The sequence below is a fragment of the Barbus barbus genome (genome assembly GCF_936440315.1).
Source record: "Barbus barbus genome assembly, chromosome: 41".
Classification (NCBI taxonomy): domain Eukaryota; kingdom Metazoa; phylum Chordata; class Actinopteri; order Cypriniformes; family Cyprinidae; genus Barbus; species Barbus barbus.
In genome coordinates this window covers 21,855,370-21,927,458 of record NC_136719.1, presented here as the reverse complement: position 1 = coordinate 21,927,458, position 72,089 = coordinate 21,855,370, and the positions used below count along the sequence as shown (strand labels likewise).

The window sequence follows — 72,089 nt, the reverse complement described above, 5'->3', positions numbered from 1 at the left end:
TTGAATCTTTAATATTTGTATTACATATTTGAAAATATTAAATGTTATTAATATATTTACAAATATATCACATACTGTATATATACACTCACACACATTATATATATACATATTATATAGTGCGTTGTATTATAAGCATGTCTAAATACAAATATTATGTATATTGTGTTAATATTACACGCACGCACACACACTCACACACACAGACATACACACGCATGTATATATTGAAGAAAAATATGTTATGTTTATAAATGTAAAATATTTGTATATAATATTAATTATATGAATATAAATATATACTGTATGTATGTGTATTTATATATACATAATAAATATACACGTATATTATTTAAATAAAAACTTTTATCTTGGATGCAATTAATCACACACACAAATATACAAAATGTTTTATTAAAATTTATACAAATATTATTGAATTGCAATTATTACATTTTATTATTTTTAACAATATTTTTATACATTTTTGAAAATATATTAAATGTTATCAATTATATTTAAAATCATAATATATAAAACAGTTTTATTATGTCAATAAAATGTATATTTAAATAAAATGTAGATAAAATGTCTAAGTAATACTTTATTGAATTTGTAATATTTGTATTACATTTTTGAAAATATATAAAATGGCGTGAAACCAACTTCTGCAGAAATTAGCGAAAAATGCAATGCAACACCCAGCCTGTGCAAACAACCGAGTTTAGAGGTGCGATTTAACGGGGAGGTTTCGCAAAAAGTTTTGTCTGTCGCTATTAGTTCAGGCGATTCAAAATGAACTTTCGCCTTGGACCCGGTGTGTTGTTTTTCACAATCATATACTCCCACACAACTTCTATTAGGAATGGATATTTAGTATGCATACTACATTATGCATTATATTTCAATAACCGATATTGATTATTTTTATGTCCAACAAAACTATATGCAAAAATGATTTAAAAATTAAAAAAAAGATTACAAGAACTAAATGTGCATTATTAATATTTATCATTATTATTATTAAATACACAATATTTTTATTCATGCAGATTTGTTGACAAAATCTGTCAAAAACAGGTAAAAAAATATATATATATTGCTTAAAATTACTATTTTAGGACAATCATATTTTTCTGCAATATGAACAATAAATTACATTTCTCTCTCTCTCTCTATATATATATATATATATATATATATATATATATATATATATACACATATTGTCGTATGCATTTCTGCTAAGAGGACTGGTGCACTTTACCCATTCCTCTTGGGCAATACAATTTATTCCAAAGGTATGAAAATATCACTGTGATAATATACTGCAGTGTAAATATTAACGTGTATTCTATCGTCAAACTGTTTTAGTGCTATGTGCAAATGAACACATTATTTCAATACTATTCAAATTCTTTATTGTTTTTTCCATTTATCTCCTTTCCAGGCTAAGTACCATGAAGTCAACGTGTATTCAAAATTCACCCCGTTTACTTTTAATGCACATGCACAATGACTGGTCTTATTATACAATTCATCTAAACAAGTTATTCCAAAAGATTGTAATAGCGAACCCATCCAAATATAATCACTTGCTCAAACTCTGCAGTGACATCACAAATCCCAATCGCTTTTTCAACTCTTCCAACCAACTCTGCTCCAGTAACACACATTTCATGATGCAATCAGTTACCAAAAGTTCAAACCAAATTTGTACTGAAAATCCTGTCAGAAAAAACATCAATTTTGTAATTTATTCTGCATTAATTTGCCTACTTTTTTAAGCAATATTCAGTATACTGTGGATATTAATTCATTACATTATGCATGAATTTGTACCTGGTTTAAGCTGTTATTCTAAAGAGTCATCAACAGCATAAAGAATTCTTAATGTATATATAGTGAAAAGTGCAAATGCATAAACTGCCATAATTTCAAAATATGTCAGTGATGGACATTAAAATTAAAGTGCTTCCCCAGTCTACAAAACATGATTGGTACTGCGCTGTGCTCGTTTCTCTAGTAAACACTCACTCAAACACTAAGGTTCAGTGTAGTGCGCTAGCAGGGACTTCCACTGCTCTTGTCCGTACACGAGGAAGCTGAGTGCAGCGCGGAGGTCCTCCAGGTCTATGTTGGCGAGGAAGGATCTCTGGAGTTCAGCTTCCACGGAGCTCCCACCTGACCCTCGACCCTTCAGCAGCACCACAGCAGACTGACACAGGAGCCAGTCCGTTAGCTCATCCATTCTGGCCCGATCCAAGCTGGCCAACACACGCTTGCCCCAAAGGCTGATGTGAAGCATGTTAGCGGCCACACGTGCACTGGGGCGCTGCAAACCATCAGGGATGTTTTTTAATAAATCAGTCAATGAACTGCTTTATCTTCTCAGTTTTTATATTCAAGTGTTGTTGAGTTTCTCTATGGGTAAACCAGAGCCTGCATCATTTTTATGATCAATACAGATTATTTTTAATAATCTTATTGTGTCCAATAACTGATATGCAAAAATTATTTTTAATTAGGGTTTTATTTTTGCTTAAAAAAACATGATAGTAATATTACAACAAAACATGCATTATTACTACTATAATTATTATAGTAATAATAATTATTATTTTATTTTTATTAAAATAATGATCTGAATGAAGATGAAATCTGTCAAAATGTATTGCTTAAAAAAAATTATATTTAGGGCCATTAAGTGTTCCTGAAATGTGACTACTTAAAATATAATTTTACGAGTTATATTTTTTATGACCCAAATATAAGTGAAAACATCACAAATCACAAAAACATTTTTTAACTCAATTATATACTGTCTACATGTATATATATATATATATATAAATAAATAAATAAATATTTTAACCCAATTTTATATAAATCATTTATATAAACAAACAAATATACACAAAAATTGGGGATAAAAAAACAAACAAACAAATGACCTACACATATTTTTGTAAGATTTACTCATGCTTTGTAAAAACAATAAATTAATTAAATGAAAAATAACTTATATATATATATATATATATATAAAATTGCCTTTGCCAGTATATAAAGTAGTGTTTCTTGGTGAATATTATACCTTGCGAGTGTTTCTGCGTAGCAGTAGCTTCACTACTAGCTGTACATCATCAGGTACAGAAGCAGGAAGTGGAGGAAGCTGTTGTTCCTGATAAGTGCAACTCTCCAGTCCCTCTGAGCTGTAGAAGGGGTTCGGCTGACCAAAAAGCTCATAGGCGATGGCCCCTACAGCCCAGGCATCTGCTTTACTGTAATCTATCATCACCCCTGGACCTGGAACTGCTGTGGCCACCTAGAGGACAAAGAAATCATAAATACGTTTCATATGATAAATAAAAAAAATGTTCAGTTATAATCAAACAAATGCCTTGCAAGAAACTTCTTGGAAATATAACATTTAAATTAAAATGCCAGTAAAAATGTTTACAGGTCAAGTAGAAATCTAAATTACTGGCCTGAAAAGGCAAGCAGAAAAAATCCTTATTGTTGAGCCCTGACACTTCAAGTGTTATTCCAGACGTTTCTTACCTCAGGTGCCATCAGACAGGCGTTTCCCCCTCTGTTAACCCACCGGCTGTTGAAGGGCAGTTTGAGGCCCAAATCCTCTGCCAGACAACAGCCGAAGTCAGTGATCACCAGTCTGGGACACCTGGCTTTGAAATAAAAACACATTACAGCAATGTTACAATTAATGTGATTAAAGCATTTACCTAATGCTGGCAAAATGCTGCAAGTCTACACTGGCATAAAATGCTGTCTGCCCTGTCTAATGACTCTTACTGCTGTCAAATTCCAGGAGCACATTGTCTGATTTGAGGTCTCTGTGAGCGATGCCCTGCATGCACAGGTGATCCACCCCTTCCAGCAGCTGCAACAGCATGAGAGACGCTTGCATTGGGTTCGGCACACACCCCCCAAGGTACTGCCGCAGGCTCCATGGGTAACTACAGCACAGACCATCAATCATGATTTTACAGATTCAAAAATAACCACAAGCAGCATCCAGCAGAAAATGAGTCTAAAGGCCTGTTTTTTGTTTGTTTGTTTTTTTGTGGCATGCAAAAAAATGTATTTAACATATGTGACCCTGGACCACAAAACCAGTCTTAAGTCGCTGGGGTATATTTGTAGCAATAGCCAAAAGTACATTGTATAGGTCAATATAATTGATTTTTCTTTTATGTCAAAATCATTAGGATATTAAGTAAAGATCATGTTCCATGAAGATATTTAGTACATTTCTTATCATAAATATATCAAAACCTAATTTTTGATGAGTAATATGCATTGCTCAGAACTTCATTAGGACAACTTTAAAGGTGATTTTCTCAGTATTTTTATTTTTTGCACCCTCAGATTAGAGATATTCAAATAGTTGTATCTCGGCCAAATATTGTCCTATCAAACCATCAAACCTAACAAACCATACATCAATGGAAAGCTTATTTATTCAGCTTTCAGATGATGTAGAAATCTCAATTTCGAAAAATTTACACTTAAGACTGGTTTTGTGGTCCAGGGTCACATACAGTGGGTACGGAAAGTATTCAGACCCCCTTCAATTTTTCACTCTTTGTTATATTGCAGCCATTTGCTAAAATCATTTAAGTTAATGTACACACAGCACCCCATATTGACAGAAAAACACAGAATTGTTGACATTTTTGCAGATTTATTAAAAAAGAAAAACTGAAATATCACATGGTCCTAAGTATTCAGACCCTTTGCTCGGTATTTAGTAGAAGCACCCTTTTGATCTAATACAGCCATGAGTCTTTTTGGGAAAGATGCAACAAGTTTTTCACACCTGGATTTGGGGATCCTCTGCCATTCCTCCTTGCAGATCCTCTCCAGTTCTGTCAGGTTGGATGGTAAACGTTGGTGGACAGCCATTTTTAGGTCTCCAGAGATGCTCAATTGGGTTTAAGTCAGGGCTCTGGCTGGGTCATTCAAGAACAGTCACGGAGTTGTTGTGAAGCCACTCCGTTATTTTAGCTGTGTGCTTAGGGTCATTGTCTTGTTGGAAGGTAAACCTTCGGCCCAGTCTGAGGTCCTGAGCACTCTGGAGAAGGTTTTCGTCCAGGATATCCCTGTACTTGGCCGCATTCATCTTTCCCTCGATTGCAACCAGTCGTCCTGTCCCTGCAGCTGAAAAACACCCCCACAGCATGATGCTGCCACCACCATGCTTCACTGTTGGGACTGTATTGGACAGGTGATGAGCAGTGCCTGGTTTTCTCCACACATACCGCATAGAATTAAGGCCAAAAAGTTCTATCTTGGTCTCATCAGACCATAGAATCTTATTTGTCACCATCTTTGAGTCCTTCAGGTGTTTTTTAGCAAACTCCATGTGTCTTGCACTGAGGAGAGGCTTCCGTCGGGCCACTCTGCCATAAAGCCCCGACTGGTGGAGGGCTGCAGTGATGGTTGACTTTCTACAACTTTCTCCCATCTCCCGACTGCATCTCTGGAGCTCAGCCACAGTGATCTTTGGGTTCTTCTTTACCTCTCTCACCAAGGCTCTTCTCCCCCGATAGCTCAGTTTGGCCGGACGGCCAGCTCTAGGAAGGGTTCTGGTCGTCCCAAACGTCTTCCATTTAAGGATTATGTTGGCCACTGTGCTCTTAGGAACACAGTGCAGCAGAAAGTGCAGCAGAAAGTTTTTTGTAACCTTGGCCAGATCTGTGCCTTGCCACAATTCTGTCTCTGAGCTCTTCAGGCAGTTCCTTTGACCTCATGATTCTCATTTGCTCTGACATGCACTGTGAGCTGTAAGGTCTTATATAGACAGGTGTGTGGCTTTCCTAATCAAGTCCAGTCAGTATAATCAAACACAACTGGACTCAAATGAAGGTGTAGAACCATCTCAAGGATGATCCGAAGAAATGGACAGCACCTGAGTTAAATATATGAGTGTCACAGCAAAGGGTCTGAATACTTAGGACCATGTGATATTTCAGTTTTTCTTTTTTAATAAATCTGCAAAAATTTCAACAATTCTGTGTTTTTCTGTCAATATGGGGTGCTGTGTGTACATTAATGAGGAAAAAAAATGAACTTAAATGATTTTAGCAAATGGCTGCAATATAACAAAGAGTGAAAAATTTAAGGGGGTCTGAATACTTTCCATACCCACTCTATTACAAATTAAACAGTAACTAACTAATACATAAATATGAATATATAACAGAATATTATAAAATATGTTACTATATGCATTACAATAATATAACATTATTCATTATTACTTATTTTATTTTCATAATAAATTAACATTGTACTAAATGATACTAATAATTATTATTTTTATAATCATAATTGTATAAATTTGTATTTCATTTATTAGTTTTTATAACAAATACATCAAATACACTTACAATAAATAAATTGAACAAATTATTATCATGAATTATTATTTTTATGATTAATTATTTTTTATATGTTTATAACAAATACATTTTATAATAAATATAAGAATTATCAATAATTATAATTTTATTTATTTTTTATAATTATTTCTTTTTATTTATTCATTTAATTGTTTATTAATTTAATATTACTTTTATAACAATACATATAGAAAAATCATAAATAAAAATAAACAAAATATAATAACAGCATTTATTATTATTATTTTATAATAAATTAATCATGAGAATAACAATAATAAGTGTATATATATATATATATATATATATATATATACACACAGTGGTGTGAAAAAGTGTTGGCCCCCTTCCTGATTTTTTTTTTTTTTTTTTTTTTTGCATGTTTGTCACACTTCTACAGATCATCAAACAAATTTAAATATTAATCAAAGATAACACAAGTAAACACAACATGCAGTTTTTGAATGAAGTTTTTTATTATGAAGGGAAAACAAAATCCAAACCCACATGGCCCTGTGTGAAAAAGCGCTTGCCCCCTAAACCTAATAACTGGTTGGGTCACCCTTAGCAGCAACAACTGCAATCAAGCGTTTGTGATAACTTGCAATGAGTCTGTTACAGCGCTGTGGAGGAATTTTGGCCCACTCATCTTGGCAGAATTGTTGTAATTCAGCCACATTGGAGGGTTTTCGAGCATGAACCGCCTTTTTAAGGTCATGCCACAGCATCTCAATAGGATTCAGATCAGGACTATGACTAGGCCACTCCAAAGTCTTCATTTTGTTTTTCTTCAGCCATTCAGAGGTGGATTTGCTGGTGTGTTTTGGATCATTGTCCTGCTGCAGAACCCAAGTTCGCTTCAGCTTGAGGTCACGAACAGATGGCCGGACATTGTCCTTCAGGATTTTTTGGTAGACAGCTGAATTCATGGTTCCATTTATCACAGCAGGTCTTTCAGGTCCTGAAGCAGCAAAACAGCCCCAGACCATCACACTACCACCACCATATTTTACTGTTGGTATGATGTTCTTTTTCTGAAATGCTGTGTTAGTTTTACGCCAGATGTAATGGGACACACACCTTCCAAAAAGTTAAACTTTTATCTCGTCAGTCCACAGAGTATTTTCCCATAAGTCTTGGGGATCATTAAGATGTTTTCTGGCAAAACTGAGACGAGCCTTTATGTTCTTTTTGCTCAGCAGCGGTTTTCGCAAACACTTTTTCACACAGGGCCATGTGGGTTTGGATTTTGTTTTCCCTTCATAAAAAAAAAAACCTTCATTTAAAAACTGCATGTTGTGTTTACTTGTGTTATCTTTGATTAATATTTAAATTTGTTTGATTATCTGAAACATTAAAGTGTGACAAACATGCAAAAAACCAAAAACTCAGGAAGGGAGCCAACACTTTTTCACACCACTGTGTGCGTTTGTGTGTGTGTGTGTATGTATATATATATATATATATATATATATATATATATATATATATATATATATATATATATATATACACACATTTTATATATAATTGTTATTATTTGTTATGATAATGTATTTGTTAAGTAAAGTAATAAAATAAATTATATGTAATAATATTTTGTTTAATTTTTATTATGTTTAACTAAATGAATTAAATATATATATATATATATTTTTTTTTTTTTTTTTTTAACAGGGTGCTTTCATGATTCCTCACTTCTTCATGACCAGGAACAGTGTGCGATTGTTGCCCAAACCCAGTGGATTGAGTCGGGCAGGCAGGGCATCGGGGTACTCCTCCTGAGCTCCAGGCAGCAGCGGGACCTCAGCAGTGAAGGCCCGGTACACTGTGATCACGTTGGGATGAGCGGTCAGTCTTTTAGGCACCGTTCCAAAGTGGCTGTAAAAATAACAAAGCCATTAGCAATGATTCAGTCTATTTTAAGGCCATGCTGTACTGCCAAAATTTACATATGAACTCACCCATCCAAAGTGATCTCTCCTTGCTCTTTCGTTAAGGCCTGTGGACATGCAGGAACCAACTCCATAGACATAGAGCGAAGGATGGCATCACTTGATGAACCAGCCTGTTGAGCAGTATCAAATGTTCATTAGAAAAAGCTGTTGAGGGATTTTGGAATACTGTATCTTATATGCATTCTACCCAAGATTCAAAAGAATTCCTTTACTCCAAAATAGAATGCTAAAAAACTCTAAATTCTCACCCCAATGTTCAACATCATTTTCATAGCTAAAGGATAGCTGGGTATAGCTGAGAATTGAAGTGGTCCTGCTTTCTTATTGTCATCATCTGTTTCTTTCTGGTTGAGTTCCACCAGTGAACACTTCCCACTCTCCACAGGGGGCGCGAACGGAGCCGCTGCCTCATACACCACTGCATTGCAACCTTTCCCGATCTGTTTCCCAATCACATAGTCCTTCAACTTGTACCCCGATGTAAAAGACTCCAAAGGGGTCTGGAACTTCTTCTTTCTGAATACGGCCTACATCCAAAAAACATTGTGAGAAACATGTAAATAAGCCTTTAAATACACATGTAATTGCAGCTGTAATTGCAATCTTTCTTGAATTTATTTAAAAGAAAATTAATAGAGAAGTTGTATTCCAATGTAATAACTTGCATTGCTGACAAATGCATTATGGATACAATTGCTATACTGTAATTTGCATATATTTATAATACTCTCTGCATATTATTTGCTTGTGCAAAATTGACTAACGTTAGGTCTAATAAACTTTAGAAGGAAGTAGTAACCTGATGCAGTAGATAATGACATGTAAAAACTAAATTATTACTATGTTACTGGTCAGTATTTTGTAAATAGACTAGGTTAACTAATAACCTGTTGTTTTTTTAAATTATGTTTCAATTAAATTTATGAATTACTGCGAATGTAATATCGCAATGTTACATGTAAAAAGTGTTTTATGCAACAAGGAGTAAAGAATGCAACATTGTAATATTATATAAATATAACAAGTGTAATATTATAGGCTATGTTAAACTATAATAATATATAATATACACATTACTGGTCAAAGTTCAGAATAAAAATTCTTTTTTTTTTTAAATACAGTAAAAAAAACTTTTACAATAAGTGTTTTCTATTTAATACAATTTAAAACGTAATTTATTCTTGTGATGGCAAAGCCATTTACATTTAAATTATTTTACATTTATGCAGTTTGCAGACGTTTATTACCAAAGCGAATATTTTATTTATGCATTCTCTGTTAACCAACATGACCATGCCACTGTTTGAGCTACAGAAATGCTAATATATTATTATGGTATATCACTATTATTAAATATACAAATGTCATCAATGTTGTGTTCTTATGTGATGGTGTTTTTCACCTGTATCTCCTGACAGAGAGCAGCGCTTGTCTTGTCCTCCTCCAGCTGCTGTTCAATCAGCCCCAAACCCACCCCAAAAGCCAGAAAAACAGCTCTGTTTCTGGGAGCACCACCTCCAACCACTCTCCTGAACGCCCCGGACTGGAGCTGGGCGGCCAGCCCGCTGAGAGACAGGCGGAAGAAGCGGTACCGAGCGGGCAGGAAGGTCTGCGGCTGGACGGTGCGGGTCGAGCGGGACACACGCAGCCGTTCACCGCGGAGCTTCGCTGCCACACGGCCGGCTGGTTTGAAGAGCCCCAGCTGGAGAAGCGACCTTCCCAGCTCCAAGCCCCGACTGAGAGCATGTTTCACTGACATTTTGAGCCGAGTAAAGAACTAAATTTCACGATAACACAAAACAATCAGCCCTGTTCACCGACTCTCAAGTACAGTGTTTATGTAACGCTCATTGGTCCGCGAGATGTGGCTTTTTGTGCTTTCAAAATAAAAGTAAACTGAAACATATTTCACAATAAAAGTAAATATGGCACATATTTTAAGATAAAAGTATCAATAAAAGTTCGAAGGGGTGAGTCAGTTATTAACCACACAACAGTTAAAAATATGGTCATTGTTTATTAGTTTATATTTATATATTTTTTAATTGGGAAATAATACAGCTATCGATTCAAAACATTTTAAATCTATACAGCACATCTGGTTTGTAACATGGCTTATAGGTTTATTTTTTTATTACATTTCGAATTGCCAACAGGGTTTTTTCCTTTTCTCAGGTCATCAGGGACAAATGAACACGGCAGGGCAGGAGCTCCTCCACTGTCATGAGTTTGTAAGATCCATCAGATTTGGCCAAATAAACGTCCCACTGTGAGCCAAACTGTAAGACAGATGACATAACCAGTGTTAAATGACAGTATCAATGGAAGGTGAAGCATGATTAGTGCATTAGGCTACTTACATTCTTTTGTAATTATTTTTGTTATAAACCACACCTAAATTTATAAAGGCATTTCTTTTATTTCCAAATGCAGTTTGTCATTGCTGACTCACAACGTTTTACAGATCACATTTTAACTCCACATTTGTATGTCTTCATAAATATTCATAAATAAAACAATAAAAATTATCAGTTTGCATAATTTTATTTTTAGAAGAACTGACCTCTCTCATGAACAGGCTCATATAAAATCAAATCAAATCAAATAAAGCGATCTTCAAGGTCACTGCATAAAAGACAGTTCATAACAGGAATATTAATCAGCAGTAATTTCAGCCAATACTCACATCTACAGTCAGGCCCATGTAGGATATCAGAGACCGAATCAGACAAATTTAAGATTTGATCAGAACATCGAAACCTGAGGAGCCAAAATTCCACAGAGTCCCAAGAAAACAGGACAACGTCATAAATATGTCCAGATCCTAGCACCAGCCCGTCTGAAGAAAGCCTAACCAAGCCTCTTTCACAAAACAGCTTGCAACATTAAGACAAAAGGACACTTATTGATAATTCCAATTCAGGAAGGAGACTGTCAAATTTGGGCAAGTAATCAAGATTGATGGTCAAAGAAATGGTCATCACGTGTTCCACGATAGAAATCACAAGCTTCTTTAGATTGACTTTTCCCCCACACATAGAAGACAAAGAACCAGACTGAAATCCTTTGTTCACAGAGACTGTCGTTTCCATATGCAACTAAAATCATTTTAAAAGACTTTAATCTTAAGGAAACTAATCATTTCTACGCATAACTCCATATCATGTATGTAACCCACACAATTGGCTATCATGTTAATCACATATTGTATATGTCTTTTTAATCATTATGGAACAGCTGAAGGATTCATATGCGTGTTTGGTATGTATGAGTTTGAAAAATCATGCTTTAAATGTTTATTCCAATCAATTCTTTGTCAAATGTATCATAGTCTTGTTATAGAAATCATGTCCAAAATTATACTTTACAAGAGCGGGAAAATTCGGACCATGTGACTGATACAGGATTTATGATGGGGAAGAAACAGAGCAACACCCCTAGCTAAGAACAGTATCTAATTGGTCAAGACAAGCATCGGGAGGTGTCTGAAAGCCGAGTTTAAAAACTCAGGACACTTTTCTGGTCTCTTCTGCTTTTCTGCTCTTCAGCCTCTGCTCTTCTAACTTTTAGCCATGCTTTTTGTCATCACTTTCTGTGCTCTGAGCGCTATTCCAGCGTGCTCTGGCCTACATGCCAGCTACTACCACAATGAGAAGAAAAACTACGTAGTCTCGTTACATCCTTTTATCCTTTTATTTTAGTTTCTTTTCTTTCCATTGAGTTTCGTGTTCAAAAGTTAAGTTTGCCGCAAAGTCCAGTTTGACTGCACCCGCTTCAAACTTCAACTAGCAATTTGAAACCATCTCCAGCCAGGGAATGCCTTAACTCCCAGGGCAACGCAAGCAAGTAACTTCCAGATTTTTGCTGAGAGGGTGCATTTAATACAAATTTTAGCCTCATTGAGAAACTCAATGTGAGGGTTAATTAAGTGATTGATGGTTGTTCAGATCTATGCAATAGCACATATTGCTGTAAACTTGGGATATCACATTTTCATTCTCTTAAACTCATCCTTTCATTACTTTCTCTCTTTCTGCAGCATGTGAATGTGTGAATGCGTGTGTTCACGTGTTAGATTAGTTTACATGTCTTAGATTTATAAAATAAAGTCATATTTATATTGAAAAAGAAGTATCTTGTGTTTTGTGCTTACAAGTTAATGTCTTAATCTGCCGATTTTGTTACTGTGCTATTAAATAGTGTTTTCACTATATTTTGGATTGTAATATCCAGTGCAGAGTTGCTGTTAAGGCCAATTCACACTGCACAGACAAACGCCAACAAACTAGTCTGTTGGAGTTTGTTGGGTCAGTGTGTTACCCCTGTTGGCGTTGTTTGGAGTTTATTTTCACCCGACTTATAGATATAGAGTTGGTCGGTGTCTGTTGGTGCAGTGTGAACATGACAGTTATTTTTCATAAGATTCTAAATCCAACAGCCAACTTGAGCCAACTAGTTTGTTGGAGTTTGTTAGCATTTGTCTGTGCGGTGTGAATTGGCCTTTATACGACTCGTTCAATCGCTGCTGCCTCAGGGATCAGCCGTGAAACAGTGAGTCTGTTCAAATTCCCTATAAAATCATAAATGATTCCCTTTGAGCTAAATTAAACTGTTTCCTTTAAATGACATATTACCCATTACATATATTGGTGGAGAATGCGGGCAGGTTAAGGTTTTAAGGTGTGCCTGACTCTGCGCATCCAGGTCATCCAGGATACGTAGCATCTCTATTTTGGCTCTGGTTTGTTCTCTTTTTCCGAGAGATTTTTACAGTGTAGGTGGAATTTCCCTAACTGCATAAGAGTGATAGTTGGGAAGCACATCCTCCTCTTTGTACCACCTCATTCAGGCAGCCTTTACTTTAATTACAAAAAAACATTTTCTGTAGTATTATTGGCTGTGGTCGATGCTGAATATCGCTTCCGTCTAGTCCATATTGGAGAGTATGGATGGTCAAGTGATGGGGGTGTCTTTGCTGGCTCAGCCATAGGGAAGGCATTGGATGCAAAAAAGCTGGAGGTGCCAGATGATTAGCAGCTACCAGGAGCAGAGCATTTGGGGAAGATGCCATTCACCATTGATGGGGATGCAGCATTCCCATTAAAAACCTACCTGATGCAGCCTTACCCTGGTCGAGACTTACCCACACAACAATGCATCTTCAACTACAGATTGTCTCGAACGCGCAATGTGGCGGAGCAGGATCAACATACATACTGACAAAATATACAGCCTTATTTTGTCAGCATGCCTCCTGCACAACTGTCTTCTCAAGCCAATGGAAGTAGAGAGGTGGCTAAATACCAGTGCTCCAACTACTGGATCAATGGAGAGCATCTCTACTGCTGGTGGACCTCGAGGTGCAAGGGAGGCCTACAATGTTCGAGATAAATTCTGCTCTTTTTTCAACTCTGAAGGACATGTATCTTGGCAGAATGAAATGGTGTAATGGTCACTATAGTGTTGCCTTACTGACTTTACTTTAAGAATTTAATTGATATTAGATTTGATCACTTCCTAGATATCTTATTCCGGCTTAGCTTATAATTTAGTCTCTGATTACCATTAGCATTCATATTAGGATAGATTGCCATTCATCAATTATTAGCATTGTTTTGTATTATTATAAGCAATTTCAACATTTCTTATGCTGTAGCTACTAATATGATTTGTTTGCTCAATAAAAACAAAGATGCTACATATTTTTTTGTAAGGTATGCTTATTTCTTTGTTAACTTCAATTATAATCATATTTCTGTTGAGATAGGTTGTCTTAATTCAACATGATTTGTTTACTTAAAATAACAATTGTCAGTTTGGGGTCAACATTATTCTTATTTTTAAGGATGTTATGAAATTAAGACAATGTCTATACTGTACATTATTTTATGGTTGTACAATTCCATACAGTTTTTGCTAGACTGTCACTGAACATTTTACCTCCGACAGTAAATGAGACATTCTTACCTGAAAAACCGATGACATCGGCAATCTATGATATTTGCCTCGCTGGGTTAAACATTAGAGAATAATATTTGCTTGCTGTTCACTAAGTGAATTTAATCTTGCTCAACACTGCTTAATCAAGTAAAGTATAACTTTGAACCAACAGCGAAGGAAACCTGTTGTGTTTATGTGTCCAGAGAAACTGGCACGGGCTTTTATGATCCAATCTCTGTTTTCCTCAACTGTAGCACGAAGTTGTTATTTGAATAAAGTTTAACTTTAACTTTGAACGAACTGAGAGTTTAAACGCCACATCGCAGAACCAACTAAAAGTGGTGTTGTTTATTTGTACAGTGTTTAAATGTACCGACATTTCATGTAACATGGTTAACTGTACTGGCAATGCAACAATTCATGTGCTAGTCCACTGGTTTGTTTTGGTTGCCACAGTTAGGGAAGTCTTAACCTACTTCCGGAAGCAACTTTGAACTGCGCACACGCAGCACATCGATGCTATTGTAAACAAACTCATGCTGTTGCTAAGCTAACGAAACGGTTGTGTTTACATTGAAGTATATGCTAAATCCATTAGCCTCAAAGGTTAGCAGTTAGCATTAACATCCAGTGGTTTAATACCGTGTGTGTTTGAAAAGCTAAAGTGGTTTAACCCTTTAAACATCTCTCAACTAATACTCTTGTTGGTCTTTCTCTTTCTTATTTCTCTAATTTCTCACTTCTTACTTATTTGGATTTTACTTGAAAGGGAAATACTAGTTCACAATTATTAATTGTGCCACATTCAAAATTTAATTAAAACATTAAATTTATTTGGAATCATTCAAATTTCCCTCAGATCATGTCCTATGATCATTACTTCTAGTATTCTCTTCTGGGCCTAATCGTTTTAGGTACAAATAAGTCTTGAACTTTGAAAGTTTAAGTAAACTTATTCTACCTAATTGATTTATTGCCCATATTAATAGATTCTATTCAGACTTATACTCACTCATTACTTTATTGCGTTTTTATCCCCTCATTCTTCCTGTTTTGGTTATACACTTATACACTATTTTTACTTACTAATTTCTCCCCTATTTAATTTCATTTTTTTGTTTATTTTGCCATTTATTACTTTTAATTTTACTTTGTCTCACCTGAGCCTTAATAGGAGACATTGTTATCCCTCACTACGAGTTCAAATAAATTAACGAGACAAATCCCATTCAATTTATTTTTGTTGATTAGTTGTGGAACAACTGACAACAACGCTCTACTCGTAGTCGGCATAACTGCTCGAAGTGGACCCGATCCACTCAACTTACTGTCTCTTTCCCTTCGTTCCTGTTCTCTCCTGGTTTCTTTCCTCTTCACTTTTCACATTTGTGGGGACCTGTAAGGACCATCAATCAATTCTAAATGAATGAGATACACAATCTTGTCAAAAAAAGACTAATCATCTTTACGAATTTGATTGTAATCAAACCCTCTTTCGTTTTTCCTAACCTCCCTACATTTAAAACACAATCAAAATGTTAACATCTCATGCAACGCTGAGATCAATTTTAATAGAGATAATTGTTGAGCAACCGTTGCCTTCGCAGCCTCCCTGGTGAGCGGTCCAACTGTAAGGTGTACGTTGTCAAACCTGTCAGACTAAGAAGAATTATTTTTATATTTGTTTGTCTAAAACAGAGATTTAATAATATTGTTTGCCTCCTTGATAACAACCTTTAATTGAAAAATAGAATTTTCCTCATTTGAAAAACAAGAAAAGGAATTGTTTATTTTAATTGAATTTGTTTTTCACATTTTTCTCTCTTTTCCCTCTTACTCTTGACGAAGTCTTCACAGCTCAAGTCTATCTAGACACCCTGAGACCAACACAGTCATCACCACACTACACTCGTGGTTCACCATCACTGACACAATACTTAATTGTCGCACCACACATAATCTTTTATTCCACACAGATCTGTGTCAGTCTCTCTTCTCCCTAGCGTGCCAACATGCCGCAGACTGCAGACCCCTTTGCACAAGGGGAAGATGTGAACACTTGGCTGAGAGGCACGACAGACAGCCTCACCCCCAAGACATTTGAACTGTTATTATTTTTAATAATAATTCTAATCCTGAGAAGATTCCTGACACAAGATTCGAGCCAGAACAACAATCACGAGGAGCTAGTCAAAATCACCAGCTCTCTAAGCTATGCCTTCACAACCCAGCTGAAACTGAGTGACAAGCACGTCACCCAACTTCAAGAGGAGCTGACATGTGCTCAGCGCCGCATAGACAAGCTGGAAGTGAAGGTTCAAGATCAACTCAAAGCACCCAACAAGAGGGAGCAGGAAACAATGGAACAAGTTAAGGACCTCCAAGCAGCCCTGACAGTAGCTCAGCTCGACCAACAACATGCAAATGCTGCCCAGAAAGACCTGGTAAACAGACTCCAGTATGCCGAACAGCTACTAGGAAAAGCCAAGAATGACATCAGCGACAAGAATGCTGAAATCAGTGCCTTGAAAGACCACCTTGAAAGGTACAGTACTAAAATAGACAATCTGACCCAACAAATAGACGATACCAACGATCAGCTCTACATGGTCAGAAAAGAACTTAAACATGCTTATGAGCAGAAACAAGAGCCAAGACAAGAAAAACATCTTTCAGTCTCACGTCTGCTGAGCAGAGAAGAGTCCCACATCCAAGAACCGGTATACAGCAAAAGAAGGGTTATGGGAATTTTTAATTTTGTCTTTCTTGCATATGTTGTACTAATCTCATATAACATTTATAATATATATATGTTAATCATGAAACTAATAACTAAACATAATTATGATGTACATGTGCTGTGGATGAGGTGTGCATGTGTTATGGGGTGATGTGCACAGAGTAACATGATTGGCTAAGGTCTTATCTGTTTTCAACAATGTATCTTCTTGGATGGTATAAACAGCAGGTGCTGGGAGAGTGGGGTATCACTCTGCTCACAGCTCTTTTTCCTCGGTGAATAGATTGATCATTTCTGCAGAAATTAAAAGCAAGACAAAGACAAACTTTGTTTGGTCTTTTCATTTTCAGTCTTCACAATTTCATTCAATCAGATTTTCCACGACAGAAGCGAGGGGCCACAACCCAAAACCTCACCTGCCTTCGCCACAGAGCTCTTTCCTGTCAACGAAAGAAAACCTCCCATCCATGCAGACCTTAGAGCTGCACATGGGATGACCATCAAAGACCTCAACAAGCTGTCTAAAAACATCAGCAAGTTCAACCCGAACTCCACAGAGTGCCACACCGTCCAGGCCCACCTTCAAGATATCGACTTCTATCTAGAAATGAGACCTCATGTGACTGACAGAGACAGGTTATACCTCCTTAGAGCCACGTCCAGTTCCGAGCTACGAAACTTCCTAGATCCCAGTCGAACAAAGTCAGACTACCAGCTACTTCGTGAGGTCCTGATTAAAGAGTTTGCAGACTCTGAATCTGAATATGGACTGTTAACTGCCTTAGAAACCAAACAAGGTCGACAAGAGACTCCACAAGCTTACTACAACCGACTCCGACAAGTCTACTTTGGTGCACACAACGAACCTGACCTTGTTAGTTTTGTTGGGCCCTCTCAAGTAAAGTCAGGTCAAAACTTTAACAAGCCATTAGTTAATGTTAGTTAGTGGGTAGTTAATAATGAGTTTATTATGTTGGTTCTGAATGCACTGGACTAGGCTTTCATTCAGGCTATCTTTATATATTGAGCTTTCCTTCTACTATGACTAGTCCCCCTGTACTTGCTGCTGAAAAACACCCCCACTCTTTACTGTTGGTGTGGTACTGTCACAAATCCAGTCGGTAGCCTTCCATCTGCTCACCACCAGATGCCGTCTTCTCTTTACATTGACTCTCACACCACACAGACTTTTACGTCACTCCAGACTACAGTTCCCATGATCAATTGCACTGATTGCACACACACAGCTGAAGGCACTGATTATACATACACAGCTGAAGCCATTCAGACACGCTTTTTAAGCCTTGGACGTCCTGATCGCTGAGTATTGTTCTAGTGTTTAGCATTCTCCTAGTGTTAGCTGCCTTACCGAGCCAGTCTGTGTTTCTGTTTAGTCTCTAGTACTGTTCTGCGTTTATCACTCACCTAGTGATAGCTGCTTTACTGAGTCTAGTTTCCAGTTCTATTAAGTCTAGTCATTTCGTGTTGCCTTGTTTCCTGATTCCTGCCTGTGTATCTTGGATTAACCCTTGTCTCGCCGTTCGGACTCTGTGTGTACCTCATTTGGACTATTTCTCATGTTATTGGACTACCCCTCTTCTCAAGCCCTCTGGATATTGTTCGCCGATCAAAGACCCACGCTTGCCCTAGGATTACTCTTTGTCTTGCCTGTTATACCTGTTTGCTGATGTTTTGACTCTGTTTGTATTCACGTCTCGTTCGCCCCATTACAGGTACAGTGCAGGTGATGAACACAGTGCGTTGTTTCCTCATGAACTGAGGTTTATCATACCACAGAATCTTGTTTCTCACAGTCTGAGTCATTGTTTTTACAAATTCAGTGTGGGTTTTTATGTGTCTTCTCTGAGGAAAGGATTGAGTCTGGCCACACCACCATAAAGCCCAGATCGGTGGAGTCTCCATATATGATCATGGAAGTCAACCAGAGTCACCATTTGCTTCTTGGTCACTACTATAACCAAAGCCCTTCTCCATTGATTTCTCCGTTTGGCCAGAAAAGTCCTGGTTGTTCCAAACTTCTCCCATTAAAGATAACTGAGGCTACAAGTGTCTGTGAAACTTCAATGCAGCAAAAAAAAAAAATCTTAACTTCTCCCCAGATTTAGTTTTTGAAAGTAGTCTCTTATGCTCACAAAGGCTGCATTAATTTGATTTAAAATACAGTAAAAACAGTAATATTGTGAAATTATTTCAATAACCGTTTTGTATTGTAATATTTCAAAATGTAACTTCTTCCTTGATGGCAAAGCCATATATATTTAAATAAGCCTACCTGTTTTACATTTACACGTCTGGCAGGCTTTAATACCAAAGCGAATACATTTTTCATGTATTATTTGGGAATCAAACCTACCACTATGCTCTACCGTTTAAGCTACAGGAATGCTCTATTATTATGCTATATCATCATTATTGAATCTACAACTGTCGTCATTGTTGTGTTCTTATGTGATGGTGTTTCTCACCTGTATCTCCTGACACGCTTGTCCTGTCCTCCTCCAGCTGCTGTTCAATCAGCCCCAAACCCACCCCAAAAGCCAGAAAAACAGCTGTTTCTGGGAACACCACCTCCAACCACTCTCCTGAAATACCCTGACCGGAGCTGGGCAGCCAGCCCGAGAGATGGGCAGAAGAAGTGGTACCGAGCGGGCACTATAGGGAGATGAGAGGGTCATTATTACTTACTATAGGAGAAAGCGTAACCGCTAACTAGGATCACGTGTGCCTTAATAACCACATTACAGCCTTGACGTCATTGTGCAACACTCATGCTACATCTGAAAATTTAGTCAGCTGATTTGCTGCCTCGCTGCTTTATGAGGCAATGACTTTGCAGGTAGTGTTTTTGCACGAAGGCACCTCACGAAACTGATTTCGGACGGGCTTCTGAGGCAGCGTAACGGTTTAATGATCTACAACAAAACAGAACGAGTTTTGGTGAAAACTAAATGAATATTTAATTACTATAATACTAATTTCTCACTAGAAATAACATTAAAAGTGCAAAAAGTTAAACACATTTACATACAAACTTACCACCAAACGCAACTTTCAGACACCATCTTTATTTTTTTTTATCTCAATGGTCACGGAATGGAACGCACAGGATTGTGGGATATCAAAGGCAGCGAAGAATACATCTTTGCTGCCTTCAAAAATCGATCAGATGAAGGTACTCATGAGACAGGAAGTGAAGCTAACTTTGAATTCGGACGTGTCTTGATGCCTTCCTGCCTTCAGTTTTTGGATGCAGCCTCAGTCGCCATTTAGGGATAACATAGGAATGAATGAGAAGTGCCGTAAGCTGAATCCCACCTGTCACAAAATTCTCTTATAAAACAGCATTTTTTTCATGGCAAACTCTAAAAATAGTTAAATCCAAAAGTATTGTTTAGTGTAAAACATGTTGAAGATTAGCAGGCTGTCAATTCATTAAAGAGCAGTTTCCTCAAAAAAGCTGTTAATTCAGCGTAGTGAAGCCTCCCCTCCATTGATGGCCTCTGGTCTTCCTCCGGAAGCGTTAGCTTTAGCCGTTACACTCTTTCGGCTAATGATTGCAGGCTTGCCTTCTAGTGGCTTTGACCAAAATTCTCCCTATATTATTTATGCAACACTGATTGGTCGGAGGGATAATTGTCACTTTTTTTTTTTTTTTAAAGGCACACATTTCAAAATAAAAGCACACATTGTAAATTAAATTTTTTATTTAACCACACATCAATTCAGAATAGGCATACTATTTATTAATTTACGCATTTATATTTTTCATTGGAAAATAATATAACCATACATCCATTCAATACATTTAAATCTATCTGTCATGGTTTTATGTCAAAAGTCTAATGGTTTTCTCTTGGCCTCAGGTCCTCAGGGCCAAATGAACACGGCAGGAGCTCCTCCACTGTCATCAGTTTGTAAGATCCATCAGATTTTGACAGATAAACGTCCCAATTTGAGCCAAACTGTAAGATAGATGACATAGCTAGTCTGTTAAATGGCAGTATCAATGGAAGCTAAAAAATGATGTGTGTATTACTCGCATTCTTTTGCTATTTTTTTATTTTTTATTTTTTTTTTAATTCTAAGCCACACTTACATTTCATAAAATCCCACTATATCCAAACATGCAGTTTGTTGACTCATGTTTTGGTTTTCTCTGATGACTTTTCACAAGCCACAGTGTAACTTCTGTTTTTGTTAATTATAGTAATAATAAAAGATTATCAGTTTGCATAATTTTATTTTTAGAAGAACTGACCTCTCTCATGAACTGCCTACAGGCTCCACATGGAGAAATAAAGCGATCTTCAAGGTCACTGCACAAAAGACAGTTAAGGAATATTACGCAGCACTACTTACTTATACTTCAGCCAGTACATGCATATAGCTATATACTGAATTACCTGGCAATAGCAATGGCTTTGAAGCTCTTGTGTCCCTCAGACACAGCTTTAGAGATTGCAGTCCTCTCAGCACACAGCCCAGCAGTGTAGCATGCATTCTCTACATTACAACCTGTTAAACACCACCATATGCTGAAGAACCATGAAAAACGGACAAAAATATAGCTACAAAACAAATATATACACTACTGTTCAAAAGTCTGGGTTCAGTAAGATTTTTTTTTTCCAAAGACATTAATACTTTTATTCATAAAGAATGCATTTAATTCATCAAAAGTGACAGTAAAGACATTAGTGATCCAAAAAAATTCCATTTAAAATAAATGCTGTACTTTTGAACTTTCCATTCATTCAAGACGCATTCAAGAATTGTTTTCAACATTGATAATAATCAGAAATGTATCTTGAGCAGCAAATCAGCATATTAGAATGATTTCTGAAGGACGTTATGATGCTGAAAATTCAGTTTTGCATCATAGGAATAAAGAAAATTTGAACATATTTAAATAGAAAGTATTTATTTTAAATTGGAATAATATTTCACATTATTACGGTTTTCTGTTTTTACTATATTTTTGATCAAATAAATACAGCCTGGCTGAGGATAAGAGACTTTCAAAAGCATTTAAAAATGGCAACACCCCCAGACATTTGAATTTTATATATGTATTTGTAGATTCAAATAACAACGACATGTTTTTTAGAGTGTCCTCACCTGTGAACACGGTTCCATCGCTAGTTAAGACAGCTGCTCCAACTCTGAACTTGCTGTAGGGACAATACGCCTGTTCTTTGGCTTCCTGAGATTTCCGAACAAGCACTTCTGGGCTCCAGCTATTCATAATGCTGCTGACTGGAGACTCTGTTCTAACAGCCAGGCACTACATGGCTTCAAGTCACAAGTTAATGTGTGTGTGTGTGTGTGTGTGTGTGTGAGACTAAAGAGGAAATCAGTGATGCAATGACTCTTTGACACTTAGCATGGAGTAATTTGGTGCAGCAATGTCAAAATTCCCATTTACTTAATAATTCATTAAGATGACAAGGTGCGAAATTCCACGAACAGGATTGTGCATTGCAGCGTTCTGACAATCTTTAGACAGAGCACCGTCAACATAATGAACAAAACATTTTCACTTACCTGAATGTGGTTTAAACATTTATTCTCATGAGTACTAGAAAATATTTAATTGAGGTAATGCACAAATTGTAAGTAACCAGATGGATGTGTCAGGATCATCCTGTTTACTCAGTCCAGAGTTCAGAGACTCATATGTGGATATGACTGCAATAAAGAGGCAAGTAGGAGCTTGTTGTAAACTTAATTTATTTCAAAACAAAACAGTGACAGTTCCATCAATCTCACTGACAGATTTCTTCCAGGTCATTCTATCAAATAGATGCATCCTGGGATGCTTTTTAAATCTGTTCCAACATTTATAAAAACTAAATAGAATGCAGTTTTCTAAAGAAATTCATATTGGCACAATTTATCTTCAAAACTATATATATATATATATATATATATATATATATATATATATATATATATACTATATAAGGCTTCCACACGAATGCTTGAAATATGGAAATATGAGTGAAAATAGGCTTGAACATAAGATAAAAGATCAAGTAAAGTTAATATAAGTATTCAATGCTTTTTAGAGTCCAAAATACACATTTTAATTTAGAATTATTGAGATACTGGAAGCAACAATGTGAAAGCATCAGTACTTGAAGTAGGATTTATTGTCAAATTAGACCTTTTTCTTAATTCAGATTGAAGGAAAGCCCTCCCACATTAAGTTAAACCTGTATTTCAGCTGTCAGTGCTGATGATCCAGTCGATCCAGCGGCTGTAGTTTCTCACTTTTGTGTAGACGCCAGGATAGTATGGAAGAGCACAGCCAATTCCCCATGACACAATGCCTTCTAAAGTCCCATCACAAATGAGAGGACCTCCCGAATCGCCCTTTGAAAGAAGAAAGATTAATGTATTTGACTTTTTTTTTTCTTTTTTTTTCCCATCACAAATCACACTATCCTTATGAAAATGGAACAAGAACAGAATATTTTTACCTTATTGTTTACATTACAATTAGTTTGTTTTCCATTCTTCAAAGGGAAATTTTAAAAACATTTTTAAACACTGAAACCGAAACCATCTGTTAATATTACCTATGTGTAACTAAATGAAGAATGTCACACCTTGATTTACACTTGATAAACATAAAGAGGCTGAACATAAAGCCCTGAAAAGCTGTGCCGTATCAGAGTATATCTAAAGTCTCCATGAATTGTCAGCAGTGGACCGCACCCTCATTCCCAGAACGCCTTATTCACAGAAAAGCCTTTGGCAGGACGCTTGAGAGGGTTTGTTTGCCATTATAAATTAGGAAAACTGCCGACTGCCATGGAAAAGCAGGTGTGTTTGAGGGGTCAAACTAAACTCAGAGCAACTTTGAACAACCCAGCTTATAGTTTGTATATTTCATAATGTGTCTCTAAAAAGGGGTGGGACAAAATAAGGATTGTTTATTATTATTAATTATTTTTAACGTAAAAGATCCAATTAAGTTACTTTAAGTATTTAATGTTTTTAGTGTCCAAAATATGCATCTATGAGATTCTGGATTCTGGATTGCACCAATTAAAACTGCCAAAATAATGATTGTTTATTTTAAATAATTATTTTTAATATTATTCTCTTAAGTAAAATCAGTTTCTTTTTGTGCACTAAAAAACGGCGTACTGTAGAGAAAGGCTATCGTATTCAGTATGGCACTCCGCCGCCGCCTTTCAACGGGGTGGTTCCCACATGCGTGGGCCCCGAGCAGGCTCTGATCATGGAACAGGAAGTAGACACTCTCTTGAGGAAGGAGGCCATCGAGGTGGTCCCTCCTCACGAAAGAGAGTCCGGGTTCTACAGCCGGTACTTCATTGTTCCAAAGAAGGATGGAGGGCTCCGTCCCATTTTAGATCTGCGTCAGTTGAACCGCTCAGTCAGGCGACTGAAGTTCAGGATGCTTACACTCAAACAGGTCGTGTCTCAGATCAGACTGGTTTGTCACGATAGATCTAAAAGACGCATACTTCCACGTCTCCATCCTTCCCACTCACAGGAATTTCCTGAGGTTTGCTTTTGGGGGCAAAGCTTACCAATATCAGGTCCTTCCTTTCGGCCTGGCACTCTCACCCCGCACTTTCACGAAGTGTGTGGATGCTGCTCTGGCTCCTTTGCGATTCCAGGGCATCCGCATACTCAATTATATCGACGATTGGTTGATCCTAGCTCAATCGGAGCAACTGGCGGTTCGGCATCGAGATGTCGTTCTCGCGCACATGAAAGTGCTGGGGTTGAGACTGAACGCCAAGAAAAGTGGGCTTTCTCCAGTTCAGAGAACCTCTTATCTAGGCGTGGTGTGGGATTCGACCACGATGCAGGCACGTATGTCTCCTGCTCGGATCGAGTCGATCCTCACCCCAGTCACTCACTGTGAAGCAGTTTCAGAGACTGCTGGGGCTCATGGCAGCTGCGTCCAACGTGATACCTTTTGGCCTGCTGTACATGAGACCCCTACAGTGGTGGCTCAAGACCAAGGGGTTCTCCCCGAGGGGAAACCCGCTTCGCATGATCAAGGTCACATGGCGATGCCTACGACAGGAGCAGGTTTATTTCATGTAAACAGGATTAGATTGCATCTTTTTAAGCAGAATTTATACTTAATATTTTCCCCAGCCACCGCTACTTTATTACAAGAGTACCCTACTGGTCCAGGGACATTAATTTAAAATAATAATAATTAAAAAATGTATTTGAAAATAATGTTGTGTAGTCTATACTATAGACACAGCCAGTATCTATACTCATTATACTCATTGAAAGATTTATTAGAGATGAAATGATTACTTTATAATTGTATTGGCGTCTTACACACACATACAGTTAATCTGAGTCGTGCATTAATTTGAGTGATGACAGCTATTATGGGAGTGACTTGATTAAGCGCAGGAGATGCAGAAAACTTGATCTCTAAGAAACTTTAATTGATGCTGTCACATAAGAAATCTGCTTCAAAGATAAAAAATAACTGAATTGCTAATTACAACACTGAAATAAAAATGTAAAGCCTGTACAAATACTAGAAATCATAAATACAAATAATTGGGAATCATGTAAAAAAAAAAAAAAATTTAAAACCAGTGCACATTTCATTTATATATTTACATCTCATTTATCTATTTATATCTATATACATTTATGTAGTTTTTTTCGCTTGGCTATTTCCTTGTAAATGTCCAGAAATGTGTCAACTCTTTCGTCAGGTGTCTTTTTTAATGATATGACATCATTACGTTGCTGTCTTGCCGCCAGCCAATCGCTGTATTGCTGATCATGGTTTCGAGTATCCATACATCTGCCCTTTTCGGGGAACAAGAGAACGCGCTGTAATCTTAGACAACCTAATCCAGATATTTTAATCTAATACGCAAATTCGTTTGAAGAACCAAATTAGCCAGAGATCAGTTATCACGATTAGAAGATCTGGCATCTTTCAAATCATCTTAGATGTATTAAGCAAGGTACAAAGAACGGACCCCAGCTTAGAAGAGAGGGGCGGGGTCAGCAGAGCTCATTATCATTTAAAGGAGAATGACACAATACGGCTTGCTCTGACAAGAGCTGTTTTTGACAGGTTTAAAAAGGTGTTTTTTACACCACCATTGAGAAAATTTAACCAAACCATGTTACAGACTTTTCATTAAGACCCTAAAGAATCATATCAACTTGTGGAAAATGGGCATCCGATGACCCCTTTAAAAAGGGTTTTAAAAAGTCTTACATTTGATTTTAAAAACTCCTGTAGACAGATCTAGCTTTGCACACTGCCATGCAGCATCTAGAATGATTTTGATCAGCATTTGTTCATAGCAGAGGACTCTCTCAACTTATATTTTACAGTTTTGTAAACTGATATAAGATGTAGGCTTTGCATACACATATGAGAAACTGAAACTACAGAACCCCCCCTCCCCCACATAACAAATCCCAATTGAACCTCTGATTAAATGTCTGTATTGGCTATTTCTGTATTAGCCTATACTATATAGACCTAATTTCATTTGTATTTTTGATTAATATATTTACCCTTTTCTTGTAATTAATATTTAGACTGTTTACTTTCCTTCAGTAAGCTTGAGAACATTTTACCTTACATTAGTTTCGTATTAGTTTTTGCTGTTGTAATGAAATTATTGTTGTTGTTTTGTAAACATGGTGGCTGGCAGCTTCTAGTTTCAAAGAAAAAGAATGTTTCTAACATCTTTGCAGCAGTAGTTTTTATGGGTCAATAACAGTAGCTGTTTTTCTTTCTTTCTTTTTGTGAAAAAAATCCTTAGTGTTAGCCCTGGAGCCCATGTCCACACAGTGAATTTATTTATATACTAATTATATACTAATTATTACTATAGCTTTTTACTATAGTACATATGTAAATATAAATATATGCAGGCGGGACCTGTTGCACTCTATACCATTGGCTACCACCAGGGTTGGGGAAGTTCTCATTTGCATTTAAACCTCTGATTACCTGACAGGCGTCTTTTCCCCCGAAGCGAGAGCCTGCACAGACCATGTTGTCGTTGACTCTGTAGTAGTAGTAGTATTGGCAATAGCTCATGATCGACACATCCACCGCACGCAGAATCGGTGACAGATAGAAGCTGTATATTCGTGTCACTCCCCATCCACTCACAGTGCAGCTGGCTCCTCCATATAACTCAGGCGTGTCTAGGGTTGGCAGTGTGGCCGGTTGAACATAAGCATTAATCTGGGCTGGAACACTGAGCTGGGGAGAAAAAGAAATATGTCTTATATATGAGTTTCCACCAAAATCTTGAAAATAATGGCAGTTTCCAAACAGGTTTCCCCAAACACTCTCCCCATCATTGGGCAAACAAAAAGATAGTCCCACCCAAAAGCTCATGGCATTGGTTATGTTAGATCAGGGCTGTCCAAACTCGGTCCTGGAGGGCCGGTGTCCTGCAGAGTTTAGCTCCAACTTGCCTCAACACACCTGCATGGAAGTTTCTAGTATGCTTAGTAAGAGCTTGATTAGCTGCTTCAGGTGTGTTTGATTAGGGCTGGAGCTAAACTCTGCAGGACACCGGCCCTCCAGGACCAAGTTTGGACAGCCCTGTGTTAGAGGTTGACATGTCAGTCACTCAAACAAAAACAGCAGTGTTTTGAAATACTCATCTGTGTTTTGAGTAAAACTGAATATTTATTACTTATGTGATTTCTGTAATGGTGACAAGGAAACAATTTTTTATTTATTTTTTGAATGCGTACAAAAATATTCTTGGAACATTTCTTATTTCAATATGGAATTGATAAAGACAAGGCATACTTTATATGAAATGAAAGACTTTTTTAATATAAAATATAATATTTTTATGTTTTAGTAATTTTTTTAAGAACTTTTATTATTTGTATTGGTTTTTTAAAGATTTCTATATGGCCTTAATTTTTATTTCAGTTCATATCTATCTATCTATCTATCTATCTATCTATCTATCTATCTATCTATCTATCTATCTATCTATCTATCTATCTATCTATCTATCTATCCATCCATCCATCCATCCATCCATCCATCCATCCATCCATCCATCCATCCATCCATCCATTTAAATTAATGCTTCAGCTATCAAACTTAAATAAACATTGTAATTAATTAATTGTAAAAACTTAAATAAACATTGTAATTAATTAATTGTAATTAATTAATTATTTGTATAAAAAAAACTTGATCGATTTTTATTGATCCATCACTGCACATTAAACTGGGATATGAAATAAATTATTTTAATATCAAACAAACAAAAAATTTGTTACACGTATATCTCAAGTCAGTATTTAATAATGAGACAAAGTCTTCAAATTGCACCACAGAATCAGTCCTTTTTAGTATTTGCTATGTGTTTCTTACCTTAACGAGCAAGATGTCATTGTTAAAAGTTTTTGGATTGTAGGCAAAATGACTGTAGACTCTAGACACATTAAGCACTTGCTCAAATCCCTCTTCTACAGCAAGATTGTGCTCACTCAGCACCACCTGAATCACACTGGACCTGTCCATCCAAATACAATATACAGGGCATTCAAATGAAATAACTTCCTTTTATTTACCAATAAAAAAGTATGTGTTTTAAAAGCGAGATGCAGTACATACGGTCTCCAGCAGTGGGCAGCAGTTAACACCCACTGAGGATGAATGAGGGTTCCTCCACAGTAATGCTTCCTGTCAACCTGAAGAGACGCCTGGTATTTGATAGAGTAAGGCACAACCTCTTGACCCCCGATGATCCTTTGTGGCAATGTATCTAGTCAATACAAAAAAACATGAAGAAAATCTTATACACATTTTGCATATTTAGGCTATATATCCAACCGTTTAGAAGACTATTTATAGATTAAATAATGAGCCATTTCTATCAAGCAATCCCAGCCGCACCCACATACCATGATAACATTGTTTAAAACTCTATTTTAGCTTATTTTGTTTGCTTGCATATGCAATTATAAATGTGCCTTTAACAAAATGACTTTATTGACTGCTATATCCTGAAATTTCTAATGTGGAACAGACTTGTAAATGAATTAGACAAATGTTAATTCTAAGGTCTTTGAGTCAAACAATCGCTTTTTAATGAAAAATGGCATTGCTTACCTTTGATCGTTACAGCCAGCACAAGAAATCCTAACAATAACTGAGCCATTCTGTCAGCGCTGTAAGAAAAGTGCCCAAAATAAAAGCAACATATTGTGAAAGCCTGTAATAAATGAAAACGAGTCTCTCAATGCTTATAATGAATCACCGAAGTCATGTCTGCTTGCATCCTTCAAAACTGTACAATAGCAACCTGATACAGTTCAAGAGTGCAGAAGAAATATCTGATCACAAGATCATGTCACTTAGGCTTTTTTTTAGTCAATGACCATTCCGAGACGTTCTAATGGCCCTTAGACAGTCGAGGAGGAAAAAGGAAATAAAATATGTGAAGACTCACCAGTGATAATTCCTCACCTCCGAAGCTTTGAATGACCTCTAACTGCTGATTTCAGTACTTCTCTCCTTTTATACCGACACCCTATCCACGTCCAGTGCTCTTGCGGGCCTGCTGTTGTCCGTCAAACAACAAATTGTACATCTAATTCACAGTATAACAGATGCTGACCTAGTACCTGACAAAGATGAAGTCCCTCAGTGTCATGCGTATCTGATTCAATGCTCTTTATTATGATTTATTGTGTGCTGGAGATTCAGAACAACACCCTGTTCACCCGTTTCAATGGCAGCATTAAACACAAGTACTGTGGGTGTTGTCAGATGAACAGTGTTTCAAAATATTGCAAGCTTGGGTTACATGATCAGAATGTTTTTATCAACAAGTTAAAGTTTTTTTTTCCCCCATAATTTTTCTGATAAATGTGCCATTAAAGCAAGGTAGGATCTATTTAGTTCAAGGAAATGTTTGCATTGCATTGCAATGTGCATATGGATGAAATTACAAGTTTATTAGGTAACGCCTAGTTGATTTAAAGTATTTGCTTTCAGTGTAATAAAACACTTTGTTAGAAACAGAATAATATCTATTCATCTGTGGATGCTATTTATGATAGACAATAAATATGGTTCTCAGATTTAAGCTTTTGCGACATTTGTAACTTGAATATAATGTTTCGGTTCCTATCTAACATTTAATCAATGCTTTATTTTCTGACGGATGAGCACATAATTAACACATTATTTCCCAGATATATATTTATATCTGTATATGCAACAAAATAATTTGATTTATTTACCTTTAGTTTCTTTGTTTAATCTCACAACATGCGTTTCCTGCAAATACATCCCACTTCACACCATATTATTGTCTTCATTCCTTCATCCTCCATCTCACACCCACTCAGACTGTGGGAGTTTGATCAAAAACAAAGGTTGGAGGCTTACAGAACAGCTTTAGAATCACTCGTGGGAAAAGTTTACCGAATATGAAGATAAAATCGGGTTGTCTGGGGAGTGTGTTCATTTGATACATCAGAATTAAAACTTTGCTTACAGTAGAATTACTTATTTATGCAGTGTTTTTAAAGCAAATATAGTCATTTGTTTCACTGTGTAATGCCATACTTTTTTTTTTCCTTTAACACAAAAGCTGAGGTTTTATATTCTCTTATGATTTTTTTAATAAAGAACAAAAATTAATATTTAAATAAATGTTAATTAAAGTAGTTCAATTAAATTATGCTCATATTTAGAAATAAATAAATAAATAAATAAATGCAATAAATAGGTCATCAGTTTAATTGTTTGTTAACTCTAGTGAATGTCAATTAAAGTTATTACACATAATTATGTAGAACTTTAAAATGGTCTGCAGTTATTTAATAAAACTAAATATAATAATGAAATAAAATAATAGGTCATTATCTTTAATTGTTTTCTTACCTCCACTGAATGCAATTTAAATTTATTCCACATAATTATGTAGAATTAGAAGTCATTTTGAAAATAAAATAAAATAAAATAAAATTAAATTAAATTAAATTAAATTAAATTAAATTAAATTAAATTAAATTAAATTAAATTAAATTAAATTAAATTAAATTAAATTAAATTAAATTAAATAAGAACCTTTGGTCAGCTTTAGTTGTGTGTTAATTAATTTAGATTACTCTAATGAATGTCATTAAAACTTATTTCACATAATTTAGTAGAATTTTTAAATGGTTTGGAATAATTAAAAAAAAAATTAAATTAAATTAAATTAAATTAAATTAAATTAAATTAAATTAAATTAAATTAAATTAAATTAAATTAAATTAAAAACAGGTCATCAGCTTTAGTTCAGTGAATGTCATTTAAAATTATTCCATATTATATAGAATTAAAAAATGTATTCCACATAATTATGGAGAATTTTAAAACGGTGAAATCATTTTAAAAATAAAATAAAATCATAAAACCTTGTTAATTCATCTAGTGAGTGTCCTTTAAACTTATTTCACATAATTTGGTAGAATTTTAAAAAGGTTTGGAACGATTTTACAAATAAAAAATAAACTAATTAAATGAAATAATAAAATAAAACGGGCCGTCAGCTTTAGTCATTTCTGACCTCCAGTGAATGTCATTTAAAATTATTCCATATTATGTAGAATTTTTAAATGGTGAAAATAATAAAAAAATTTAATAAAACAGGACATCCGATTTAGTTCGTTATCTAAGTTATTCCACATAATTTATTCCCTCTATAAAGACTATAAACTTTTATTATATTGTTAACACAACTACAGAGTCTATAAAATGAAAGATTGAATGGTTTAGTTGATTCTTGCCAACACTCCCACCATGTGCTGTGATATCACTGTCGCCCTAATTACCATGACAACTGTATGGATGGAAGATCCAATTTAAGAGGTCAGTTATTAATGAATGCCAAAGTGACGATTAATAGTCCACTGACAACAGAACGGTCCCCAAACTCTCTATTAAACATGACAGGACCCTGCAGGGCTCGGAGCAGAGGATCTAACACAGAAGCCAGAGACATCATGTCACGATGATGAGGCGGGTGATGAAGAGGGCTAATCGCTCTGTTGTGGTAGAATAAGAGAGCAGAACAACAAACAGATCAGGCGTAAAAACGGCAGCAGTCAGCACCCGAGGGAAGCAGCCATGAGAAAGAGACACAATAAATGAGACGTAGATTGTGCTGTGTCAGATTGAGAGGAGATCATTAGCTAACACTGGTCTCAGAGATCACGCCATTTCATCCGCATCTTCATTTTTAATGATCCGTGCTCCAGATCTGGGCCAATCCCACAATTCCCAGCAGCCAGATCTAATTGGGATTTTTTTCTGTTGGTCCGTTTGGTAAAAGCGCTTCAGAAGCATTCACTGGCACCAACAAGGTTTTATAGTATTAAAAAAATATATTGTTTAAAATTATTATTATTATGTAAATATATATATAAAATGTGTGTGCGTGTGTGTGCGTGTGTGTGCGTGTGTGCGCGTGTGTGCGCGTGTGTGTGTGTGTGTGTGTGTGTGTGTGCGTGTGTGTGTGTGTGAAATCCAGTCTAAAGTCTCAAAATCTAATTATGAGATAACAAGCATCAAAGTTTGATTTTAACCATTAATTTTACCATGATTTCAATCTTTGACATGGTCTTACTCTGTCAATATTAAAGATATCAAGGTTACATTATCACAGATTGTTCTTTACTTATGAAGTGTGAGTTTATGTACAAAACAGTAAATCACAAACAGTAAATCATATATATATATATATATATATATATATATATATAAACTCCATGATTGTTCATACATTTATAGACACACTTTGGCTGGTAATATTGCCATGAGATGGTTAATTTACAGATTTAAGTCCCTTTTAACTGAACATTTTTAGCATTATCATTTGCACAATTTCAGCTAAACTTAATCTACAACTCGAAAAGAACAGAATAGAAAGAATGTTTAACTGAAAACTACCACAATCTTTCACAATTTTAAACCCCTAATCTACAACCCAGAGAGAAAAGAATAAAACGAATTTAAAGAAAATAAAAAGAATAAAATAAAACAAAATAAGTTAAAAGCAGTGTTATTTTAGTATCACTGGGATTCTATTAAAGTTTTTGTTAATATTTTGAACTAGATTTTATTTTTAGTTTCTGCTTTCATGTTAATTTATGTTAAAGTTTCAGTTATTTTGCTGTGCTTTTTGTTTTAATAGTTTTTGTTTTTTTAAATACGTCAGTGTAGTATTTACTCATTTTCTTTAGTGCATCAAATTAAACTATATGAAAATGAGAAATGTTGCCTTGGTAACTAGCTGAAATAAAATACGTTTTTATATTTGATTTCAGTTAACATTTATTTTATTATTTTAATTTTTTTAAATCAAGGGATCATTTCAAATTACACTTTTTTTGGGGCATTTAAAGCAATGACAGTTTAAATGTTAATTAAGTCTCTAGATACTTTATGGGGCCACTAAAAGCATCTACATTAGTAGTATAAACCAAAATCCTTATATAATACAGAATAATAAAAGATACAGTAAATCTGACTGATTCTTTAACTGCAGAATTTAATCTGCAATATGACGCAAATAGTATGCATTTGTACTGATCCTAAATCAAACCCAAAACAAAAGGTCAGGTTTGGTTAAGAAAGTTTCAATTATATATTGTTCCCGCTCTCAGACAACATTGTGACCATGGAGACGGAAATAGGAACTAGGAAACCCGAGAATGCAGAGGTGATCCTTCCCCAGGTGAGGAATCAGAGTACCTGAAGCAAAGCTCATCTCAGTCTGGTCTGCACCTGTGGATGTGTCTGTCTCTGCGTCTGCGTCTGCGTCTCAATCAGTATGAACCTGCCGCTGCCTCTGCTCTGTGTTCTCCTGGAGCTCCTCGTGGTGAGCTGTAAGTACAGATTTATACTTCAGCCCTACAAAATCATTTCAGTGCATTTACACAGTAAAGCAGCATTGATTGTTATGGTTTGTGGAGCAACTGTATATTGTACCTTGAGCAAAGCAATGATCTGTAAGTGAAGTTTTTACTGTAAAAAGACAATTTTGTAAAAAAAAAAGAAGGATGACTTGCTATGGAATTTCATGCGAATGATAACATGTACATTTTCATTTTCAAATGCCAGTGATAGTTTTACAATGCCTGTCTTTTGATTTTACAATGTATTTTACAATTAAAATAAATAAAATAATTAAAATAAAATTAATACTAATAATAATAACATTTAAAAAAAAAAAAAAAAAAATTATAAAATATTGCAATGTTATAGATTCAATCTGTCAACCTACAGGAGTAAAAATAAATAAATGCAAAAAAAAAAAAATATATATATATACATTTAAATCTCAAGAGAAAAAGAAAAGAGAAAAAAATATATATATTTTTAAATTGTTCTTTCAATAACATAGTATTTATAATATTTTACACATATTTAATAAAAAGCTATATCAATTTTAGATTTACTGAAGTCTCCTCACGACTTTGAAAATAAATGTGCTAAGATTTGCCAAAATTACAAACTTTGCAATATTAAGTCAAAGATCTCAATATGAACGCATAGTTTCTCATCATATTTGCTTCTCCTGAGAAAAAGACAAACATTACTGACACACTGATGTTTAAAAGACATATACTGTAAAATAATAATGCCAATTTTTCTAAGCTTAAATAAATAAAGATTGCTCTAGGAGACATTTTGGATCTGACTTTTAATACGGGGTAGTTTATTTTGAAGCAATTTTGGATGCAAGCTGAAGTGTTGTGATTTATTTAGTGCAGAAATGAAATGAGGACAAACTAAAAGTTGTCTTCATTGATGGATGGGCCCTTCATCCTGACAGCCTGCTCTTCACTGAAGGAAATCCAAAGAAGCCTGAACAAATAGTTTTTCATTACCAACACGAAAATCAATTATAAATCTTAGAATGTGCAAAAAAATCTTAATTAACGTAAAATCGCGCTGAATAATAAAAAACCACAACAAAGCCGTTTAAATCCCCAAAGCTGTAATTTAAATCCATAAACACTGATGTTCAGCATTGTTTACTGTTTTTCGCTACTTGACGACATAAACAGCAAACAATAGAAGTACATCACCTCTTCATGTGCGGGGAATTCAATGCTTTGTGTGCTTTAACGTTTAGGATTTCCTCACGTTGAGAGCTTCATAAAGCAATCTGATAAAGGTCACGCTGCTTCCAATCCTCGTGAGGTCTAAGGTCATTCAATCAAGGTTGCATGATAGATTCAATCCAGCACGTATGTGTTTCACACGGGCAGAATGAAAGCCTGCTAATATTGTATAGGATCACTTTAGCCGCGACACGTACAGCTGCTTAATTGTTAAATGCCAATCGATATGCCCAAGGGCAACATAAAGACTAGAGATGACTTTCCAGTCACCAGTCAATGTTAGGAAATTATAGTCTTGTGCGGACAGATTTAGATGGGGAATAAAAAACCCATATTGTTTACGCCGCATTGTTTGGTATTGACTTACTGTAAGACAAATTTAGCAACCTTAAGTTACACTCTCTCCTTCCGAGACAAAGGTTTGGAGTCAGAGCGGCCTCCATGTGTGCACATGTGAAAGGAAAATCTAGAGATTGAAGATGCTGTCAGTCAATTCACGTGTCTGCTGGTTTGTTTCTCAGGTCAGGATGTGATGCGGGGCCGTATCGTGGGTGGATACGTCCCGGCGCCGTACTCCATCAGATACATTGTGTCCATTCAGAGCGCCACGGGCCAGCACTTCTGTGGCGGGACCTTGATTAACAAATACTGGATCCTGACCGCAGCACACTGCAATATCGGGTAAGATCAGCATTAGTGGACACAGAAACTGTTGTAATTGAGCATTTGTATAGATATATTGTATACAAGATTATTTCAGAGATTCAATATCAGGTTAGTTGGTGAGTGTTTTTGTATTTGGCGAGACTAACTCACCGAGCAGATGCTGCGTTCATCTGAGGTGGTTACCATAGCAACAGTTTGGCACCCGAGCGTTCTATGCATTAATATTGGAAGGTACAATGACAAAACATCATCCAAAAAAAACAACAGCAAAAATGTAAAATAATATAACAAATTAAATGCAGTTTAAATATAGTTTGCACAGTAAATGTAATAATAAAGTGATAAAGTAATGATAAAATGTAGTAATGACTCAAATTCATTCATTGTAGTTTTTAAATCAAAAATACTACACAGAAGTAATACTACACAAATAATAATTAATAACACACAAATAATTTACGTAACGTGTGTGCGTGTGTGTGTGTATATATATATATATATATATATATATATATTAGTGCTGTCAAACGATTAATCACATCCAAAATAAGTTTTTGTTTACATAATATATGTATGTGTGCTGTATATATTTATTATGTATATATAAATACACACACGCATGTATATATTTCAGAAAAATATGTAATGTTTATATATTAAATATATTTATTTATCATATTAATTATATGATTATAAATATAGACATGTAAATGCATGTAAATATTTCCAAAATATGTACTGTATGTGTGTGTATTTATATATACATAATAAATATACACAGAACACACACACATATTATGCAAACAAAAACTTTTATTTTGGATGCGATTAATCGCAATTAATCGGTTGACAGCACTTATATATGTATATATATATATATATATATATATATATATATATATATAGATAGATAGATAGATAGATAGATAGATAGATAGATAGATAGATAGATAGATAGATAGATAGATAGATAGATAGATAGATAGATATACACACACACACACACACATATTTTTACATAATATATTATTGTTTTATAGGTGGTCTTCTAGCCTGATCCTAGCTGGTTCAGGAGACTGGTTTTAGAAGGGTTTTGACCACTTCTTCAGCTAGTCAGGCTGTTTTTAGCTGCTCAGACTAGGATACCAGCTGATCAAACATCAAAAATCATCTGCGCACCAGTTGACCAGCTCAAAGGTCTATACTTTAAGGTCTATACTTGACCAGCGAGTATTTTTTAGGTATTAAAAAAAATGTCAGACAGGGTTGCCAATGATTCACAGTAAAAAATATGGTGACAATGTTTCAGGCATTATGGGATGACATATTGGCACTTAAAGGTATATTTTATAATTCATAACTGTATATTTCAGTTGATGTAATGTTAATACACTGAGCTACTTGAGTTATCAATATCTGGATAATACAGGTGGAAAAAAGCACAGCACAGAGTTCAACTACTTCAACTAAATAACAGAAAGTGTAGCACACTAATGTACATTACTGATAGCAAAAATAAGGAAAAGTTCAAATATAATCATATGTGATTTCTGGAAATGTACAATATTGATAATGTATGATAATTCACGGTTTATATTTCCAAAAACCATAAATGTGAAAGTTGAGTTTTTAAAAATCAGTCTTTATGAAAATCAGTGTTGGTTTGTGTCTTTAGGGCGGCAAACATGAGGATCGTGGCTGGAGATTTTTCTGTGGGATTATATGAGGGAACGGAGCAGTTCCGCAGGCCTCATGTTTTAATACCTCACCCACAGTACAACAAAGCCACCAATAACGCAGACATCATGCTCATTAAGGTGAGGCAGTGGAATCAATGCTCCTGTATTACACTGAACCGTCAGTAGCTGTGAATCATTGATTCCTTTCATGCATATAAAATGAACACAACGTTCTGGCATCAAGTCATATTACATGAAGTGATGGATGTGTCTCTCAGTAATCAGTGCTGCGACAATACTGCATGAAGGTTTTACACCCTTAAAGTTTTAATTGTATACTTTTATACTCTATAATTTTGATAAGGATTCATTTGTTAAAACGAGTTACCTACATTAGTGAACATGAACTAACCATACTTCTGAAGCATTACTGAAGTTCACATTTATTTCAACATTTACTAATACTATATGCTCCACTTACGAAAATCAAGTTTTATCTGTTAATAATATGGCTTGGACATGAGCTGCAGCATGAAAAAAATAGTTTTATGAACTAAAACATTAACAAAGATTAATAAATAATATAACAAATCTATTGCTCATTGTTAGTTCATATTAGTTAATGAATTAATTATTGTAAACAAATGGGACTATATAAAGCATAACAGTTTTAGTATAACAGTGTAGCATAGATGTTTCAATTTTAGTATACATGTAAAATAATATAATGTAATATAATATAATATAGTGTTGTCAGATGATTAATCGCAATTAATCGCATATGTGTGTGTACTGTGTATATTTATTATGTATATATAAATACAAACATGCATGCATATATTTAAGAAAATATGTTATGTTCATATAATAATAAATATACACATTACACACACATATATTATGTAAACAATAACTTTTATTTTGGATGCGATTAATCGTTTGACAGCACTAAATATAATATATAGACCCTTTAAATCACAAAATATAGAAAAACTATTATAAAAAATATACTTACTAAATCTAAAACCATGCTAAGCTAAACAAAAACTATTGAAAAATAAACATTTTGAAAATGAATATTAATAAATGTTTTTGTGTGAATTTTTACATAAATTACAACTGCCCCACACATCCATTTCCACCACAATAATTTTGTCCTCAGTAAAATAATTTACGGCATTATAAAACATGAAGAAAATAAAAGTATAATCAGGGTAAATATCACTTGTTGTACGTCATTTCCAATCAAGATGTAATTTTGTCAAATTATGCAAAAAGGGTCATTATTTGAGATGTGAACTGGTGAAAATGCTAGGTTTTCAGAAAAATAAAAGTAACACGAACAGCATTTTATTGTATGCTTTATGTGCACTATAAATGTTTTCTTTCTCTCATCCACTTAGCTGCAGTCTCCCATCTATGTGAACAGCTTTGTGTCTCTGGCGCCGCTGCCTCGGCAGGACTCGATGGTGGCCGTGGGTCGCGTGTGCACCGTGTCCGGCTGGGGTTTCACCACTCCAATAGGAGGAATCCCTGCAACCCTGCGCACGGTCAAGCTGCCCATCGTGTCCAGCACATTGTGTAACGCCACTGACTCATTTAATGGAAACATCACAGAGAATATGATCTGTGCAGGATACAGCGAAGGAGGAAAAGACGCATGTAAGGTGAGACAATCGATTACTGCTTCACAGGCACTTAACTTAATGTGAATGGCACAGGACAATGGACTGGACTTTTACTGATGCTGCTGGAAATCTACGATTTATAAATAAGTGGTAAAAACTAATATTTTGGAATAAAAAAAACTTCTTGGAATAAACTAACTATTAGCACAATTTTTGTGATTTACTGGACTTTGTTTTCAGGAACATGGTCATCTTATATTCGGTCATTATTTTGTTAATTATTAATTATCCAATTATTTTGCCAACAACTTATAAATTTAATTGGTTGCACTGCTGACTGGGTCTAAATGTGGCCATTTACGTTAGTTATCAGATGCGAATTAATTAAAAATAAATTAAAAAAAACTATCCAGTTATATAAACATTTTAAAGTGGAGCTCAACTCTTAACTAGCACTCTACTTGTCTTGTGAAATTGAAAATAAATAAATGTGTGATCAATCTTATTCAATCAGGTTAGAAATATCTGGTATTAATTAAGGACAAAATCAATGAATAAAAATGCATTATTGTTCAAAAGCTCTGTAATATTTTTAATGCTGGCTTTTATGCTCATCAAGGCTGCATTTCTTTGATCAAAAATACAGTAAATACAGTAATATTGTGAAATAGTTTTACAATTTAAAAGAGCTGTTTTCTATTTAAATATATTTAAAAATGTAATTCCTGTGATGGAAAGATTTTCAGCATAATTTCTCCAGTCTTCAGTGTCATATGATCCTTCAGAAATCTTTCTAATAAATATGCTGATTTGCTGCTCAAGAAACATTTCTGATTATTATCAATGTTGAACATAGTTGTACTGCTGCTTCATATTTCTGTGAAAACCATAAACGACTTGTTTTTCTTAGGATTCTTTAATTAGCAGGAAGTTCAAAAGAACAGTGTTTATTTGACACAGAAATCTTTTGTGACATTATAAATATTTTTACACTCTCACTTTTGATGCAATGATTTTTTATTTTTTTTTAGCTAACATATGTTTTGAACGGCGGTGCAAAAGAATAAATAAATAAAAACTAAAAATATATTTTGGCTGACATTGTAAATCTATATTTCAACCCCTCTCCCCCTGGCTCCAATCTGCTACGTAATGCTGACTTTTTAAGACCCAAATCAATTCTTGAATGAAATGGCATCTATTTTTTGTTTGTTTTTTGCTGGCATTATGATGTGTCAAGTTCACCTATGACATAGGGGGAAAAACTAATTGAGAAAGCACATATTCTCCTGTCGTTGTGAGTTTCTAGTTCTAGTTTGGTCACTCTTTTCGCACAACATCTGACCCCCCTGTCCAAAGTCATATTAAGATGATTGTCTTTTCCGCAGGGTGATTCTGGAGGGCCGCTGGTGTGTGAGGGCCGTGTCTATGGCATCGTCTCCTGGGGCAATAGCTGTGCTGATGCCCAGTACCCCGGCGTCTACACCTCCGTCTCGAGGTTTCGTCAATGGATCGATGGAACTATATTTGGCTTTTATGGAAGGTGCCTCAAGTATTAGACTGCTGTGTTACCCCAGCACTCCCCTAATCGAACTTAAAACGGCCTTGAAACATGCCAACATAAATACTGTTGCTACTTTCTTCTTTTTGAAAAGTTAGGACTTTTGATGATTTCCAGATGAGTACAACGCTGTTCTGAAACAGCACATCTGTTCCTCAACAGCTGGTAGACCTTTTTTTAAGCACAGTAGTTTGTGCAAACTGTTCCATAAATGTGCCATATTGCTGCTTCCCTGCAATGTCAGTGAAAACTAACAATAGATAGCTGAAGGAATATTTAAAAAACAACACAACAAATTACGAATGCTTTTATATGGAATGGTACATGTGAGAATGAAATATTCAACATTAAAATGAATTGAATCAAACAGACTTTCATTTGGACTGTAACCAAACCGGTTACACACTTACAGGTGAAATGGATAGTTCAGTCAAAAATGAAATTGTCATAATTTACTCACCGTCATGTTTTGTCAACCTGTATAAAACTGCCTTTATGTCATTCATCTGTGGAGCACAAAATTAATAATTTTGCATAATGCACAAGCCAAGGTTGTGGACAAGAATATAGATAAAAATAAATATATATATATAAAGATATTAAAAATAATTCAATTAATACTTTTATTCAGCAAGGATGCATTCGGTTGGTCAAAAGTGACAGTAAACACATTTATAATTTTACAAATGATTTCTAATAAAGGCTCTTCTTTTTATTCATCAAAGTATCCTGAAAAAATTATCATGGTTTCCAAAAAAAATATTAGGCAACACAACAGCAATGATGCTGAAAATTCAGCTTTGCATCACAGGAATAAATGACATTTCAAAATATATTCAAACAGAAACTATAAATTGTAATAACATTCACGCTTTTTTTACTGTATTTTTGAGCAAATAAATGCAGCCATAGCGAGCATAAGAGACTTTTTTAAAAACAAAAAACCTTTTGAACGCTAGTGTATATATACATAAGACAATTGGTTGACATAATGCAAAAGTATTGAGCTATTAAATGTACATCCTGCATAAAACATATTTTAAACCACCCTAAACTGGTTTGCTTGTCTTAAGTGGTTTTAGAGGAGTTTTGGGCACTAAGAACATCAATGTCTGATTTTAACTTTTTTTTTTAAGTAGGATGTGGATCGTGATTTAGTCTTAAACTGGTTCCATGTAAAATAAATAATATTTATAATAAAAAATTCATACTGAAATATCTGAATTTTGATGACAAATCTGAGCAGTTTGAGAAGTTGCTGAGAATTCTTCAGACACACATACGAGATTGTCTTTTTCTCAGGAAAAAAAGGGAAGCAGAGGATTTAAACAAAAGTCTCAATTTACTGCTGTCTACACCATTGCGATATTCAAGAAATCTCAATTGACTTTTTTTTTCTCTCTATCTAGTTTTAGGAGTCTAATGTTCAATCTGTTCCCTATCGTTTGTCCTCTTGTGTTAATATTTACCTCTTGAATGGCTGCTTTTAGGTTATTCTTCTAAGCAGGTGTGAACGGGATTCCAGGAAGGAGAGGCTGAAATCTGGACAGATTAAACTACACCCGATAGGTCATCTGAGGCCATTTCAGCACACCATAAATACTGCACGCCCTACTTTGACAATTCTCAAATGACAAAACTAGGGAGATGTCCTTCAACTTAAGGGCGTGTTCTTCATCCAGTGATGAATATGAGGCTCCAGCATTAGAGATTACATAAAGAGACATCTCTATTGTGAGTTCCATAGCTTGAACACGTCAGAGGGGACTTTGAAGACCTATCGCATGACATATTCAGCCATAGTCTCGTACAAGGAGCATCTCAAAGGGAAAACTGACATTTTTGTTGTGCATATTTTCACATTGTAGAATTTAGCACGGACCAACAATAGTCTCATGATTGCAGCTATCAAGGGAATCTGGCTTTGTTATCAAATAGACAAAACATGTCAGGTAACATTTAGCTGCATCTGAAATTAGACCAGCCTCATCGGTTTTTCCTTGACTGGTCTAGTTTCAGACTAAATGTATTAAGTAGACCTCATGACTGAGGTGTAGTTCAAAATCAGTACAGCCCAAAACACATCAAGAAAAATTATTCACAAAATAAGTTTGTTAGGTTTTAAATTCTTTAAAAAAGAGGCATAAGACCGACAGACAGACAGACCGACAGACAGACAGACAGACAGACAGACAGACAGACAGACAGACAGACAGACAGACAGACAGACAGACAGACAGACAGACAGATAGATAGATAGATAGATAGATAGATAGATAGATAGATAGATAGATAGATAGATAGATAGATAGTTGCCTCTTCCTGACTGATGCAGCATTTCATTCAGAGCTCTGAAAATTAGACACAATCCTAAAATGAGGATGCATGCAAAAATTAAAATGCATTGCAAGCAGTTAAAATGCATTAATGTGCTATAGCATAATTTATGCTCTGTAGTTTGTTTGATGCAGACATTTACTGAAAAATCAATGGCAAAGTTAACGTTTTTGCAATATAGCTTGGAAAATATCCCACATTTGACTTTTGAAACGTGACTGTGGCTCTAGGAGACACTTAGGAACTTGAATGCAGCTTTATTCGGCTTCACTCGAGCATATTTGGCACATGGACTGTTTTGTTCCACTCTTTCAAATACTTGGTTCAATTAAATACTTATTTTGCCACTAGGGTGAATTTGACCCGGACTTTGCAACACACACAATATTGCCTTCAATGGAAACAGTAGGTTAACTTTAAAAACCCACTGGCATTAGTGGAGCTATTGTGATTTATGGTGCATGCTCTGAAATGCACTCTCGAAGAGAGGATGGGTCAAGATGAGTGGCCTAAATAGCTTTTTGTTTGTTTGTTTTGTTTATGGCATTGCTTGAAACTCCCACATCTATGCCACAGAAGAGCTCCTCATACACTGAAAAAAGTGTGCTTAACTGTGTTGAATTTGAGTGTACTTTAAATCTTAAAAGTATGTTTTTTTAATATATATATATATATATATATATATATATATATATATATATATATATATATATATATATATATATATATATAATTCCCTATAGTATCATTTTAATAAAATAAAAGGCCACTTAAGTGTACTTAACCCTCATGTACTGTTCCGGGTCAATTTTGTCAGGGTTCTGTCACTTCGGTCTAGTTTATTCATGGTTTTGTGACAGAGCCCTGACACTCCCTTCTTGTCTTGTTTTCTGGTGAGCGCGCGGCTTTGAGTGTGCTCGAGCTGCACGCTCTCTCGTCTGCGTGCTCTGTTTCATGTTGGGGCGTGGTGTTCGGATCCCGACACTTCTGTCTTGTTCAGACTCAGTTCTGGTTTCGTGTCGGGTTTCGAACACTCACGCTCCAGGTTTGTTCTTGTTGTAGGAGTGTGCGGTCTCGAGTTCGCTCGGGCCATGCGCTCCTCTGGGAGTGTGTGTGTTTTGTTCGGCACGCGGTTCAGTTCAGTTGCGTGCTTTCTCTTGTTTTGTCTTGTTCTGTGTTGCACGCAGCTTGTATTTTTTCACTGGCTGCCTGCTTTCATGTTTATTTTTTGTGAACACGCGGCTTATGAGTCTCCTCATTAGCTGCGTGTTCGTGTCCTGTTTTGCACATGGCTAGTGATTTTTGTTTTGCTGGCCATGTGCTTGTGCTTTTGTTTTGTGTGAGCACATGGCTGGTCTTGTTTAGTTCTATGTGCCATGTACTCTCATGTCAATTGTCTTGACCCCACTCACCTCGTTTCCTGATTATTGGTTAATTTGCCCCACCTGTTATCTCGTTACCCTCCTCATTTGCTTCCTTTATATTCGCTGTCCACACGAAATCATGAAAACGGCGTTTTCAAATTTATCCACCCTGGGACCCGGTTTCAAAAATGATCGGTTTCACTCTTCGAAAACGCCGGTTTCGTGTGGACGAAACGCCTATACGGTAGTGTTGTCAAAAATATCGATATTTCGATAAATATCGATACTGAAATATCTGAACGGTACCAATATTAATTTCCCGAAGTATCCATACACCGATACTAGCCGAGCTGTCACTTTCACTTCTCTCCAAAGGCGCGTGGACAAGCACCACACGTGACCGCACTCGTCTCCTTCGCTCTGGTTAAATAGCAAAAGTGAAGTGAATAGAAAGATGACTGCTCTGGTTGTTAAAGAACACAGCAGGAGCGCTATCTGTAGGGATCTATGATCTCCGCGATGCAGAGAACGCCACAGAATCCAGTCATAAACACGGAATTTACAGTTTAACGCGGAATGTCATGGAATTTGTCAAAGTTTGGATGAATTAATCAAAAGTAGGTCATTACACTTAAATCAAATCGCGATATGGACTAGTATCTGTAAATATTAAGCTGCAAAAGTCGATTTAAATATGAATCCTGCATGTTCTGCGCGTCTCTGTGTGAATGTGCTGCACGTGCGGTTGTGTTTACTAATGTGGCGCTCGCGGTGATTTCAGCGTCTGCCGTCTCAATGAGGACATAAATACATCAACAATATCTTCAGAACTGATCTGAAAGGCACTTTACGAGCATTTTACCATTTAATTTGAGTAAAACTAGCATCATATCATACACACACAGAACTTTAGAAGTATTCACGGCAACCCGTCAAAATAAAAGTTCGGTTTAACTATTAAAGACTGTGTGCCAGAAATAGGCTATATTACTATTATTTAGTAGAAAGTACATAATACTACTACTTACTACTACTGTTAATTTTTTTTAAAGAAATAATCACAAAATATTTTTATTTTAATAGTAAATCCCCTTCATTTGCCAAAAATGTAAATGTTTAATTTTCATGAATTCAAATATAAATTAATTAAAATTGTTTTATGCCTTCATCTGATATCCAGTAAAAATTAAATACACAACACAGAATTTCTGAGGGGGAAAACACATTTCATAAGGCTACTGTAAGAATAAATAAAAATTGTTTGTATGCATTCAAATAATAGACATGCTAAAACACAGAATTTGGTAACAATAAAACATAAGGTGAGAAAAAAATAAAACATTTCATACGGCCCTAAACGTGTCATTTTTGTTACACTTTTAATAAATTAAATGTTAAATTGTATAATTTTCATGATTTTAATGAATTAGACATGCTTTTAGATTAATAAAAAAAAAAAAAAAGAGTCCAGAAAAATTCAAACGGAAAAAAACGGAATCCAGAAAAAATAAAATGGAAAAAATTGAATGTAGAAAAAAATAAAACGGAATTTGGGGAAAAATAAAATGGATTTCATAGGGCCCTATATCTGGAAATATTTTGGTTATGAAGCAAATGAGAATATCAACAAATAGAACTTTGGATTTTAATTAGTACATGTATTAGTAAACGTTAGTTTCAATTAACATTTAACTAAGATTAATAAAAGATTAATAAATAAATCAACAAATGCAGTACCTCAAGACATTTTTTTTGATCATGTAAAATATACAGCATGTTCTCGACTTGTTACATTTATCTTTAAATTAAAAAAATTACCCCCTTAATATTGTGGCAGTTTTTTTCTCCGTGGTATCGAAAATGGTATCGAGTATCGATATTTTTCAAGGTATCGTATCGAAGTTAGAAATTCCAGTATCGTGACAACACTACTATACGGTAAAAAATGTATGCGTATACAGAGAAACCCGTCTTCGTGTGGACGGGGCCATAATCTCCTTGTGTTTGCAGTCATGTGCTGGTTCGTCGTCGATGTTACCCTGTTTGAAGTCTTCCCCTACGGGGTAGTTTTAGTTGTTTACTTCATAGTTTTGTATTAATAAAGCCGTTTTGCCTCCTGCAATTGAGTCCTCGCTCTATCCCTTCACCCACACCTGACAAATTTAACCCGTTTTGATTTTTGAGTTATCGGAAATGTCAGTTAACTTGTTTTTTTTTTCTTGAAATTTGTGACCTTTTTCTCATTTAGGGTCATGAATATGCATGCAAAGTTTCAACATGCTGATGTGTTTTGACATGTCCAAAAAAAAAATTGTTACATTCGTACTGTTCCCGGGTCGATTTGACCCGCCTATTTTTATGCTCTGAGGCAACTCTACAGACCCAAAATAATAACATTTCTTGGTTAGATTTTGTTATTTTAGTTTTTCACTATCCTATTTAGCAAAAAAATAGCTTTTCCCCACTCCTTTCAGTACAGAAAAACATTTTGTCAGCCAAAGATGGTAAAAATGAGCTATCGTTTCTTTTTTCAATCTATCTGAAATATTATTTAACTCGTGTTGTTTTTTTTTGAAAGTTTGTTACTTTGTCTCATTTAGGGTCATGAACACACGTACACAGTTTCAACACACTGATGTGTTGTGAAATGTACATACAGAAATTATTATATGTTCGTGGGTCAATTTGACTCGCATAGGCATCCATTCAAAAGCAACTGAAATACACACAATTAACAACAAATTCCTTTGTATTTCAGAGCTTCTCAACTCTAGTCCTGAAGTGCCTCTTAGTGTCAGTGTCTCGATGAGTTTAACAACTTTTTAATTTAAACGTTTGTGAAAGCAAAACTGTTTAGCCTTTTAACTGTAAGTCACAGTTTTTGAGCATAGACATAAAAATGCCTTTTCCGCCTAAAATTGTTATAAAACTTGAATACTTCAGAGCACAGACTTAAGATTGGTATCTTTTTAAAGGTGAAACATCACAGGTTATTGTAGAAGTAAAAAAATAGTTATAAAAGCAAATTTATAAAAAAGTTATAGAAGTTTAAATTTATGAAAATGTAAAAATATAAAAATACATATTTCTATATTTTATATAAAATAGCAATTTTACAAAACATGTTTACCACCAAATCTTCAAGAAAATCAAAGCCAAACCTCTGAACAAGTTTTGTGCCAAATTGTAGGTTGATATCTCGAAAAATGAACTTTAAAGTACGATTTTGTGGATGCAGTACCAAACTTTTCCACTAGATGATATACAGGGACTCTTAATTTCCATTTATTGTTTGAGTGTTCTGAACTGTATATTTCCATACTTTTTAAAATATTTATGAAGTAGACATCCTATTCAGAAATAGTTTGGGCAGTAATTTTAATATTTGGTTTGAATTCTATCTCTAAAACACATAAAAACATACATATAGAATAAGAGTATCACAAATGAAAATGTATCGCTATTTATCTATTGCTCTGTCATTTCTTTGAAGAACAGTCACCAAATATGAAAACTAGAGTCCGAAACCTTTCAAATGATATATAATTTGTCAAGATTCCTTTAGACCAAGATATTATCTTAAAGTAAAAGTGCAATCTCAAACATCTCACAGGTCTGGGGGAGTGGCAGTCAAAAATAGTGGTTAAAAACATTTTTATAAATCATAAATTCAGATATTCATTCTTTGAAATGTGTGAAAAGTACTGATATTAAAAATGTATTGATTGTACTTGATTGTATGGTTTTTTTCATGTCGTAATTTTTGTGGAATTACATTGAATCCAATTCGGGTCAATTTGACCCGGACCATACAGGAAGTCACCTGTTTTTGAACAGTACATGAGGGTTAAAGTGTGCTTAAGTGTTAAGTGCTTTAAGTGTTTTAAAAAGTGCACTTTGTAATAATGTCTAATTAAAATAATTACATTTTAAATTAAAGTATATTTTAAATCATTGTTTTATTTTTGTCACGCTAAAAGTACATTTATTTTCATGTTTACTATGATACAAAAGGACATAATTTTAACTGTTTTATGCAATATTACATTAGTTAAATAAAAGTAATATATTTGAAATGCACAAAATTGCAACTTTATAAAATCTGCAATTAGAAATATATTTAAATATGAAATACAAGTTATATAAATTAGTTTAAAGTACATGAATGCTTGTCACAACATTTTGCAGCACACATGAACCATATTGCAAAGACAATAGAATTATGGCATAACATAACTAAAGTGTATCTCAAGGGTATAAAGGGATAATTTACTCAAAATAGAAGGATTTGTTTGTTATAAACATGCAGCTTTTCACTTTCAAAGACATTAATTGATGGACTGGATTTGTGTGGACTACTGTGATGTTTTTATTAGCTCTTTGGATTCTCATTCTGACGGCACCCATTTACTGCAGAGCAAGTGATGTGCAGCAATGCTACATTTCTCCAGATCTGTTCCTGTGAACTCATACATCTTGGATGGCCTGAGGTTGTCACTTTTTATTTTTGGGTGAACTATTCCTTAAAGTCTGTGGTTTTACAAGGAAATATAGCTATATTTGAGCAGGAGAGAAAGGCTTCCTGCTAAATTTCATTACAGGTAAAGGCAACACTCACAATCTGCAGTGTCTAATGAGTCCCATCAATCAAAGCTGAGTAAAACAAAGGCTATGCTCCCAGTGAATGATGCAATGATTGCTCTATCAGCTTCAGATGTACCCAGCCACTTAGTGGTAGGTACACACATTTGAACATGACGGCATCTATTTTTCACCTTCAGCATGCAGAGAAGCTCAATTGAGATGAATAGCACTACTGCACAGGCCTGGCACATTTAACAGCTTACCCAAGGATCCTCTAATATGAATTAAAACCTTCTGACTTTAGGAGAACTGTGAAGCACTGGAATAAAACTAAACTCTTTTAAGAAACTGCATATAAGAGAATTCTTCACTTAAAAAACAAAACTGTGGCATCATTTGCGCTCCTTCCTGGTGTCTTTCAAAACCCATGTAGCTTTTTTTCTTTCAGTTTAGCTGAATGTCAGAGTTTTGTACAATGTAAGTGGATGAGAGGCAGGGACATTCTGCTAATCATCTCCTTTTGTGATCCATGCAAGTTGCAATGACGTAAAAGTAGCAAATTTTAATGTCATCACGTTACCTTGAATATTTCCATATGGTGATGCTTTAAAAGGGTCATCATTAAAAGTCGTTAATCATTAATAAAAGTGTTGCACTATATAAATATACTATAACTTTCAAAAAACTTACCTCTCCAGTCTAGTACAAGCTTGTTCAAACAATTCACGCTTGAAATAGCCGCTAAATTGACAGCAGTTGTTGAGAGCCCGCAGATCTAGACCAACATATATCAGAAATAGCACAGACGTAATACAAGAGCATGTTGTCTGTAAACAGCCTCTGCAGACAGACAGATGGCAAACTCAATTATAAAATGGATTATTAAAAAAAATCATTATATGGACTTAAAGTCACTTTTTCTGGTGTATATTTTATGATTTACTGCTTAAAGCAAATAAAATGTAAAGCATTTGATTAAATCAGCATATCATGCATTTAATATGCATTTACATAGAGAGAGATTTTTTCAGTTAAAAATGTATAGACACATTAAATTGATCAAAAGTGAAATTTAAAGACATTTAAAAAAGATTTCAAATAAATGGAGAACCCCCCCCCCCCCCCCCCAAAAAAAATGTATCCACAAAAAAATTAAGCAGCACTGTTTTCAACAGTTATTTTGAGTTGTAACAATATTAGTATATGTAATAAATTTGTAATGTTTTTAATGGGGTCTCTTATGCTCATGTATTTATTTGAACAAAAATACAGAAATATTATTTCAATTTCTAATATTGGATTCCTATTTTAATATACCTTAAAATATAATTTATTTGTGTGACGCAGCGCTGAATTTTCATCAGCCATTACTCCAGTGTTCAGTGCCACATGATTCTTCAGAAATCATTCTAATATGCTGATTTATTATCAGTGTTGAAACTGTTGTGCTGCTTAATATTTTTTGGAACCTGTGATACTTTTTTCGATTCTTTCATACTGAAGACTGAAGTAATGATGCTGAAAATTCAGCTTTGCTTCACAGTAATAAATTAATTTAAAATATAAAAATAAAAAAAAACAATTCTCTAAAATAAATTATATTATATTTTTCTATTATTAAAAAAATTGATTATTAAAATAGAAAACTTATTTTAAATTGCAATAATCTTGCACAACATTACAGTTGTTTTCTGTATTTTTGAGCAAATAGATTCAGCCTTGATGAGCAGAAGAAACGTCCTTAAACATAAAAAACCTCACTGATCACAAACATTTGAACAGCACTATATGTGTGTGTATGTATGTATGTGTGTGTGACTGTGTAAATATAATGAAAAGCACCTCTAAGCTGTATGCAAACGATTCGGCTTAGTAAACATTCAATGACCAGACGCACCACACTTCAAAGCTGAAATGATGTGTCAGCTTTAACCTACAGTGAAATATCAGTGAGTGGGCAAAAATAAAACGACGGTGACCTGCTTTTGCCATCTTTCTTTAAAGTGCACTTATGTATCTGTCCTCAAGACTTAATCGCAGACGATGAATAACAATCTCCATCTAGACCTTTCTATACGAAACACTGAAAATACTGTAGGACGTGAGTCAGGGGGCAGAATGGAGAATGTTAATTATGAGCCATTAAGTCTTCCACCAGACCACTTCAGCAGTGCATTGCAATGAAATGTTATTTATTTCCAACTGATGTCCCATTTTCTCCATTCACCCACTCAGTTCCTGTCTCGTCATTATGGGGAGGGGGCCAAGCTGATTTATCTGTGCAAGTCTCTGAGGGACTGTAGAAACTAGAGCACTTTAATCAAAACTCCTAACATAGTAATGCTGTCAAAGGAGACAAGGCTCTTTTCTTTCTGACAGGACTTGAAGAAAAAGAGAGGATGGTGCCCAACTTCAGTATGCTTAAATACTAATTATTTTGAAATTTATCAGAATTGACTAATATTATAATTATAGATTCATCATGTAAATGCACTGCCATAAGCTGATTAAACCAATATTTTGAAATCCGAATATCTGCATATACATGAATTAATTTGACTGCAGATGGTTGACAGGTAAATAAAAAAAGAAGGAGATATTTATTTCCAATTTTATAGCTTCACTACAGTGCAGAGCTGAAATAACCATGTCTCCTGTATTTCACCAGAATCTATAAATGTGCTGTGGCAACCAGTATTTTCTGTTTGCTGCCATCAATGTTCATTTTTCACTTATCGCTGAGCCAATCTGGTTTTGGGGCATTATATGATTAGACAGGCCCATACACTTAGCAAAAATGGGTAAATTGTTTCAAAAGGTCCGAGTCAGCATTTTCTGGCAATTTGCTGTCAAAAATGAAACAATATGCATCTAATACATCCAATATAACAGCAGGTTGAATCTAAAGGAGGTGTGATAGATGCTGAGTTTCACCCTCAAAGTCTGTACTTGAAAATGAGTCATTTTAGAAACGGTAAAGCAGACGTGGCACCTCAGAGCTTCGATGGGAAGATTAGCAGATGGACGCACAAGAGAAGAAATCTATTGTATAACAGGACTCGTTTCCTTTTATTTAAAGACCATTTCTGCCCAGCTACAGGAGACACGTGATGCTAAATTTCTTTCTTCATCAGAACAGGTTTGAAGAAATTTTGTGATCACTTGCTCAGCAGTGGATCCTCTGCACTGAATGGGTGCCGTCAGAATGAGAGTCCAAACAGCTGATAAAAACGTCACAATAATCCACAAGTAATCCACACCACTCTGGTCCATCAATTAATGTCTATAATTCATAATACTGCTACCTTCAGTGGAAAAGTTCCTTCCCTGTTGTCCTCTCTCACAGCAAAATCCACCAACATTTTTGTTTAGAACTGTTTTGGACTGTTTTTACTCGTAAACGGTGCTTGATCTATGCATATTTCTCACCTAAATCTGATAAAATGACTTCTTCATTGGAGAAAGCAATATTATAGTTAGATGACTGAATATTATGGTTAGATATGTTTGTTACAAACATGCAGCTTTTCACTTCACAGGATGTTAACTGATGGACCAGTCATGTGGATTGCTTGTGGATTATTGTAATGTTTTTATCAGCTGTTTGGACTCTCATTCTGATGGCACCCATTCACTGCAGAGGAATGGTGAGCGAGTGATGTCATGCTATATTTATCCAAATCTGTTCCAATGAAATTCAACTAGACATCTTGGATGGCCTGAGGATTACCTATTTCTTTAACAAAACACAAAAGCAAAAGGTTTTGAAAAGTGAAAAATTGTTATGACTGCCTCAAAAAGCACCAGTCGTGATAATTTGTGATGTTTTTTTGCTTGCAGAAAGTTAACATGGTAAAAGAACATCACAAACTTTTATACTCAAGCTCAGTTTCAAGGTCAGGCATGATTGTCCAAAAGGTGAACATTTCCTAGTGTTGTAATGGAAGCGAACAGATCTATTCCCATTAGTGGCCACTTACCAGACAGAAAAGCCAAGTGCTCTGGAATTAGAGGTGAAATGCATTTTGTCCGTATGCTGCAGCACGTCAGCCCACGGTCGTCTTCAGTCATACGTGATGAGGCAGACGAGAGTGATCCAGATCGATATCGTCGAAGAGTGATGGAATGCTGCCGGACACGGTTGCTGATGGGAATCAGGAGGTTATTGTCAGAGTCGTTCCTAAAACAAGGAAGAAATGATCTGTAAGCCTGAGGGAGTCTCTGGGGCAGCAGTGCACTGACTCTCTCTCTCTCTGATATGTCTCTGACACTCCAGTATTAGCTGAGAATCTGTAATATAAAGTGTGTAATGAGAGCTCCTCCATAGGAAAGAAAAATCACTCTGTTTAAAAATCTCTGTTTCTTTTAGATGGCAATAAGGGACAGTGCATAAGTTTATTCTGAACAAAAACCCACCTCAGTCTCAGTCCACATCTATAAGAATACCAGTTTTGGCATCTTATTCACATGTAAACAGGATTTTAGATAACTAAAAACTGATATTTTTCAAAAAGCCAATTCTTCAAAAAGTCTGTGTTCTGTCATTCACTGAAATAGGTTGATTTTCTAAAAACTTTTTCATTGCAATAGCTGCAAAAATTGGGTTATGAATGTTTTTGCATTGACGTCTAAAATGTTGCTGGTGTGGCCAGATGTTTAGTTTTAAAAGAAGTGAAAACTGTTTTTTTATTTTTTTATTATTATTATTTTTTAGAAATATCTGTACAGATGTGGACAAAGCCTCATTAAAGTTTCACAAAATGTATTGCATCTCAAAATACAAAGTGTCCAATCAAACATTAGAGATTTTAAAATGAACTTAAATATTTTTCTCATCAACTACAGTCAAAATCAAATAATCCGAGCTAGCCACATTTATTTTTTAGCGTTAAATCTTACATTCGGGCAAAGTGTGAACGTTTAAGGTTGACACCATTTTCGATGAAAAAACTGAACAAAAAAGTGAATTTGTGCGTGTAGTGATTCTTTATAAAGTAGGCCAATATTGCTAACTACTGGCCTGGCATACATAATACAGCATTTTAGTCCTTTTCAAGGATCAGTGTGACTGGGATCGTTTTGACAATGTTGTCATCCGTACATATTCAAAAACGCAAAGAACGTGCCACTTTCCACTTTTCCGTTTTTAGTACATTGTTGTCATGTAAACATACCCTAATTAGCTGGAGATCTGCACAACCTCTAGTTAACCACACCCTCTGTCCCTCTCAGCCAATCAGATGCATCTACTCATTTCTGCACTGTACAAAAAATTCCGTAAAATTTACGGTAAAAAACTGGCAGCTGTGGTTGCCAGAATTCTACCGTAAAAATACGGTAGCGACGTTTTAGGTTTTACGGTTTTAACTTAAATTTACAGTTACATACCGTAATTTCTTTAACTGATATAATCTTAATAAACCAACCTATTAAAGTACTGAAATCTGTTTTGTTCCTTTGCAATACACTGATATCCACCAAATGCAGGTGATGATGGGAAATTCACATGATGAGCCAAAGCACATCACAAGCAACTTTTAAACAATAGCATATATAGAAGGTGCACAGTGTCATTCACACAAGCACTAAACACCATCATGGTGAGACTCATTAAACTGAAATATGCTATAAACATTAATTTAACAACATTAGATGTAACATACAACCCTAATAAACATAACGGATAAGAAAAAACTAAGAAGAAACATAGTTATTTCAAAGAAAAAACGTCAAATTCAAACAGAATTTGAAATGGAACGCAGGTAATTCTGGGAACGTCAATTTACGGTTTTTCCCTGTAAATTTTACAGGAACTTTCCGTTAACCATGTAACAGGTTTTTACCGTAGCATTTTCACAGTTTTTTACCGTTAAAATCACGATAATTTTTTACAGTGTGTGAGCAGCTGGATTGGATTGGAAGGAGGTTATAAATCCCAGTGATCTGGTTTGTACAGCAGAAAACAATGCTGAAGTAGCTGCTCCACACATTTGTCTCTCAATCGCTTACCTAGATCTATTTTTTTCTTCCTATGGTAAAAGTGGTAATATAATTTCACCCCTTGTGTCGGTCTATTTTGTTTGAAACTACACTGTAAAAAAAATGTTGAGCCAACTTAAAATTTTAAGGCAACCAGTTTCAGCAGATTTTTGAGTTGGAAGAGATGTGTGCCAGTTGTTTAAGATGGGTTTAGATTCTTAGTCATGCTTATACGGTCAATGACAGATTTAATATGATTTTTTTAATTAGCGAAAAGTGACACTATGACTGTCCGAATGGAGTTTGTGTTTGTTTTGTTAATTCACACTGGATCTATTAAACCTAATGAACTAATGCCACTGCATATACATACATTAATTTAATCTTTCTGTTCTTAGTTCCAGAGTTTGCAAATATGAAAAAAGTATTAGCATCACATATCAAATCAAATATTAGAATTTTCTTGAAAAATTTACTCTAATAGTCTGTTTTATTTACAGCCTCTCAGAGATGAACATCCAAATGAATAATCACATATCAAATACTTACACTTATCTTAGTAAACAGGAGGTTGACTGTGTTACAGCAAGTAAATCCTTAACTTTACATAAAGACAGGAGGAATTGAAAATCCTAGTGAACGTGTTTGCAGGGACAAACTTTGTGTGACAGTTCGGTGTGAGATCGTCTGTGACAGACTTTAATTAACAGCCAGTTTCCTCAGTTCGGCACCTCTAACACTCTGTTCTCTGTGCTTGACAAAAAGATAAAACCTGTGTGTGGGAATAGGGTTGATTTCCATAAATTGAGGTTTTTGAAATGACACAGTGCTGCAATTTAGACACACCAATTTACTTGTCACATCCCTCCAGCAACACCCACTCCTACGGATCATTTCCATTCCTGCAGTCTGCACTTCAGTCAGAATCCAGCGCAGCTGGAGAGTCATTTTCATACGCTGACATGATAGATGTAACAATAATTTGACTGCTTCATCACTGCATGCAAAAGAGACTAATTCCTTTAAGAAACAGCAAAACATACTGTGATATAGAATAAAGGAACAATTCAACCAAAAAAAAAACATTTTTGTTATCACTTACCTTAATTTTATTCAGATTACATGCTCTTTTTCATACAATATTCTGATTTATGCTGTCAAGCCTGAAGAATAATGCCAAAAAGGCACCATAAAAGCACTGCAAAACTGGTCCATACAACTATTTTCCAATCTTTTATAGGAAAAACAGAACAAAATGCCAATGGTTCGAGTGTCATGACATAGAAAAATCTGATCGCAAATTAGATTTAAGAGCAAATACCACATCAGAAAACTATTGGAAAAGAGTTATGGGCAATACTAGCCTATAAAGCAATCACAAATGGATGGCACACTCCTAAAATCAGAAATGTCATACACCTTTCACTAAGACATGTTGTTTTCAATAAGTCATACAGACATACTGTTTTCAATGTAGCTTCTATGATTTAAGATCCACTAACGTCCTCTAAATACTAAACTAATCTTGCATGCTATAGAGTGCTGCAAGGATGACATTTATGCAGGCCAAAACCAGTCAGTTGGGGTTCTGAATGGGTTTTTAGCTAATTGCCTGAAAAAAGGTCCGGTGAACACAAGCTCAAGATAGTTGTATGTTTTATTATAAGACAGTAAACCCCCCTTGAGTTTTCTTTTTAAAGCTTTTACTTAGGCAGTTGTTAACAAGTGGCTGAATGGGAGGTTGAGGTTGTTTGAAACATTAAATGTCATCACAATGAACATCTAAACTCATCTACTCACTAGTCTGTGACCGTTTTTTAGTTTGTTTCTTTAGCTTCTTACTTCTGGCAACTGAATTTATACTTTAAATTTCATAAATGTTCTATTCATTTGTGAAAACTATCATGCTTGTGTAAGAATCACAAACTTGATTCTTGGTGGTCACAGATCTTATTTTCTGCAATAATCCAAAAGCCTTTTGGGATTTTGTCCAGGGAACCAGGGTGATGCTAACTTATAGGCTGGCCTACAAAAATATGTCATCACTGCAGAACTTTATATAGGAGGAACTGATGAATTTAACCTTCTTGAAAACATCTGTTTCCAATTTTTAAAGTGTACTTGACCTAAATTAGCTGGTTCAGGTGTGTTTGAGTTTGAACTTCAGTAAAATAGATCTGCAGGTGCAGCACTCAGCACCCCTGACCTAAAAAGTGCAGTAAATCTGTTTGAATACTGTATCGTAGGTGCTTGGCAAAAGATTTTAATTAGATGCTCTACAAAAGCTATTAGGGCTATTTGCTGTTATTTCCAATCAGGCCTTGAAAATCGGACATTCAGCATCTATGTCCACCAGAAAAATACGACCACAAACATCCTGCTGAACAACAAGTGGTCAGCAAACCTTTGAATCATCTCCGCTCAGCCAATGACAAGTTGATTTACGCAGTTCCCTGGCAACAGAATCTGCGTTGCTCACGGTCTTATATTTTCTCATCTGGAAGCTATCGGAAGGTCTCAGCATGGCTGTTTTAATGCCAGACGAAAACAAGCCCCAAGCAACTCGACTAGTACAGAGTCTGAGAGGGAAAGGAGAAAAGAAACTGTGTGAAAGGAAACTGTCTGTCTATCTATCTATCTATTTTGATTTACAAGAATAATTTGCATTAATATCAATGTTATGTTTTTGTTTTTTTATAGCATGCAACAATTATAAATCATTCACAATGAGACTAGAACTGTGTATTAAGAAAGTAAATAGGGTCAATACTGCAATACTACTGTACATTGATTTCAACAAATAACAGAATTAATTTTTTGAACTCTGGCATTGTATTTTAAATTTAGAACTAACAAAACTGCAATATGTTATATTTCACTCACAAAAAGGAATGACATTCTTCAGTCTAACCCACTGAATCAGAATCAGTCCGTTTCTACTAACCCAATACTGCTTAGTATTCCCAATACAGCACCTCCTCCACATAAACAGAAATTGTTATTTATATGAGGGACTCTTCAATCTTAAGAGGCGATCGCTCTGATTGTGTCAAGCAGAGAGATAAAATGGGATGGTCTCTGTTGCTGAATCAATGAACTTAAAGGAATAGCTCATCATTTACCAAACCTCGTGTTGTCCCAGAGCGGTATGACTTTCTTCTGTGGAACACAAAAGGAGAAATTTTCAAGAAAAAATCTACTGTTTTTCATTCAATCACAATGAAAAGATTAAAGCTTTCACAAACAAACACAAAAGCATCATGAAAGTAATCTATTCAACTCGTACACTATATATATATATGTTATCTGAAGCCATGTGATAGCTTTGTGTGAAGAATAAACCAATGCTAGAATGGCCAAACAATGCTTTGTTCCTTTTTGCTTGGGCTGCAGGAAAATGTGACTTATTTTATTTTCTATCCATGTGTTGATCCCTCTCTTCTCTCACCTTTAGTCCATTCATCGTGTGGGCTGAACAGCTCTATCATGTGGCCTATATTATAGGTTGGCACAATGGAAAATTGTCTCTGCGCAGATACCGTAACAAAGCCCTATCCTGCTCCTTTTCTCCCTTGTAATTGCAGTTTAAGTACATAAATGCTGTCGACCCAGAAAGTCAATTCCAAAGGCATCTCAAGAACCAAAGGGTTTATTTTGGCACAAAAGCTTAACTTGGCCAACAATCAGGAATCAACACTCAATACTTCCCTCAAAAAGAGGCTTTTTATTGACAGCCTGATTTTCTGCTCCATTTCAGACAACCAAGATTTGAGCGCATTAGAAACGCAGTTCTATGCTAAACTTTCTAGGTTGCTTTGTAAACAATGCAATGCAACAAACTATAATAGCAGACATTTTACAGGACAAATTACTTAAAGATCTGTGCTTATCATGCTTTATCTGATTTGATGTTCCCAATCAAATATATACAAGCATTTTTTTATCTCTCATTTTGGAAAATTATCACCAAATCTTGGATTATATTTTGGTCAATTTGTTTTCTTTCAATTAGCACAGGCTTTGTATTTATTTTTGGAACTGGTTGTAGGCCTTATGCACCTCACCTTTTGGGCAAAAAAAGCTTTATTCACTCCAGGTCAAAATGACCAGAACACAACATGAGAAAAAAATGTGTGATGAAAAAATTTGTGATGCAACAGCAAAAGATGTTTTCTTCATGTGCACAGTACATAATGTAAAAAATGTACTAATCTGCTGCAGTAATGTTTTAATAATTAGTATTTATTTTATAGTATTTATTTATATTTTATTCTAATAATTAAATTGGTACTGTAATAACTGTAATTTATTAATAATAATAATATTAACGGTCCAATTTAATTTTAAAACTACATTATTTCTGGCATTTGCTGCTTTGCTCCCTATTTGTGTTTTAAAGCGATGTCCAATCGGCCATGAACCTCATTCCTAGATTACCTTTTGGTTCTGGGAGCAGCAGAGTTGCTGAAAAGCTTGGATTTTTGTCGAAGGTAGGAAGCATTGAATCAATCTATAATTATCTTGAGCCCTGCAGAAAAGGAGAGAGAGAGAGATTGTCTAAACTTGCTATGTCTCGCTGCCAAATTAAATGTAAATGCGGTCTCTGTTTGCTCCTCCTTAAGCAGAGCTCGCATACACATTTTCCACACGGTGCCAGACAGGGAGATGTGGGCCGACACTTCCTCTGAGTATGTCTGAGAATTATATGCATGGATAGATGCACCTACAGCAGTCATGCTTTAAATGAAATTGACATTATTTATGAGTGTAATGAGCATGCTGCAGGGCAGAAAAATTAATAGCAACTATATGAATTTCCAGATCAGAGGGTATCCATATTTTTGCACACTTTTAGAAACTGATTACAGTCTATCTGATGTTGTGTAGGCCTCGCTGTCAGACCTCTGTTGTGTGTGTCTTGTGTTTCTACATGCTCCCTGTGTTTCCGTGCCCATATTTGGTTTGTTTCCTGTCCTCGTTTAATGTAATTAGTAGTTTATTCTGTTCCAGGTGTGTTTCGTTAATTATCCTGGTATTTAAGTCCTGTCTGTGTTGTGAAATGTCGTCTGGTCTACTCATTACTCCCTGGTGTTTCTGCCCTGCCCTGCCCTGCCCTGCCCTGCCCTGCCCTGCCCTGCCCTGCCCTGCCCTGCCCTGCCCTGCCCTGCCCTGCCCTGCCCTGCCCTGCCCTGCCCTGCCCTCATCTCATCTCATCTAAGGAAGGTTATTATTTGAGTTACATCCTCGTATGCCTGTTCCTTGTTCCTCCCTGCTGTGTGCACCGTGACACTCGCTTAACAGGGAATTCTTTATCTGGAACTTGCTATGTAATTGGAAATTGGTTTCTTCTTGAAGCCTCACTTCTCAAGCTTGTATTTAGCATTTAGTGACAGTAGATTACAGAACATTTGCTACAGAAATTTGCAGTGCAAAACGTTTATTGAGAAGGAAAAGCTATCCGTTAAACTATTCGTCCAATCAGCGATGAGTAATCTATTCCCAAACCAATGGCGCTGTCACAAACTATACCTACCTCTTCCGGTTTGTCTGATTTGTCATTGTGTTTTCTGACTTATTAATTTGTTTTCGGATTTGTCATTGTGTTTTCTTATTGTTATAATGTTTTCTGAATTATTTTGTTTTTTAGATTTGCATTTGCGTTTGTAATTTGTTATTTTGTTTTCAGATTCGTGATTTGTTTTGCACTTCTTGGCCACCGTAGCTTGCTGCTCAACATTCAAATACTTGGCTAGTGTTTGCTGTAGCAGTTGCAGCATGCTTCAGAAACCCTCCACCTTCCCCAGCTCCACTACGAGGCAATTTCATGTATGCTATACCTAGCTTGGTTATAGCTTGTATATGTGCAGCAGCAGTATTTCTTACAGCATGTCGTGGATGTATTTGTATTAGCAAGTCTCGGTACTTGCTCTGCCGCAGCACCAGCAGCGAAGCAGATCAATTCCAACAAGACCAAACACATTAAAACTGTCATGTATATGTTTAACTCTCGGAGAGTCGTCATGACAGAAATGTTACACATTCAGTGAATACGTTTTCTAATTGTCTAGGAAGCACACGGTTACCTGTATTAGCAACACTTGAAAGTTTGAAAATACAACTTCCAATGGATCTTTATTACTTTTTTGGTAATAAAAAAAAAATGCTGTCCTTCCTGTTTTTTTCTGCTTTCCAGTGCAAACGTCTAAAGATTCTTAAATTTAAAAAAAATGCATTTCCCTGAAAGGAAAAATTACGAGATTAAATGACAGAAGTCTTTTTTTCTGAAAAACTGATCACAATGAAGTGAGTTTATGATGACATGAAGAATAAATATCTTCTAATGAGCTCAGAATTTTTTTTTTAATTCACTTTCATACACTAATTGACAGATATTTGTACTTATTTCAAGCATAAACTTGCTTAATTTTGTTCAATTTCACAGAAAAGAAATCCACTTTCCATCTCAAGTAAGTGTATGCAACATTTAATGGCATGATCTTATGAATTTAATACATTCAGCTCAGTTTAAGACTTTGAGGCCTAAATTTGGGTAAGGGTAAATTAAGACTTGAAGACATTTTTAAGACCCGCAATGACTATGTTTACATGCGCACGAATAATATGATTATTTCCAATAATCAGAGTAAGGACTTAATCGCTTTATGGTGTTTACTTGTCAAGAGCAAAACCCTTCACTCCCGTTTACATGCAATTTCCATTATTCTTATGATTCACTAAGAATTGTGGTTAATTTTTTACTGCCATTATTCACATACCCCACTGCACAGCACAAATGATGGACTCAGAAAGAGGAGGTGTGTTACTGGCCGCTGTCTTAATTTATTGACGTCATGATTTTGGATGGCCGTATTCCATGCTTTTTCTGCGCCATTGAAATGTGATTGAATTTGTTTGCCTATGCCGTCATGTTCTACTCGCCGTTTGTGGATGAGAATAAGGAACAGAGAGTGGTTGCAGAGAGTTGTAATTTCCCCAGAATGCAATGGTTTCTTCGCTGCCATCGTTTCTAATCTGAATATTATTATAGGTGTGTGTCAAGTCATTCATGTACGTCCCGAGCACATGCACATTTTGGTCAGAGCGCCAATACTGCGATTAAGGTCTATACATGCATGTATATTTTGATTAAAATTGGTGTACGCCACCTATGTTGATTCGATTATGCTTGCTGCGATTATGCGCTTAATCACATTATTTAGATCGAAGTATTGCGTTTACATGAGGTAAAGTTTAATCTCAGTATTGTCAAAATCTCATAATCGCATTACGAGGATGCATGTAAACACACTCAATGTTTCACCATTTTGAATGACACTACACTGAAATATTATTTCTAATGTTTAAATATACATTCTTACCTTTAGGCTGCAGTCGCCCAAAGAGATTCATTCAACCCCATTGCACGGTCCTTCAGCACCCACTGAATTGAGTTTATCTCCAGAGGCCATATGAATGGGTGTAACTCCCAGCTGCTGGCGTGGGTCTGGATTCAGACGTACAGTCTGTGCCTTCTTTCTCATGCTGCCAAGCCATAAGGGACGGACGTGTTTGTTCATGGAATACAAAGTGTCCTTTTGAATAATGAAGTGCAAAAGTTAGCAAATCTGGGTCTATTTTGGAGTGACAATGTGGCATCATTTGACACATTAGCAACTCACCAGAACAGAGCTATTGAAAGTCAACATGAAATCGAAACTGACCTGATTTTCTTTCTTAATAAATTATACATGATTTATCAGTGCAAAATATTCCAATATTGTCTAATATCAAAATATGAACAACTTACTCCACCTCCGAAACAAATTTCCTTTCCACTGACATCATCAAGCTCTTAATTTTCGATCCTATCAATTCCTCTTTGAAAAAAAATGTTAGATTGCATGAGTAAACTGCGTTACAAACACTATTAAAATGATTTTACTGTATTCAAATTGACTCAAACCTCAGGCCATCCAAGATGTAGATGAGTTTGTTTCTTCATCTGAACAGATTTGGAGAAATTTAGCATTACGTCACTTGCTCAGCAATGGATCTTCTGCAGTGAATGGGTGCCGTCAGAATGAGAGATCACAATAATCCACACCACTCCAGTACTCCAGTCCATTAATTAACATCTTGTTAAATAAATTTACAGAGAATTTTAATCACAAGGAATATTATGATTTGGAAAAATGCATACAGTACATACTTTAGTTCAAAACATTCAAAACTGCTTTCCTAATGCTTTTTGTCTGTCCCTGTTTATTGTTTAGCGCTGTCAGAGCAGTTTCTTCACGCTGTGAGCAGACTTGTCATTGGTTTATGAGGATATTATTTGGAGCGCTCAGAGATTAGCCTGCTTGTGTGTTTGTATGATGAAGTGGCCAGACCGAGACGCCCTCAAAGCCCAGAGGCAGACGTGACTGGCACAAGGATTTAGACGGAGGAAGGAAATGAACCCTCAAGGCAGAACACTTGAGCGAGTAGTCAACACTGTAAATGAAGAGCTTTTGAGATCTGACAGAATTTTAATTTCCACCGTTCACGAGATGTGGATTGAATTAGGGCCATGGCAATTTTTCTAGATATATGCAACAACTTCTGGTGCCTTGATTCTGGTACTGTGATGGCAATGCAGTTTTATCTTTTTTATTATTTCATAATAGCAATTTTCACATAATTATTAAATACATTTAATAAAAATTAAATATTAAAGCATTATAAAAGTTGTCTAAAAACCTAAAAATTGTTTACATTGCCACTTAAAATCAAATACATACTGTACAGTACATACTTTATCTTTAATCTTAATCCAAATACAGATCAGATGCTACTGAGAGCCACAAAATGAGAAAGCTATTGAGCCTGTAGTAAACTAAATCCAAAATTGCCTGTCTTCACATCTTGAGGTTTTACAAGAATGCTGATCAGCCAGACTTCAAGGCACAATCATTCCAATGTCTTCTGTTAGTAAGTGAGTGAGAGGGTGTAATAAAGATCTGTGAACACTATATAGGGCTGTCTTGTTAGCAGAATTTGTCTGTTCCTGTTCCGTCTCACTGAGTCACATTTTATTCCTTGAATAATTCAAAATTATAAGAGACCTGGAACATGAGAGGGCAGAACCAGACGCATAGCGCTGAACGCTGTCTCTTTCTCAATCGAACTGGTAATTACAATGATTAAGTGAATGCAAACAGATTACCTAACGGCTGGAAATATAAGGAGCTGCATATTCACTGTCAGATAAAAGAGTTTAGGTAGAATTAAAAGATGCAATCTAGGTCATACTGTATCTCACCCCAAAATCACCCCCAAAAATTTAATTTTGTCACAGAGTTTTCTGTCTAATTTAAATTAGATTAGATTAAAAACAATTTTTTTTAATAATATATCAAATATAATGTAATATAATAATATAATAAAATTATTATAATATAATAAAATATTATGCCTCATTTTAAGCAGAAAGAAAGAAAGAAAGAACGAAAGAAAGAACGAAAGAACGAAAGAAAGAAAGAAAGAAAGAAAGAAAGAAAGAAAGAAAGAAAGAAAGAAAGAGAAAGAAAGAAAGAAAGAACTTGTTTTATTCACCCAAACAGCAGTGCATTTTCATTACTGGAAGCTACTGAGTTCGTTTAGTAGAGTTATGTGTACAAGGTCATGGCAAAGCACCTACCGTTGTTTTCTGCTTTGGAACACTGTCCAAGTCCCTTCATTTTGGAGCTGGTGTGTAGCAGCTGTCTGCCGTATATCTCTAGAGAGCCATGGATCAGAACCAATTCTAGCTTGCAGCAAATACAAGAGCACTTGACCGTTATCTGAACCACGCAGGTATTGCCTACAGTGCAGAGCACCTAAACCGATCCTCCCTACCCCCTTATTTCAGCACGCCAATTCTGCAGCCCAAACAATCCTGCCAACATGTTCCATTATATGGATAAACATCCAGGCGGCAAGTGCCATCTTATGTAAATCCCTCAATGTGCTGAGCAGAAATTATAATTGCACCATAAAACCCATTGCCTGACACCTGGGTCTATGGTTGGAGGTAATGCAAAATTATATTAGAGAAAAGATTTAGTTTTATGCATAAATGCAATGATAAATGTAGCGCACAAACCTTGAGTCACATCATTCACTTGAACCCGTTCTGAAACCTCAAAATGTCAAGTGTCAAACCCAAATAACAGCGATTAATGTCTGTCCTTGGGTTAACATGCAATGACGCAGGCAGCATTAGCGTGTGACCTTTCAATATACATTTTTTTTAAAAGTGTTCAGTATTGAAGGTATAAACAAGTTGCTCTCTGCTGCCAAACACAATGCCTAGTGAGGGTTCACTGCCATAATTACACTTCCCCAAAGCTCAATGTGTTTCTGAAATGTTTCATCTTACGAGCGAATTCACAGCTAGCTGGCTTCCTCCGCTGTCAAATTAGTCTAAAAAATCCTTCCCTAGCGAGCCGGTTTGATGTCTGTGTCTGAGAGCTACTGGGAACGGGCTGCAGAATTTCGCACAGACACAATGTTCAATGAATGTTGTGTAACTGAAGGCGATCAAAGCTGCAAACCTCATAATTCAAACCCTGCTTTCAGACTCCCGTTCTTCAGTGCTCTGGTGTGATTTTATAAGCAGGTGGTCTAACACTGATTAATCATAGAGAGAGAGGCAGACATATAACCACATGCACAGCAAAAGCATTATCAGGATAATTAATAAATGCACAACATATAGCGGCCGAAAAAGTATTTGGACACTTCACCCTCCTGTTGTAGTTGTATCAGTTTTGCCCATATTTGATTTTCAAATAGATTTTGAATAGTGCCTAAACTCTTTCTGTCAGGATAACTCTCTGAGAGTTTAGCATGGTAATATACATGGCAATGTTAATGTGCTTGGTCTTGCCAGAATAGATCTGCTCCATATACTGTATAACTTACTTATGAACTAACTCTGTCTCTCTCGCTCTCTCTCTCTCTCTCTATATACTGTATATATATATATATAATACATGAAATTACCCCGTAGCAGATCTAGACAGGTGGAGCTGGGGAAGGTGGAGGGTTTCTGAAGTGTGCTGCAACCGCTATAGCAAGCACTAGCCAAGTATCTGAATACTGAGCAGCAAGCTCATTGGTGATGTGAAAAAAACAATCAGCTGTGGCATGTGAATAATGATGTGATTAAATCAGATTGAGTAAGAACCTATCAGTCTGTGCCATACAAAGTTTTGAGGTGCATTTTGAAAATACTTTTGTGTTGGAGTCATTGGTTTTCATGCAGTTTGATTTCATTTCATTCAAAAATCCTTGAAAAACAGTAGAAGAAGGTTTAAAAAAAAAAAAAAATCCTTATTGTAGCTTGTGAAATACCAAAATATGAAATACATGAACTTAAGACTTAAAGTTTACCCAAAAATGAAGGCTCTTCTGAATCAAACCAATAAAAAGTTACTTTATTTAGTTGAAAGAAGGCTGTTTTGGTTGTTAGTTTTCTGGATCTCAATTACTAGACTGATGCAGCACTGAATAGAAGTGTGAGAAACTCATTTTTACTTTCACAGCTTGAAAACGAGGCATAATAAAATTTAAAATATGACATATTGCTATATATCAAGAGAGATATCGCCATATGTTACCTATAAGGCGATATATAATTTTCACATACTTACAGTACATTCTCTGGGTCGATGAAGATATAAATTTATGACATATGTAAAATCCCCATAGTAAAATGTACATGATGATATAAATGATAAATGATGGAATATCATTAAAAATTATATTTTATATGATATTACACATAGCAACCATGTCAACCACATATATCTTATTTAAATATGCAATTTTATTAAAATGACAGAAAAAAAATCTGTTTGTCTATGTATGTTTGTAATAATTTTTTTTATATATGTCATTTTTAAAAATGTAGCCTATATAAACACACACACACACACACTAGGGATGTGCATCTTCATAACTGAGGTCGATGCGATACGCATCTCGATGCATAGCCAACAATACGATACATTGAGGATACATATGAAGGAGCTAGCGATGCTATACATTTCACCCCTATTACGATGCAGTGCGATTCGATTTCGATTCAAAACAATGCAATTCAATGCAATACGATGCAATGCAAAAAATATGATCACTTTTATTTCTTTGGTTCAGACAGACAGCAAATCATAAATGAACTAGTGTGCCTTCTGACTTCTAACGCCTCGAGGCCTGTTTCATAAAACAAGTTTACCAAATAGGCCAGGCTTATTTCAGTTAGTCTGACTCACTGTCAAATGATTTGGTTCCATAAAGCAGCTGGAAAGCTATGCTGGTCTAATGCAGGCTAACTGTCAGGCTAAGCTGAGCTCCTCACTGACCAATAGGATTTCAATGATATTACCACTGACTCACTCACATACTATCATAGCCTTGCAGCCTTTCTCTCTGGTTTTATAACATTTGAACCTTTTATAGTTAGAACAGATAGCATTAGAACATTTACAATCTAACATTGCGCTTTAAAGCATTAACAAAAAGAGGACATGTCCGGAAAAAAGAAGACGTATGGTCACCCTACATTATTTTACCCTTATTTATTCTGCTTTCAGATTATGTATAAATCTCAATTTCGAAAAATTTACACTTAAGACTGGTTTTGTGGCCCAGGGGATGTATTACAGAAAGATCCTAACTTTAAAATCTTATCTTATCTGTTTGGTAACCACGGTAATTTCAGTTAGGACCACATTTAGGACAAAAGCTATTACAGAACAGCATTTCCTAAGTGGCTTATCTTATCTTATCTACAGATAGGAAAGGGGTATTACAGAAATCTCCTAACTTGACAAAAAACCCTAAAAACTGTCTTAACTTTAGGACAACCCCACAGCTATCCTAACTTCAAAATTATTTGAAAGCTAACGGGAAAAAAAAACGCTTACAACTGTGCTGTCCGACAATGGTATTACATTTATTAATAGTTGAAAATGAAGATGTTTAATGGTAGAAAGACTCTTGGAGGACCCTGAAGATGTTATATTAACCCACAACACAAGTTGTTGTACTGTTGTACACTGTTGTACCCATTTTTTTTTTTAACAAACTGTATAAATGTCATTTCATTGCACACACAATATCAAAAGTGGCATGAAAACTTGAGCCCATTGTAAAGAGCATGTAATGCAAGAAAGAAAAAAAAAGAAAAACATTCTTCGAACGGCGTCTGCAAACAACCTTCAACATCTGGCCTTGAAAAATAGGAAGAATAGGCTTTTTGTATAAATAATGCAAGGCTTTAAGTGCCGCCTCTATCTAGCCCATCATAAATGACAGCGCGTTCTGTGCAAAAAATGCCCAAGACATCCATTTATACGGAGGAGCCAAGTGGGCAAAGGCACACAGCCCCATTTCAATAACTTCTGTGCCTCAGCCACCTGCGCTTGAGGATAAGAGCACCTATCGAAATATTTTTTGCACCTCCTATTTTGGAAGGGCTTCAAAAAAATGTCCCTGTTTGCTGACATTCATATGAAAGCGATTTATAGGAGCTTCCTCCTTTGGCAGTCCATGCACGAAACCTCAGCCCAGTCCACTGCTCTCAATTACAGACAGTGGCTCTGTTTTCCCCAAGGACTCAAAGTCCGAAAGTTAGGAAAGAAATGAGTTATCCGCCAATTAAAAAGTGACCACTACCAGTCTGAAGCCAATATCCACATGGACTGACACTTGGCAGATTGTCTTTGTATAAAAGTTCTGTGCTTTGATTATAAATATAAATACTGCTTTGATTATACAACCTAATCATGAAGACTTTAACTTTACTTTACAGCAGCTATTTCTTGTTAGTAACTTGAACTGCTATAAAAATAAGTTTCCCAACATTGCACATTACAGATGGTATAAACATAAGGACAAATTACCATAATGGACTGCAGATTCTTTTATGCACATTGTGTTTGGCTTTGCAGCAGTTCAGACACTTTTCATGCTGTCTTCAAAGCCATTGGTATTCATTGGTAAGAAATAAAAATGATCAATGAACCTAATTAAACTGAGGGAGACTTTGCCACACAATAACATTTTTTCAATCTCAAATAATTGGTTTCAATTGATTTTTTTTCTGGTTTTGCTGCAAAAACTTGCATTAATGAAGTTTGTCAAGCTACTAGATAAAATTGTGTTAATGATAATCGTGACGATATTACTGCCAAGAGTTTCCAGTCAAGTTCATCTACATTCATTCATTCAGTAATTTTGATTTTACATCAGACAGGTTTGTTCAGCCAAGCCATAAACCCCAAATAATAAAAGTAACTGCAAACATTACTACATTTATATAAAGCTGAAAATACATAGTTTATATAAATATAATATTATAATGTATTGTATCTGTGGTTATAATTATTCTTAAGATAATAAAGCATTGTAAGGGTCATTACAAGGCATAATTAATGCATTAAAGCTACATTTATAATGCATTTATATATAAAGGCTTATATAAGTAAAGTGTTAGCAAACATTTAAATTGATTGCATATATTAAGTTGTGACAAAATGCTCAACGAATGAGTTGCATTCTACTTTTTAATTAAGCAAATGGCAAAAAAGTCCTTCCATCCGGCACCAAGGATCTGACATGTCAGCCTGCGGGAGACATCTGACTAAAGCGACACTTAAAAGGTCAACAGATTTATTCATCCGCCACGCGAGTAAAGTTTGGCAACAGGAAAGAGATGAGACCATTTCATAACCTGGTTAATGAAGGATGAATGTAGCTTTGAGCTGTTCCAATGAGAACATTTTGTATTGCTGTGTCTTAATAAATTCAGTTGCATTATGAAACGCCTCTCTGAGCAAAGCTGAAGGACAGAATATCATGAAATAATAAAGGTTTCTCCCGCCTCATTAACTCAATCAGCTCGTCGGTGTGGGAGAGAGCTAACTTTGCTGCTGAATCTGCAAAGGATTATTATTGAGTTTTTGTTTATTTATGTGCAGAAAAAACCTGAGCGTTTTATCAGAGCATGTAGTTGAATCAAGACAGAGAGATTATGTTTGATTTCTTTTGTATCTCATATGGCCTTTGAAAAAAGCTTTCATGCACAAGTGACTTTTGTTCATATTAAAAGATAACAAGAGAATACAAGGATATAAACAAATAACAATTAGTGATAAGCAATAATTTCATTTATATTATGCCAAAAGACCTTAAATAAACTTTTGCTGCAAGACTGTGCATGGTTATTTTGGTATATCGGACAAAAAATTAAAAAAGCATTATTATTGACCAATTTAATAGTTTAGTCACCATTAAGAGTAAAACAAATAAATGCATCCCTTGTAAAATTTGAGTAAAACTCACTCATGATTAGTTTTGCATATGCAATACAGATTGGTTAGGATGCACTTAATTTAAAAATGCTATGTTGCTACATTTGTAGTATAGAAACGGTGTCTAGAATATATAGAAACAAAGACTAAAGCATGCTAAAACCTTCTCAGAAAAGTTGTCACTAAATTAAAGTAGTTTCACACATGCCTAGTTTGCATGTGAGCATGTTTGTTTGTTAATTAGAGCCTGTATTAAGTGAACGCCCTCCAGTCATGTCAATTCTCCTCCTGTGTGGGGGATCACAAACTTTTGGCTCAAAGTCTCGTTGCTGCTTTGCTGTCAGTGAGATCAACCCAGAGGCAGCTGGAGCTTTTTGATAAAGGTTGTTTGCCTGCGTTTCAAAGTCATGTGGATCTTTCTCTTGGAAACACATAAACAGTTTAAGAGCTGCATGTCTCAAAGCAGCAATCAGAGAAATGTCTGAGAGCTATTGCCAGAGGTAGAAAATGTTCTGCAAAGATCTTATTGGAAAGAGACGTGTTATTGCATCAGCTGAGGTGCTGGATTTCCCCCAGAGGAGGAGCATGTCATAAGGTCTAATCCAATATATTGCCTTTCATAGGAAAGTAATAAAACAAGCCCAGCAATGAGGTGAGGAAGGATTACATAATGATAAAATACACACATAATTTACTAATTAGGGTCTATTCCCCATTGTTGGTGCCCCATGATGGATTCATCTGTCTGATGCAAGATCATGTTATATAAGCCTATTGCTGCCTCAGACTAAAACATGTACTGGTGAGCTATATCTGACAACCTTTAAACAACTTTATCAACTGCAAATAATCATAATTGCAACCATTTTTTTTAACTGTCACGTCACACATCCACAAGGAAATTTCTCACAATTTTTCTTTTTTATTTTCTTTTTTATTTATTTTCAGTATTTTTAATCACACTTTTTAATGTGAAAACTGGATTCCACAGACTGGACTGGACTGGACACACAAACAAAAACATATATATAAAATAAAATATTTACTTATTTATTTTCAGATACACAAACCTCTCTCATCTTTCCATGTTTTTTTCTTCATGCAGTTTCTTGAAGAGAGATGTGCTATTATTTGGTGGAGAAGTCATTTTCACAAAGGAATCACCAGTAAATTTCACAAATATTTACTAAGAAACGGCAAGAAACATTTAATAAAATGTTACATTTTCAACTAGAAAGATTGAAATAGTAATATAAAGGACAACTATATAGTTTCCTGTTTAAAGATCCATTTATATTTGATCTTTGGAGCTATTAAAAAATTATTTATGTATTCATTTACTTACTTTATAATAATAATAATCATAATCTAATCTTATGATACTATTGTCTTTGGTAGAGCTGCCTTTGAAGTGGTTTCACTATTGATTCAATTTTGCAACATTGACAAGAGTTATAAAATGGAATTGAATCAACATTGGACTAAATTCATGTGAATAATGACACTATTGTCTTTAGAGACGTCATAACTAATGAACTTTGTAACATCAATGCTACCACTGAACTGTTTGGAAACGATCTGTATAAAGTGCTATATAAATAAACGTGACTTCACATGACTTGACTATCGCTCACTCTATCTCAGGACAAGACTTTCCACCAATGTGATCATCTCAAATTCAAATCTGGCCGTCTAACGATCGCCAGCTGGCCTGAG

General features: G+C 35.4%; 5 protein-coding genes across 9 annotated transcripts; 1 reads left to right on the top strand and 4 right to left on the bottom strand.

Moving 5' to 3' along the window:
- Positions 1–1,401: 1,401 nt before the first annotated feature.
- Positions 1,402–10,262, bottom strand: LOC306860273 (serine/threonine-protein kinase PINK1, mitochondrial-like). Its single transcript, XM_079401888.1, has 8 exons — positions 9,789–10,262; positions 8,635–8,913; positions 8,393–8,496; positions 8,127–8,309; positions 3,817–3,980; positions 3,565–3,689; positions 3,098–3,328; positions 1,402–2,335 (listed from the first exon to the last, which is right to left on the bottom strand). Exons 1-8 carry the CDS (start codon positions 10,143–10,145, stop codon positions 2,045–2,047), a joined length of 1,734 nt encoding a protein of 577 aa, XP_079258014.1. The 5' UTR covers positions 10,146–10,262; the 3' UTR covers positions 1,402–2,044.
- Positions 10,263–20,926: 10,664 nt separating this feature from the next.
- On the bottom strand, positions 20,927–22,332 carry LOC306860932 (cytidine deaminase-like; the record flags this gene model as incomplete). The annotated part of the gene is made up of 4 exons (XM_079402964.1): positions 20,927–21,049; positions 21,346–21,403; positions 21,491–21,602; positions 22,206–22,332. 4 exons carry the CDS (start codon positions 22,330–22,332, stop codon positions 20,927–20,929), a joined length of 420 nt encoding a protein of 139 aa, XP_079259090.1.
- A 674-nt stretch (positions 22,333–23,006) lies between these two features.
- Positions 23,007–30,736, bottom strand: LOC306860665 (trypsin I-P38-like). Of its 3 annotated transcripts, none has more exons than XM_079402477.1 (6): positions 29,564–30,736; positions 29,224–29,282; positions 28,726–28,876; positions 28,483–28,624; positions 27,082–27,339; positions 23,007–23,462 (listed from the first exon to the last, which is right to left on the bottom strand). In XM_079402477.1, exons 2-6 carry the CDS (start codon positions 29,270–29,272, stop codon positions 23,310–23,312), a joined length of 753 nt encoding a protein of 250 aa, XP_079258603.1. In that variant the 5' UTR covers positions 29,273–29,282; positions 29,564–30,736; the 3' UTR covers positions 23,007–23,309. The 3 variants fall into 3 exon arrangements, with proteins under 3 accessions (XP_079258603.1, XP_079258602.1, XP_079258601.1); XM_079402476.1 differs by having other exon boundaries at positions 29,581–30,736; XM_079402475.1 differs by having other exon boundaries at positions 29,224–30,736.
- Positions 30,737–33,940: 3,204 nt separating this feature from the next.
- Positions 33,941–40,769, top strand: LOC306860668 (trypsin-like; the record flags this gene model as incomplete). The annotated part of the gene is made up of 5 exons (XM_079402481.1): positions 33,941–33,995; positions 35,759–35,918; positions 37,579–37,720; positions 38,986–39,249; positions 40,599–40,769. The coding sequence occupies 5 exons, from the start codon at positions 33,941–33,943 to the stop codon at positions 40,767–40,769; spliced, it is 792 nt and encodes a 263-aa protein (XP_079258607.1).
- LOC306860669 (uncharacterized protein) lies at positions 35,810–62,483 on the bottom strand. Of its 3 annotated transcripts, XR_013783397.1 has the most exons (8): positions 62,415–62,478; positions 59,473–59,563; positions 58,158–58,194; positions 53,037–53,236; positions 49,747–49,831; positions 41,232–41,277; positions 36,054–36,114; positions 35,810–35,906 (listed from the first exon to the last, which is right to left on the bottom strand). XR_013783397.1 is itself a non-coding variant. In XM_079402483.1 (6 exons), exons 2-6 carry the CDS (start codon positions 59,534–59,536, stop codon positions 41,274–41,276), a joined length of 390 nt encoding a protein of 129 aa, XP_079258609.1. In that variant the 5' UTR covers positions 59,537–59,563; positions 62,415–62,483; the 3' UTR covers positions 40,240–41,273. The 3 variants fall into 3 exon arrangements, 2 of the variants coding, with proteins under 2 accessions (XP_079258609.1, XP_079258608.1); XM_079402483.1 differs by lacking the exons at positions 35,810–35,906; positions 36,054–36,114 and having other exon boundaries at positions 40,240–41,277; positions 62,415–62,483; XM_079402482.1 differs by lacking the exons at positions 35,810–35,906; positions 36,054–36,114; positions 59,473–59,563 and adding an exon at positions 42,241–42,313 and having other exon boundaries at positions 40,240–41,277; positions 62,415–62,465.
- Positions 62,484–72,089: the final 9,606 nt, after the last annotated feature.

Bases quoted from the DNA above. Each gene is read 5' to 3' on its own strand.
- LOC306860665 (XM_079402475.1), bottom strand. From the start codon at position 29,272: ATGGCTCAGTTATTGTTAGGATTTCTTGTGCTGGCTGTAACGATCAAA. The intron at 28,877-29,223 runs GTAAGCAATGCC...TGTATTGACTAG, and splicing joins GCTGGCTGTAACGATCAAAG to ATACATTGCCACAAAGGATC. The intron at 27,340-28,482 runs GTAAGAAACACA...TTTTCTCCCCAG, and splicing joins ATGACATCTTGCTCGTTAAG to CTCAGTGTTCCAGCCCAGAT.
- LOC306860669 (XM_079402482.1), bottom strand. From the start codon at position 62,445: ATGAATCTCTTTGGGCGACTGCAGCCTAAAG. The intron at 53,237-58,157 runs GTAAATGATGAG...TCCTTGTTTTAG, and splicing joins CTGGGACAACACGAGGTTTG to GAACGACTCTGACAATAACC. The intron at 49,832-53,036 runs GTAAGTGGCCAC...ATGTTGGTCTAG, and splicing joins GCACTTGGCTTTTCTGTCTG to ATCTGCGGGCTCTCAACAAC.
- LOC306860273 (XM_079401888.1), bottom strand. From the start codon at position 10,145: ATGTCAGTGAAACATGCTCTCAGTCGGGGCTTGGAGCTGGGAAGGTCG. The intron at 8,914-9,788 runs GTGAAAAACACC...TTTTGGATGTAG, and splicing joins CTCTCTGTCAGGAGATACAG to GCCGTATTCAGAAAGAAGAA. The intron at 3,690-3,816 runs GTAAGAGTCATT...TTTATTTCAAAG, and splicing joins GCTCCTGGAATTTGACAGCA to CCAGGTGTCCCAGACTGGTG.